Raw genomic sequence first — 68,619 nt, 5'->3', positions numbered from 1 at the left:
GTAATCCCAGCTACTTGGGAGACTGAGGCAGGAGAATCGCTTGAACCTGGGAGGCAGAGGTTGCAGTGAGCCAAGATCGCACCATTGTACTCCAGCCTGGGCGACAGAGCAAGACTCTGTCTGAGGAAAAACAACAACAAATGTTAGCTGGGCTTGGTGGCACATGCCTGTAAGCCCAGCCACTCAGGAAGCTGAGGCAGGAGAATTGCTTGAACCTGGGAGGTGGAGGCTGCAGTGAGCCAAGATCACATCCCTGCAGCAGCCAGGGTGACAGAGTGAGACTCTGCCTCCAAAAAAAAAAAATCACATCCTAGGCAAAAGACGATAGAAGATTTGGGGAGAAGAGAGAGCTTTTTTTTTTTTTCTTTTTTTTGAGACAGGATCTTCCACTTTCACCCACGATGGAGTTCAGTGACATGACATAGCTCACTGTACGCAAGCCTGGGCTCTAGTGACCCTCCTGTCTCAGCCTCCCAACTTCGCTGGGAGTGTAGGTGTGTACCATCATGCCTGGCTAATTTTTTAAACTTTTATTTGTAGAGACGGGGTCTGGATATGTTTCCTAGGCTGGCCTTGAACTCCTGAGCTCAAGAGATCCTTCTACCACAGCCTCCCAAAGTGCTGAGATTATAGGCATGGGCTGCTGCTCTAGGCAGAAGGCAAATTTGGCAGGGTCTGGTGATGGTTTGGCTGGGACAAGTGTGTGGGGTTTGGGGAGCAGAGTTTAGGAGGACCTGCTTCCATGTCCCGGTTTGGGCAGCAGGGTGGATGACAGCACCGTCAGGAGCCAGAGAACACAGTGGGGGTGGGAGGGGCAGTTTGTGGGGAGCGGCTGGGTGGAGATGTTTCCGTCTTGAACTTGCTAGTTGAGGTGCCTGAAGGACATCCAGGTGTAGGTATGTTGAAGGTGGCTGGATGTGTGGTCTGGAGCACAGGAAAGGTTGTCAGCCCAGGCACAACAGCTGAAGGAGAGGAGGGAGTGCATGCTGAGTGAGAAGACAAGGTCAAGGACAGAGGCTGGGGAGCCCCAACATTTATGGGCGAAGGAAAACAGGAGACTCAAAGGAAACCCAGAGCTTCCCCAAAAGAAAAAATCAGAGCCAGGAGGGAGCAGTATCCCAGGTACCCAAGGAAGATGCTTGTGGGAAGCACATGGAGCAGCATCAGGACCACAGGGAACTGAAGAGATGTGCTGAAATGTGCTCCTTGGATTTGGCAAGTCGGAGAAGTCATTGGAAATCTCTTCAAACTGGAGGGTTTGCAAATGAGAGGGCCAGGCTGGGCAAGAGGATGCTGAAGGACTAAATGGCTATGTCGAGGGCCTAGGATTCAGTGAAAGGCTAAGAGACCAGAGAGCCTGGGGCGGGCAGGAGAAGGGAAGGGAAGGATCCACCACCACCGTGTAGTTCCTTAGATATTTTTTTCTTTTCTTTTTGTTTTTGAGACAAAGTCTTGCTCTGTTGCCACGCCAGGCTAGAATGTAATGGTGAGACCTCAGCTCACTGCAACCTCCACCTCCTGGATTTAAGCGATTCTTGTGCCTCAGCCTCCGGAGTAGCTGGGATTACAGGTGCGTGCCACTGTAAGGTCTGAATGCACCATGAACCGCATGGTAATCTCTGTGGCCTGCACATACACCACAGATGAGTTCCTGGAAGAAATGACCAACCCCTGACGCGCCTAACTAGCCTGAGATATTCTCTATTGTTTCTTTTTTTGTTTTGTTTTGTTTTATTGCACTATTTCGGACACAGATGCTAGAGCACTCTATTGTTTCTTATTTCAGCCTCAATTGACAAGGCCATTGGACTTTGTAACTGACCTTGGCCAACCTCGTGACTCCACACCCCATGACCCCCTCCCAGCTTGGCCAACTTCATGACTTCATACCCTACGACCCCCTCCCAGCTTGCAAAAAACCGCCAACTGTAACTTCTGTAACTTTCCACTGTTTACCCTAAACCTATAAAACCAACTCCTATCCCACTGCCCTTCGCTGACACCCTTTTCAGCCTCAGCCCACCTGCACCCAGGTGAATAAACAGCCATGCGGCTCACACAAAGTCTGTTTGGGGATCTCTTCATTCAGCGCATGCATTTTAACAGCCACCATACCCAGCTGATTTTTTAATTTTTAGTAGAGATGGGGTTTCACCATGTTGGCCAGGATGGTCTCAAATCTCCTGCCCTTGTGATCCGCCCTCCTCGGCCTCCCAAAGTGCTGGGATTACAGGTGTGAGCCACTTTGCCCGGCCCGCGCCTGGCTTTTCTTTTCTTTTTTTGAGATGGAGTTTTGCTCTGTTGCCCAGGCTGGAGTGCAGTGGCGCTATCTCAGTTCCCTGCGACCTCTACCTCCCGGGTTCAAGCGATTCCCTGCCTCAGCCTCCCAAGTAGCCAGGATTACAGATGCCTGCCACCACGTCTGGCTAATTTTTGTATTTTTAGTAGAGACAAGGTTTCACCATGTTGGCCAGGCTGGTCTGGAACTCCTGACCTCAGATGATCTGCCTTCCTCGGCCTCCCTAAGTGCTGGGATTATAGGTGTGAGCCACCATGCCTGGCCTCCTTAGATCTTTTTGACTCCTTCTGGGCCCCCTTCTGAGTTGTCTGAAAAAACCTCTGACGGGCACAGGGAAATAGGATCAGGAGGGCCTTCCTGGGATGCTGGTGGAGGGTGGAGAAGGTATGAATGACGCAAGCTGATCCTGGGATGTCCTTCCCTCCAGACTTGTGGAGGAAGGAGCCTTATCCTCTGGAGAGGTGGGGCAAAGACCTGGAATCTCCAGCCCAGTGGCCAAGGGACCCAACAGAATTGTGACCTTTTTTTTTTTTTTGAGATGGAGTCTTGCTCTGTCACTAGGCTGAAGTACAGTGGCACAATCTTGGCTCACTGCAACCTCCACCTCCCAGGTTCAAGCGATTCTCCTGTGTCAGCCTCTCAACTAGCTGGGTAGAGATGGGGTTTCACCAAATTGGCCAGGCTGGTCTCGAACTCCTGACCTCATGATCCGCCCCACCTCAGTCTCCCAAAGTGCTGGGATTACAGGCGTGCGCCACCATGCCCAGCTAATTTTTGTATTTTTAGTAGAGACAGGTTTCACCAAGTTGGCCAGGCTGGTCTCGAACTCCTGACCTCATGATCCGCCCCACCTCAGTCTCCCAAAGTGCTGGGATTACAGGCGTGAGCCACCGCGCCCAGCCAGAATTGTGACCTTTAACCCCTCTTGGAGTCCACGCATTTCTGAATACCCACCCAGTAACAGGGACTTCCCAGTTGGGGTGTGGCTCAGGCCAGTCCCCTGAGAGAACAGTGGGGGATGTTTCATGGTCACCAGGAGTAATAGCCGGGTATGATGGGAACAGGTGGGAATGCTTTGGAATCCCATCCCATCCTCCTGGGGTTGGGGGGTGTTCTTGGCACAGCTGTCCAGGCCACTGCCCTGAACTTGGCCTTCTCCCACCTCCCCAGGCCCTGTTTGATATGCACATCAGATACCAGTGCCCTTTGCAAAACTGTTATTTGTATAGAAACCAGAGGGAAGACGAAGGAGGGAAGCTGCTCCCCCTTCTTTCCTCCGTCCAGCCACTTCCACTTGCAAGGACCTGCAGGAAAATAGCCATCCCCAGCAGTCTCCCTCACCACTCCGAGACTCGCTGCTTCCCCAGCTCCCCACGTGGCCCATGCTGGGAGTTTCTGCTCTGCCGGAAATGGCTGGGCCTTGAAGCTTCCCCCCAACACCCCCCCACCCCGGGGCCTCTCAACCTCAGCCCTTCCTCCCCATTCCCCCAGCCCTGAGCTCAGAGCTCCCCTGTACCTCCCTGCCAAACCTGGAGTCTCGCTGGCTGTGGCATATTTGCCTCAAGCCTCCCCCGTTCTCTTCATCTCCAAGAATGGAGTTAGAGCCTCACCCTAGTCCATCCCCTGAGCCGCTCCCATGATGCCCTCAGTGCCCTAAGGGTGCAGGAGATGGCATCGGGGGATGGAAACTAGGCCCTGCAAGGCAGGCCAGGGTTGGGAGAGAGAATGGGCTTTGAAGCGGATGGGCCAGGACCACACCCCCTCTGCCTGCAGCCTTCCAGCTTGTGCCCTGGACCTGCTTCCCGGCTATGAATAGAGGTGGTAATACCAACCCCACCAAGCCCTGCTGAGGACCAAATAAACAAGGCATGAAGTGCCCAACACACTGCTTGCCACATAGTCGGGGCTTAAAATGTCCTCCTCGCCAGGCACGGTGGCTCACACCTGTAATCCTAGCACTTTGGGAGGCTGAAGTGGGTGGATCACTTGAGGTCAGGAGTTCAAGACCAGCCTGATCAACATGGTGAAACCCTGTCTCTACTGAGAATACAAAATTTAGCCGGATGTGGTGGCACATGCCTGTAATCCCAGCTACTTGGGAGGGTGAGGCAGGTGAATCGCTAGAATCCAGGAGGCAGAGGGTGCAGAGCCGAGATCGTGCCATTGCACTCCAGTCTGGCGGACAGGGCGAGACTACATCTCAAAAACAAAACAAAACAAAACGTCCTCCTCTCCTCCTTGGGGACCTGATGAGGTGGAATGAGACAAATGAGGGTTCGTGCGGAGGGCTCTCCAAGAGGCAGGGGGCACCTGGGATAGGGGTGTAGGGATATTCTGTTTCACTGAGGGGGCTTTGCGGGAGGAGGGGAGGGAATGCTGAGCCCTGGGCCACTCCAGTGCTTCTGCCCACTGCATCCCTTGGCCTGGCCTGGGGAGGACCTCTGGGAAAGGCTCCTGGCAGTGGAAGATCTCATGGGGAGGGCCTGGCGTAGGGGGACAGCCTCTGGGTTTTGAACACCCCCGACACACACAGACTCCCCCAACTCATAATCCGATTTATATTCCTACTCCCTCCACTGGACCCATCACCATGGCAACAGTTTTCTCAGTTGCACTTCATCGGCTTCTCAGCAAATCTTTTCTCCTGCCCCCTCCTTAAGTCTCTTTTTCTCCTCCTCTCAGTGGGCCTTTCGAGGTACTCACAGCCCTCCCCTTCCCTTTGTCCCTCAGCTTCTGTTTCTCTCCTGTTCTTCATGAAGGTGTCCCTACCTGCCTCTGTCCAAATCTCTTCCTTTTTTTTATTTTTTTTGAGACGGAGTCTCACTCTGTCACCCAGGCTGGAGTGCAATGATGTGATCTCTACTCACTCCGCCTCCTGGATTCAAGTGATTATCTTGCCTCAGCCTCCTGAGTAGCTGGGATTATAGGCACCCGCCACCACACCCGGCTAATTTTGTATTTTTAGTAGAGATGGGGTTTCACCACGTTGGCCAGGCTGGTCTCAAACTCCTGACCTCAGGTGATCTGCTCACTTCGGCCTTCCAAAGGGCTGAGATTACAGGTGTGAGCCACTATGCCCCAGTTTTTTTTTTTTTTTTTTTGAGGCGGACTTTTGCTTTGGTACCCAGGCTGGAGTGCAATGGTATGATCTTGGCTCACTGCAACCTCTGCCTCCTGGGTTCATGTGACTCTCCTGACTCAGCCTCCAGAGTAGCTGTGATTACAGGTGTGCACCACCACGCCTGACTAATTTTTATAGTTTTAGTAGAGATGGGGTTTTGCCCTGTTGGCCAGGCTGGTCTCGAACTCCTGACCTCAGGTTATCCACCCACCTCAGCCTCCCAAAGTGCTGGGGTTACAGACATAAGCCACTGCACCGGACCTGTCCAAGTTAGTTTCTATGGCATCCCTCCTGCCTCTCCCTTTTCAAGTGCATTATTGCAGCAACAAGCTGAGTTCTGTGGGTTAAACAAGAACTTGTGTCCTTTCTGATATCAGGACAGAAAAGCAGAGTCCTGGAGGGTTTGGGTTCCAGTGGGCTCTACACAGAGGTCTATTTCCAGTGACGCAGTTGGTGGGTGGGTGTCAGGTTGGGTTGATCTGTTCAACTGTGACCAGAAGGCAGAGAACGGTAGGGAGGGAAAGTGGTGTTGGGCAGTTTCTTTTCCAGCCCTAAATCAGAATTAGCATGGCTCTGGATGTGTCCTGCAGGGTCCTGTCCTTGGTTCACTTCCCAGCTCACCCTCAGAGACCTCACCCAATAGTTGCAGCTACCACTGGCAAGGAGTGCTTCCCAGAAACCTAACTTTGGCTCTGACTCCTCTTTCTCTGAAGTTCCTTTTTTTTTTTTTTTTTTTTTTAAGAGACGGGGTCTTGCTATGTTGCCCAGGCTGGAGTGCAGTGGCTATTCACAGGTGTGATCCCACTACTGATCAGGAAGGAAGTTATGACCTGCTCCATTTCCGACCTGGGCTGGTGGAACCTGGTGGTCCCCTGCTCCCGGGATGTCACCATATTGATGCCAATCTTATTGTGGACACCTGATTGGCATAGCGCACTACAGCCCAGAACTCCTGGGCTCAAGAGATCCTCCCACCTCAGCCTCCTGAGTAGCTGGGACTATAGGCATGTGCCACTGTGCCCGGCAGTTTATTTTTTTCAAACAGAGTCTCACTCTGTCCCCTAGGCTGGAGTGCACTGCAACCTCCACCTCCTGGGGTCAAGTGATTCTCCTGCCTCAGCCTCCTGAGTAGCTGGGACTACAGGCACCCACCACCACGCCTGGCTAATTATTGTATTTTTAGTAGAGACAGGGTTTCACTATGTTGGCAGACTGATCTTGAACTCCTGACCTCATGATCTGCCGCCTCGGCCTCCCAAAGTGCTGGGATTCCAGGCATGAGCCACCGCGCCCAGCCTCTCTGAAGTTCTAATCAAATCTCTTCACCTTCTTGCTGGTCATATCCACTGGGTATCCTAGTGTCATGCCTAATTCAGTGACTAAACATGAGCCATCTTCTGCAAACCATCACCCGCTTTGTACTTACCTGTCATGACCCAGAGTAAAGACCTTGGTGCTACCTGTGACTCCTCTCTCTGTCATCCTCCACACCTCACTTGAGTCCAGGGTGTATCAATTCTCCTTTGAAAATGTCATTTGGATCTGCTTCCTTCTCTTTGCCATTTCATATATATTACCCTAGACCAAGCCCCAGTGAGTCATTTTAAGCCCTCACAGTAGCCTCAGCGGTGGACTTCCCACTTGGATTTACTACAAATGCAGTCCTTCTTCGAAAACCAGACCTGGCCAGGCACGGTGGCTCAAGCCTGTAATCCCAGGCATGGGAGGCTGAGGTGGGCTGATCACCTGAGGTCAGGAGTTCAAGATCAACCTGGTCAACATGGTGAAACCCCACTAAAAATACAAAAATTAGCCAGATGTGGTTCCATGTGCCTGTAATCTTTGCTACTCAGGAGACTGAGGCAGGAGAATCACTTGAACCTGGGAGGTGGAGGTTGCAGTGAGCTGAGATCGTGCCTCTGCACTCCAGCCTGGGCAATAGAGCATGACTCTGTCAAAAAAAAAAAAAAAAAAAAAAAAGAGAGAAAGAGAAAGGAAGGAAGGTAGGGAAGAAGGGAAGGAGGGAGGGGACTAGACCTGGGCCTGTTCCAAGCATGACTTTCTTCTCCTCCTCCTCCCCCTCTTTTTTCTTCTTCATTTATTGATCACCTGTTATGTACTAGGCTCTTCATATATGCTATCTCATGTAATCTTCACAATAAATCCTAAAGGTAGTTGTTATCCCATTTTACGGGAGAAGAAACTGATGCTCAGAATGGTTAATTTGCACAAAGTTCTACAGCCAATAAGCAATAAAGCTGGAATTGCAGATCAGATCCAGGTCTGCCGAGTTCCAAGGTTAGCGTTTTGGTTTTTTGCTATACCAGATTGTTCCTTGTATCACTCTTCTACTCAAAAACCTTCTGAGCCTTTTTATTTCCTTCTTTTGAGGCCCATTATGATCTGATTCCATCCCACCTACAAAACCATTTATTCTTGCTACTTCTCAGTGTGGCGGGGATTGGTACCCACCAGAAGTACATTTGTGTACTTTTGGGTTTTGTCTCCATCTCTTTCCTGTTAAATATTTTTTATTAACAGCTTATATGAAAATATAGTATCACATTTCACAGATACAATCCTTCAGGGTAGTAAACACTGAAAGACAAGGATCCAAAAATCATATTTATGTATAGAATGGTTAGGTAAACCTAATGGGATAAAATGATCAGAGATCTAAGTACGACCTCAGCAATGCACAGCGGGCCAGACATGGCTTAGAAGCAGTTCAGGTGAAAAAGAATCAGTGGTTTTAGTAAGTTCAGTCTGAGACATCAGCACTGGTCAGGGAGAGGGGATAGGGAGAAAAAAACCCATCAAGCTGGGCACAGTGGCTCACGCCTATAATCCCAGCACTTTGGGAGGCTGATGTGGGCAGATCACTTGAGGTCAGGAGTGCCACACCAGCCTGGCCAACATGGTGAAACCCCGTCTCTACTAAAAAAAAAAAAATCATCTGGATGTGGTGGCAAGTGCCTGTAATCCCAGCTACTTGGGAAGCTGACGCAGGAGAATCTCTTGAACCCGGGAGGCAGAAGTTGCAGTGAGGTGAGACCAACCATGCCATTGCACTTCAGCCTGGGCAACAAGAGCGAAACTCCATCTCAAAAAAAGAAAAAAGGGACATCAGCATAACGTGGCTGCCAGGAGCAAATCCAATGTTAGTTATGTTACTGGAAATACAGTATTTGGAATAAAGGAGAAGATATAATCTTGCTTTAGTGTAAATTGGCCAAGTGTTATAATGGGAGTCATTGCTTTGTGACCTGGGAATATTTAGGCAAAAGAAAAGAGTAGGGACCACTAAAGCTCAAATACCTGAAGGGCTATCATAGGGAAGAAGAATTAGACTTACAGTGTGCACCCCTACTAAGCTACTGCATGGACCAACAGGAGATAAGAGATCGGCTCAAAATAAAGTTCAGTTCTGTGGAGACCACTGGAGGTGAAGTTCAGCTAGGAGGAAGGAAAAACAGATGTCCATAAATGGAATGAGTTGTCTTGGGAGGCAGTAAGCTCCTAGCTACTGAAGGTGTTCAAGAAGATGCTGCTTGCCGGGCATGGTGGCTCACGCCTCTAATTCTGGCGCTTTGGGAAGCTGAGCCAGGTGGATCATGAGGTCAGGAGTTGGAGACCAGCCTGGCCAACATGGTGAAACCCCATCTCTACTAAAAATACAAAAATTAGCTGGTATGGTGGCAGGTGCCTGTAATCCCAGCTACTCAGGAGGCTGAAGCAGGAGAATTGCTTGAACCTGTGAGGCTGAGGTTGCAGTGAGCCAAGATCGCACCACTGCACTCCAGCCTGGGAGACAGAGCGAGACTCCATCTCAAAAAAAAAAAAAAAAAGAAAGAAAAAAAAGGAAGAAGATGCTGATATACTGCTGGCCACAGATATTGGGAAAGAGGTAAGCATCAGAAAGAATTTGAAGGCTGGGTACAGTGGCTCACAATCCAAGTGCTTTGGGAGGCCAAGGCGGGAGGGTTGCTTGAGCCCAGGAGTTCGAGACAAGCCTGGGCAACATGGCAAAACCCATCTCTACAAAAAATAAAAAAATTAGCCAGGTGTCATGGTACGTGCTTGTAGTCCCAGCTACGCAGGAGGCTGAGGTGAGAGGATCACCTGAGCCCAGAAGGTTGAGGTTGCAGTGAGCCATAATCACACCACTGCACTCCAGCCTGGGCAACAAAGTGAGACCACTTTTTAGAAAAAAAAGAGAGAACTTGAACTAGGTAGTTGGTCTTTGAGATTCACTATCTTCCCATCAACATTCGTCCTGCTTTTGTTCTTTCCCTGCCCTTCACTGAGCCATCTGTGTGCCTCTGTCCCTGGCCTGTCCTTCCAGGCCCAGGTCAGTTTTCTCTTTCTCCACCAGGTCTACCTGAGGATGCAATCTGCACTGCCTGCATAAACTTCGTATCATTTAATTATTCAGCATCTTTTTTTTTTTTTTGAGAGGGAGTCTTGCTCTGTCATCCAGGCTAGAGTGCAGTGGTGCAATCTAAGTTCAAGCGATTCTCCCAGTTCAAATCTCCACCTCCCAGGTTCAAGCGATTCTCCTGCCTCAGCCTCCCAAATAGCTGGGATTGCAGATGTGCATCACCACACCTGGCTAATTTTTTTGCATTTTAGGAACAGATGGGGTTTCATCATATTGGCCAGGCTGGCCTTGAACTCCTGACCTCAGGTGATCCACCCGCCTTGGCCTCCCAAAGTTTTGGGATTACAGGTGTAAGCCACTGCTCTCGGCCAAAGCTATGTCTTTAAAAAACACTTCCTGATTTGGATTTCAGAGCTGAGATTACAAATCTAGGAGTTAGAATAGGTTATAGGTCTTTTTTATTTTTTTGAGATGGAGTCTCATTCTGTTGCAATTCTCCTGCCTCAGCCTCCTGAGTAGCTGAAGGCACGCACCACCACGCCTAGCTAATTTTTGTATTTTTAGTAGAGATGAGGTTTCACCATGTTGGCCAAGCTGATCTTGAACTCCTCATTTCAAGTGATCCACCCACCTTGGCCTCCCAAAGTGCTGGGATTGCAGGCATGAGCCACCTTGCCTGCCCAGGTTATGGGTCTTGACAGATGGAGAACACAAGGCCCAGGGAAGTGAATCAGTTTGTTTTAAGTCACAGAGTAGGTTTTAGGTCTGGCTGGGATTGGGACTATGCCTGGCCCAAGACTTTGTCCACAATCCAAGGAAGCCTTTTTAGAACAAGTAAGAGAGCTACATAAATATAAACAGGGTCATAGTGCGAGAGAAAAGGGGGACCTGGGGGACAGCAGGTTCTGAGCACCCCTCCAGGCTCTGGGGGATGTCCAGATAAGGAGGCCAAGCCTGCCTTCCCAGATATTATGGCCTCACAGGGAAATGAGCCAGACACAGGAAGAAGTCCAATGGAAAGTTGGAACAAGTGCTGCAGTGGTGTCTTGGAAAGAGTCTGGACAGGGAATCAGGAGGCCTGGGTACCTCTTCCAGCTATCACCACCAGCCTTATGTTTTTAGGCAAGTCCTTTCACCACTCTGGACCTTCACCACGCAGCTTCCTCACCTGAGAACATTCCATCTCTCAAAAATAACAGTTCTGGCCCAGCGCAGTGGCTCCCGTCTGTCATCCCCGCACTTTGGGAGGCTGAGTCAGGCAGCTCACGAGGTCAAGACATTGAGAACATCTCGGCCAACATGGTGAAACCCTGTCTCTACTAAAAATACAAAAATTAGGTGTGGTGGCTCATGCTCATGCCTGTAATCCCAGCAGTTTGGGAGGCCGAGGCAGGTGGATCACCTGAGGTCGGGAGGTCGAGACTAGTCTAAACAACGTGGAGAAACCCCGTCTCTTATTTAAAAAAAAAAAAAAATACAGGCTGGGCGTGGTGGCTCACGCCTGTAATCTCAGCACTTTCGGAGGCTGAGGCAGGCAGATCACCTGAGGTCAGGGGTTCAAGATTAGCCTGGCCAACATGGTGAAATCCTGTCTTTAAAAAAAAAAAAGAAAAGAAAAAAATACAAAAATTAGCTGGGCATGGTGGTGCACACTTGTAGTTCCAGCTACTCAGGAGGCTGAGGCAGGAGAATCGCTTGAACCTGGGAGGTGGAGGTTGCAGTCAGCTGAGACTGAGCCACTGCACTCCAGCCTGGCGACAGAGCAGGACTCCATCTCAAAAACAAAAAAGCAAAACAAACAAACAAACAAAAAGTCCTATAGTGCTACATATTAAAGCAGATTACCGCAGTAACTAAATATATTGTGGGCATGCTCTCCCCTCCAGCACAATCTCAGAAAGCCTCTTGCCTTCCATTAGTGGCAAGAATGAGACGTTCCCAGGATGAAGAACTGCCAGACCAAGGGGGCAGTGGGCGAGACACAGGTGACTGACTGACTGGCTTTCTTTGAGGCCTTGCCTCTGATAGCTTCTCCGGGGTTTATGAGCTCTGCTAGCCCCATGCAGATCAGAGCTAAGTGAGTGTTTTCTCTCAACAATCCAGCTATTTAATGGCTATCTACAGGATAAAGAAGAACATGAAGATAAAGGCACCTAAGCCTCTTGTTTTACATTTGAAGAAATTGCAACCCAGAGACAGGGAGTGACTAGGCCAAGGTCTTGTACTTTGGACTCTCAGACCAAAGTTGTTTTTTTTTTTTGAGACGGAGACGGAGTTTCACTCTTGTTACCCAGGCTGGAGTGCAATGGCGCGATCTCAGCTCACCGCAACCTCTGCCTCCTGGGTTCAGGCAATTGTCCTGCCTCAGCCTCCTGAGTAGCTGGGATTACAGGCTGCGCCACCATGCCCAGCTAATTTTTTGTATTTTTAGTAGAGACAGGGTTTCGCCATGTTGACCAGGATGGTCTCGATCTCTTGACCTCGTGATCCACCCGCCTCGGCCTCCCAAAGTGCTGGGATTACAGGCGTGAGCCACCGCGCCCGGCTTTTTTTTTTTTGTTTTTTTGACACGGAGTCTTGCTCTTGTTTCCCAGGCTGGAATGCAATGGCACAATCTTGGCTCACTGCAACTGCTACCTCCGTCTCCAGGGTTCAAGTGATTCTCCGACAGCCTCTCAAGTAGCTAGGATTACAGGTATGCGCCACCATGCCAGGCTAGTTTTGTATTTTTAGTAGAGATGGGTTTCTCCATGTTGGTCAGGCTGGTCTCGAACTCCCAACCTCAGGTGATCTGCCCGCCTCAGCCTCCCAAAGTGCTGGGATTACAGGTGTGAGCCACCTCACTTGGCCTTTTTTTTTTTTTTTTCTTTTTGAGATGGAGTTTTACTCTTGTTGCCCAGGCTGGAGTGCAATGGTACAATCTTGGCTCACTGCAACCTCCACCTCCTGGGTTCAAGAGATTCTCCTGCCTTAGCCTCCCAAATAGCTGGAACTATAGGCGCATGCCATCACGCCCAGCTAATTTTTTGTATTTTTAGTAGAGACGGAGTTTCACCATGTTGGCCAGGATGGTCTGAAACTCCTGACCTGGCGATCCGCCTGCCTTGACCTCCCAAAGTGCTGGGATTACAGATGTAAGCCACTGGCCCAGTTTTTTTTTTTTTTTTTTTTTTGAGTTGGTGTTTGAAAAAAATAAAGAGATGCAACGTTGTCCTTATGTTGTCCAGGCTGGAATGCCCAATTCCACTATGATCAGGACCAGAGTTTCAATCTGTTCCATTCTGACCTGGGCCAGTTCACCCTTCCTTAGTCAACCTGGCAGTCCCCCACTCCAAGGAGGTCACCATATCATGCTGAACTTGGTGTGGATACCCATCAGCATAGTGCATCACAGCCCAGAACTCCTGGGCTCAAGCGACGGTCCCTCTCGGTAGCTGGGACTCAGGGCTTACCATCGAGCTGGGAGAAAAGGCAATTGTTGAGGTATCACAGGGTACAAGGAGGACAGAATTGTCTCCAATTGGGTGAACAGCCTATGCAAAAAGAAGTCTTGAAAGGAAAGTAGTGGGAAATGAGAGGGAGAAACGTAGGCAATTGAAGTGGGGAGGGGAAGGAGCTCTTCAAGATTATTGGCTTTGCTAACCAGGGAGGGCAAATGGGAGGAAGGGTCTCATCCATGCTGGAGATAAGAGCACCTGGAATCCCTCAAGTGGAGTCTTTTTACAGGGAGGGACCCAGAAAGCAGCTTGGCTGGAGGGGAGAGAAGCTCAAGGGGGTTGAGGTAGCTGGTAGGAGCTTTGAAGCCAGGCTAGAGGTTTGTATTTGATGCCTGGGTCTGGAGGGAATGGGTGCTCTGGGAAGGCCTGGAGCACAGAAAGAAAAGGTAGGAGCAGTTTTCTCCTATGGACCCTCTCTATTAGATGAAGACCCTGGGAGGACAGGGCCTATATCTTCTGTTTTTTTCCTACGCTCATCTAGGTGTTTGGGACCAACAAGTAGAGCCCCTAAGGCAAGGATCTGGAAATGGCTGAGGCAGCCTGCTGATCAGGACGGTGTGGCAGGGACCGTGGGAGCTCCCTCATTCCACCAGCCTTCCCAGAATGATCTCCTTCCCTAGGAAGGTGCCGTTCCCGCAAGAGGAACACTCTACCGTTGTTGCCAATGTCCTTCTTCGGCGAATCCCCCTGTGAGCATATTTTTGCCAGCGGCTGCTAAGCCAGATTTAGCCACCAGGGGGCAAAAAAGTAGCCCTTAAGGTCACTGTCCCTCCTCTTCCCCACCCACACACCTGAAGGCCAAGATGGGCGGTGCCTCACCTGGCGCTCCGGTCGAGCGCAGTAGCTGCGTTAACCCCTTCCTGCCTAGTCTGCGGTGCTCGCTCGGCAGAGTCATTCACAGCAGAGTTGAGGGGGTACAGAGGACGGGGGAGGGGCTGTTCGCTAGGGGAGGGGCTACGGTAGAGGTGAAGTCAGGTTTCCAGCTACTCAGGTCCTTGTCCTCGCTGGAGCTGGGGGAGGCTAGCGTCCCCTGCCTCCGTTGGGTAGTTAGCTTCCCAGATGGGTGAAGCAGCCCCTTTGGGGGCAAGAGAGGCGTGGGCTGCAGTCACCTGCGCTGGGCCTCAGAGGTGGGATGTAGAGGAGAGCGCTGAGGCAGCTACGGAACCCCGACTTCCGGGATCCCCGCAGCCTTCAATCTGGCAGGGATCTCGGCAGTCGGCTGCTACTTGGAGATGGGGGTGGGGTGGGGGGAGGGTGGCCGAAGAGTGGCAGGAGAGACCCAGAGGGTGGCAGTGGGGAGGGGAGGCAGGGAAGATTAGGCAAGAGAGCGGGCGATTCCTCAACTCTCAGGTGCCTTGTTTTGCATGTGGCGACTTCAGAACCAGGCAGCCTTTCAGGGCCCTGGAACCCGACCAGTTCCGGGATTTCGTTCCGGGGCATAAGGTGTTAAACTGTGGGTGGGAGTGGGGTCCAGAGTCCCTCCTCCTTCCTTCCCTCACAGCGTCACCACTACAGAGTCCACCAGGCTGGCACTCAAGGAGTTAAGTCTGCCCGCAATCTGCAAGACTGGAGCCGCGGTGGGGGAGGAGGGGGAAGCAGAGGGGGTAGAAGAGAAGGGGGAAGCAGACTGCAGGGAGACAGCGCCAGGAACCCCCTCCCCAGGGTCCTGGCCCCTGGGCCCCCAGCCCCAAAAGAGGCCCTGTCCTCCCCGGGGTCTTGCTCTCTCTCCCCGCCCTGCCCCCGCCCTCCAGCTTTGTGTCCCCAGGAGGGTGGGCTGCAGGATTTCCAGCCAAGCCTTGGCTGCCTGCTCAGTTTTTCCAAACCCTCCAGTCGGGGAAGGCGGGAGCCCTGTCAGGATAAGAGTCCCTCCCCCCTGCCCCTGCCGGCCCCCTCTCTCAGCCTCCCTTTCCTGCCCCCGCACCTTTTCCAAACTCCTTCCCCTTCCCACAATGGCCCCTGCGCCCTCTAGCACCTCCACTATGGGATCTCAAGTTGCAAGCTCAGGTTAGAAGAGACCAGGCGGGTCCCACCATGCTGGAGAGGCGCTGGTGAAGCCACACTCCTCAGGCCGACCCTGAGACCCGCGGGGCACCCGCCCGGCTCTTCTCCACTTGGCGCCCGCTCCATCCCAGGCCCTAGCCCTGGGGTCTCCCGCCCTGGAATGGAGGCAGAACCCGGCAGCAGGCTCTGTGTGGCAGGTGCCAGGCCCTGGGGCAGACTTCGAGGAGGGGGCAAAGTGTTCCGAGCGCTGGCACGGTTCTGTCCAGCAAGTCTATTATATAATAATCACCATCTATCAGGAAGCCAGGCAGCTGGAGTGAGTGGGGAAGCCAGGATGCCCGGATCAGCTCTTCCTCCAGGGCCCAAGAAGGTGTCGCCACCAAGATGGGGGTGTGGGCGCAGCCCAGCAGTGAGATGATATGGGGGGTCGAGGGGTAAGTGAGGGGCGCTGGGCAGTCAGACAGCGGCCCCGCAAACCCCGCCCCCAGACCTCTGACTGACAGTGCCCTGAGCCAATGATTGAAGTCACTGCGGGGCTCTGCGTTAACTCTTTCTTGGGTCCCTAGTTGCTTTAGGCGATAGAGTCCTTTCCAGGAACCCGTCTGGCCTGGACTCCTCCCACCTTCTCGGGGTAGTGCTCCAGCCGGTGAGGAGTACCAGCTGGAGAATCCTTTTGTCCTAGTAACCCCGGCAACGCGATGCCTAATCGCAGATCATCGGCAGCCCTTGCGCCGACCCCCAGCAGCCCCAAAGTAAATTGTATTACAAGATACTGTTGTGTGTACACGCTGCGCTTCCAGAAACAGCCCATCGCGGCGTTGGCACACCCACACTGCGTCACGAACGGGCACCCTCACGCACCCATACCCATGCGGGCACTTCCACCGACGAACGCCGACACTGACACTCGCTGACACACCTGTGACACCCCTCGTGACACAGTGACACACAGATACGCGGAAACACAGAGGTTCCCCGAGTTGGCCAGTAGAGGGAGCCGCTCGATTCCTGCAATGGGCTGCCTGCTTCTCTCCTTTCCTCCTGGATCTCTCCAGGGTTCCACCCAGAACTTGTGGCTGCCCAAAGCTCAGCTCCGCATCCCAACCTGGAACCTCCTCTGGAGGAATGAGTCACAGCCCCACCCAGGGGAGCGCTCCGCATGGCTGCTCCATAGGACATGTATTGTGCACCATCTAAGAGACCCCTGGCAACACAGACCTACTCGCCCCTGCAAGCAGTTTTGGACCTAGTATGAACCAGGAATTGTGCCAAAGGGATCATACGTAACACATCCCTGTGGCTTGTCATATATGTAAGGGGTAGACTGATCCACATAAACGCAGTGGCCCCCTCTAAAAGCACCCTGTTCGAGAAGTAGCCCATATTATGCCTTTCTGGAGAGAAGACAAGAAATTAAACCTTGTTTCCATGGGTCAGATACTAGCCTAGGTGCTGGGATCTTTCACACTAGAAGCCTCTCTGGGCTTCGGTTTTCTTTTAAGCTGGGGTAAAACCGACTTCTTAGGACTGTCGTGATTCAGCCCCCTAACCCAGCACAGTGCTTGGCACAGCAGTTAGTTGGCACTTGGAAAAGTTTTGGTGATTGGATCAAAGCATCATCATGAGACAACGTGCATGAAAATTTGTAATTTTTTTTTTTTTTTTTTAGACAGAGTCTCACTCCCTCACCAGGCAACAGGCTGGAGTGCAGTGGTGCGACCTCGGCTCACTGCAACCTCCGCCTCCCGGGTTCAAGCAATTCTGCTGCCTCAGCCTCCTGAGTAGCTGGGACTACAGGCACGCACCACCACGCCCAGCTAATTTTTTTGTATTTTTAGTAGAGACGGGGTTTCACCATGTTGGCCAGGATGGTCTCGATCTCTTGACCTCGTGATTCGCCCGTCTTGGCCTCCGAAAGTGCTGGGATTACAGGTGTGAGCCACTGCACCCGGCCGAAAATTTGTAATTTTTAATTTGTAAGTGGTGATGGCATGCACAGGTGATTACTGTGTTATCTTCTACCAGGTTTGTGCCCCCTTCCACCTGTGCCTCCCTAGACTTTGTCCAGTGCCCAGCTGTTGGCACTATCAACTCATCAGGTCAGTATTTACTGAAGTCCTACTATGAACTCAGCCATACTTGAGTATTATGGGGAATGTAGAGGGTAGGAGGCATGGTCTGGGCTCTTAGGAATCTTTTGGGGGCAAACAGACATGTGTGTATATGTGTGTGTGTGTGTGTCTGTATGTGTGTGTGTGTGTGACAAGATAAAACACATGAGGAATACTTTGTTATATGCTATGATGGGATAGGTGGTCAGAAGAGAGGGAGGTCAGTGAGGCTAGAGCTATCTGGGGACCATCTGTGAGGAGGGGCAGGGAAAAGGGGATGAAGAAACAGCAGGAGAAAGCAGGCTGGCTTAGTGTCCTTCCTACCAGACAAATTCAATGCTTGTCACTTGGTATTAATTCTGGGTGGGTGGTGACAGTAGGAAACAGGGAAAGTCCCCAGGGATAAGGAGACCCAAATTCTAGTCCTGGGTTTACTACTTTGTAGCTGGGTAGCTCTGGGTAAGTCCTTAGGTAATGCAAACCTCAATTTCCTGACCTCTGTAATGGGAACATAATATCTTTCTTGCAGGTTTGTGGTGAACATTAAAATGTAAAACGTTTTTAAAAAGTGCTTTGGGGGCCAGGTGCGGTAGCTCATGCTTGTAATCCTAGCACTTTGGGAGGACGAGGTGGGTGGATCACCTGAGGTCAGGATTTCAAGACCAGCCTGGCCATCATGGTGAAACCCCTCTCTATCAAAAAGTTTTAAAAAATTAGCTGCGCGTGGTGGCATGTGCCTGTAATCCCAGCTACTCAGGAAGCTGAGGCAGGAGAATTGCTTGAACCTGGGAGGCAAAGGTTGCAGTGAGCCAAGATCGCACCAACTGCACTCTAGCCTGGGTGACGAGAGCAAAACTCCATCTCAAAAAAAAAATTTTAAAAGCTGGGCGCGGTGGCTCACCCTGTAATTCCAGCACTTTGGGAGGCCAAGGCGGATGAATCACCTGAGGTCAGGAGTTCAAGACCAGCCTGACCAACATAGAGAAACCCTGTATCTACTAAAAATACAATATTAGCAAGGCATGGTTGCACATACCTGTAATCCCAGCTACTTGAGAGACCGAGGCAGGAGAATCGCTTGAACCCAGGAGGTGGAGGCTGCAGTGAACCGAGATCTCTCCATTGCACTCCAGCCTGGGCAACAAGAGTGAAACTCCGTCTCAAAAAAAAAAAAAAAAAAAAAAAAAAATGTTCACTGGGCCTGCACTGGCTCACACCTATAATCCCAGCACTTTGGGAAGCCAAGGCAGGCGGATCACCTGAGGTCAGCAAATAGAGACCAGCCTGGCCAACATGGTGAAACTCCATCTCTGCTAAAACTACACAATTAGCCAGGCATGGTGGCAGACGCCTGTAATCCTAGCTACTTGAGAGGCTGAGGCAGAAGAATCACTTGAACCTGGGAGGTGGAGGTTGCACTGAGCTGATACCAAGCCATTGCACTCTAGCCTGGGCAACAAGAGCGAAACTCTATCTCAAAAAAAAAGTGCTTTACAATTTATTTTTCATGCATCGATCATCCTATAGTGTGGTGAGAGAGAGAGAGAGTGTGTGTGTGTGTGTGTGTGTGTGTGAGAGAGAGAGAGAGAGAGAAGCACTTTGAGGTTAGGTTAGGAGAGTTCTTTTGAGAAGACAAAGGTTTCACTTCCACAAACATTTTCTTAGCATCTACTTTGTGCTGCTGAGGATTGAGATGAAAAAATTCAGTCTGTGTCCTCAAGGACCTCATGGTCTACTAGGAGAGACATGAATAAAGAGATGTTCAGTGCATTATGGATGTGGGTGGGTACAATGAAGAGGGGACCCAGTGCTCAGTGAGGGGTGTGTGTGTGTGTGTGTGTGTGTGTGTGTGTGTGTGTGTCCAGGCAACTTCCACTCCTTCCAATCAGTGCAGATAGGAAGGTAGGTTTGTCAAACCTTTCCCTAGCCTGGGATGTTGTTGGCGCGTCCCCTCCCCAGTCCTCAGGAGTGGGGAGGAGAGAAGGCTAGAAACCCCCATCCCCGTCCCCGGGCCAACCTGCCTCCCGCTAGCCGGTCGGGCGTCTTACCGAGTCAGACCACTGGGAGGCTGGGGGAGCCGGGTTGGGCGAGGAGGCAAGCGAGATGGGGGAGCTCTTATTTTGACAGGGGCCTCTCCGGGCTCTGGTATGAAGGCAGAAGGAGGCAGCCAGAGAGCCCCGATGCTTATTCAGGCTGGGGAGTGGAGCCGAGTGGAGGGGCGATCGAGGCTCCGGCAGTGCAGGGGAGCCCGGGGAGGCGGCGGCGCGCGGCGGAGCCAGTGGCTGGACATGCCCCGGACCCGGGGCCGCTGCACCACCGCCGCCGCCCGAAGCCAGCCGGCCACCCGCCCCCACGCCTGGGTCCCCCGGCGCCGCGCCGCCCGGGGGCTGCGACCCGGACCCTCGGCGTCTGAGCAACAATAAGCGCCCAGACAGCCCCCTCCCCGCCCAGCGCCCGCCATCCCCACGGGCTTCGGGGAAAGTGAAAGGAGGAGGCGAAGGAAGGAAGGAAGGAAGGAAGCAAGCCAGGGAGGAGGAGCAGGAGCCGGAGCCCTGAGGTTCGGGGCCGAGACCCCAGCCCCGCTCCCCGGCCCCGGCGGGTGTGCGCGCTCTCCCGCCGCTGCCCGGCGCCCACGACCATGCTCCACGGTTGGGAGGCAGGAACCCAGGCGCCCAGCGATCCCTGGATAGCCTCTCCCGGGCCAGGCTGGTGTTGAGATCAAGGCGTCCAGGATCAAAAGATCACTGACTGCCCGCCCCCTCTGCATCTCCAACTGGCGAGCAGGAGGACCCCCATTCACACACCGACCCTGACCTGGTCATGGCGTCCAGCTCCGGCCTGGCGTGAGGACCCCCCAATCCGCGTGAGGTGAGGGGTGGGCTGGGGGCAAGGCGAAAGTCATGCCAGGCCAGCAGAGGCGCGAGAAGGGAGATCCAGTCTGAATCGGGGAGGGGGAACACAGTCTGATTGTCTCTTGCTCTTTGGCACGTACCCCAGGCTGTTTAAGGTGTGGGGGATGCCCCCAGGGTCAGTGGAGGCTACTCTTAAGCCCCCAATCAGGTTGGCAGCTCCAGAACACAGTGGGGAGGGCTTAGGGGCGGCCAGGGGACCCTGCTACCCTAGCGCAGAGAACAAGGCCGGCCTTGGGCCAGCTGGAGCAGCGAACCTTGCCCTGGGGGCTTCTGGGAGATGTAGTCCCCCTCCCAGGCTCACCAACCCCTTGGGTCTCAGCACCCCCGCCCTCCTCCCCTGGCTGATGGAGCCTCCAGAAGGAGGTGGGTTGGAACTGGGAAGAGCTGGGGGTCACCCTTTTCCCCCAGTCACTGCCTATGAGCGGCGGGGGCTGTGACTGAGGAGTCTCTTCTTCCAAGGCTTCTGAGTGATGTGGGCTTGGCTGGGGGGTGGGGCAATCATACAGTTCCTTGGAGGTGTCCCTGCACTGCTAAGGGGTGGTGGCCCCTGCCTTGGTCCACAGGAACCCCCGGGCAAGAATGTAGGAAGAGAAGTGAGGCTGAGGCTTCTTGCTTGGCTGGGGTAGGTCCTATTCCAGGGCTGCTGGAATTTGCTTTCAGAAGCGACCAAGGGCTACTCTCTTCTGAGAAGGAGAGTGTCCCTCGGAGTCTGGGAGTCTGGAGGGTGTCTCTCTGGAGCAATGAAGCTAGGATCAGCTTCTGTCTGTCTGTCCAGCTTCCTTCCTTCCGGGTTTTTCTGACACCCCCTCCCTCCCTCCTCTTTCTGTCTGTCTGCTGCTTGGGGTGTGTGTGTCTGTGTCTGTGTCTGTGTCTGTGTCTGGGGGGAACTCTGCTGTGGGGAGGAAAAGTATTGCTGAGAGAGGTGACCTGGGCATGTGTTTGAGCCCTCAGAAAGGGGCTCCAAGGCTCCCTGGATCTTTTGCCGTCACTCCCAGCCTTGGTTTAGGGTGAAAGCTGTCTGTGCACTGTATCTGCTCTAACCCTGCTGCTACCTCTGAGCAGCTTTCTGGATGAGACCGCCACGGTGAGTGGGCTTCCACTCTCTCCTCCCTCTCCTCTCAGCCTCTCCAGGGAGCAGCCACTTCCGGGCAAGGGCTGCCTTGCTCTTCTGCTGCCTCTCAGCATGGGCCTGGCTGCCTTCTCCGGGTCAGGACCCCAATTTCATGACCCCAGAGGAAGAGCATGGTCAGGCCCTGTCTTCCTGGTGTCAGCTCTGAGGCCCTGCTGATAGAGGCTTCAGGACAGGACTGGGGAGAATGGGTGAGAAGGTGAGCAGGGAGAGAGACTGGGAGGCTGGTGCCAGGAAGGAAGGCGCTGCCTCCCCCAGGTGATTTGGCTCCTTGGCCTTGGAGAGCCAGGTCTGGAAGGCTAGCCTTCTGGCCACCTCTCTCTAGGGGTTCCCTGCTTACCTGTGTTGCTCCTGAGTGGGGTGGAGTGATGGTTCACAGAGTGACGGGTGCTGAGGGGTGGGTAGAATACCTAAAATCTTGGATCCATAGCCACACCTTGGGGGCTGCCCTCTGGGAACTGAAAGGAGGCTCTAACTGGCCAGAGGGGCCGGGATGGGGCTGGTGGGAGCTCCTGCCAGGGCTGAGGAGCCCATCTGAGTCCCATTCTCTAACTCCCAGAGCTGGGGCTGGAGCCAGTTGGAGAGCTGGGTGGCCAGAGCTGGGTGGGGAAGGCCAGAGCACTGCAGCTCCGGAGCTGGTGCATGTCACTTGGATTGGCGGCCCTGAAGGCTGCCTGGACTTACAGCCTGGAATTTCCTGCCAGAGTGAGTCTTGTCCCCGGAGTAGCAGGGGTCCCATGACTGCTGATGAGTTCTGGAGGCCCATATGGAGGCTCAGAATGAGTCTCTACTAGGATGGGGAGTCACGGGACTGGGGAGATACTAGATACTACAGGGTCCTAGAGAGGGATTGGCAGTCCACAGAAATCTAGCGCCTCAGTGGCAGTTGGGGACCTACTGATCTTGCTTGTTGAATCTGTGTTGGGTACCCATGACCCTGATTAGATAGTTCCTGCCTTTGAAGTCCTGGTACCTGGGTAAAGCAGGAGCCTAGGCTGGGGGCTCAACTTCCAGACCAGGCAGGACAGTAGCCTCTGGGCAGAGGCCTAGGGGGTGGCAGTGTCGGCTCAGCAAGGGCTGGAATGCCTGGCACCTGCTTTAGATTAAAGGAGATGCAGAGCAAAGGGGGGCTGCCTGCCTGTTGGGGGAGTGGCTAGGATGGAGCTCCGTGGAGTCCAGAAGTGGAGTGGGAGGAAAGGACCAGGGCTGCAGGCAGCAGCAGCCCGGGCAGGAGTGGAAGGAGCCACTGTCACCCAGCTCTGCGGCCCCTCCCCCAGGGAGTCCAAGAGGAGGAGCTGGGGGCACCCCCACACTGCCTCTGGTGCCACACGCTGAAGTTCTGTCCCAGCACCCTGGGGCAGCTGTGGAGAGCTAAGGTGTTCAAGTGTCCAGTCTTCCTAGGATCAGAAGAGGCCCACAAGGAGGTGGGGGGTCCTTTGGGGTTCTTGTGGTCCTGGTGCCATGCTGGCTGTTTCTGGGGCTCCTTGGGTGCTGAGAGTAAGGCATATCAAGACCCTGGGCACCCAGGGGTGACAGGGAAATGGCATCCCTTCCTTCCTTGTGCCAGAGCCCTGGGCACTGCCCGGGTGGTGACCTCTGGTGAGGGGAGGGGGCAGAAGGGGGATGGCACCGTGGGAAAGTGGGCAGCCGTGGGAGCCAAGCGGGTACAGGCTGGGTGCCGCGGGCAGGGAGCCTCTGCCAGGCCCGCTCTCCCTGGGGTGGGGCGGCTGTTCCATGGACTGGCTCAACCTGTTGAGCGCCTGGCTGCTTTGGCTTGGCATGTGTGCCCCTGCCTGCCAGCCCCGACAGCTGCCCACCCATAGCCACATCGTAGGGGCTACCCTCAGGGAACTAAAGAAAGGAGGCTCTAACTGGCCAGAAGGGCCGGGATGGGGCTGGTGGGAGCTCCTGCTAGGGCTGAGGAGCCCATCTGAGTCCCATCCTCTAACTCCCAGAGCTGGGGCTGGAGCCAGTTGTAGGGCTAGGTGGGGAAGGCCAGAGCACTGCAGCTCCTGAGCTGGTGCATGTCACTTGGATTGGCGGCCCTGAAGGCTGCCTGGACTTACAGCCTGGAATTTCCTCTGCCTGGTGCCAGGGCCAGGCCTCCGAGCCCCACCCCCAGCCTGGCTTGACCTCCCTTCCCTTCCCTCCTGGGAGAGCGTGGCCCGACTTTCCCTGGAGGCTGGGGGAGGGGCAGTAAGGGCATTCTGGCTGCCGTGGGAGGGGCAACTTCTTGGTGTGGGCATGCGTTGCACTGCCTCAGTCTCCCTGAGAGTCCTGCATCCCTGTGGAGAGGAAGAAAGCCTTGGGTTCCCAGGGGGATGCCCACAGCCTGCTCTGAGTGCAGGGATGGGGGGGACGGGGAGGTCCTGGATCCTGTGGGAGACCCTGACTCCTGCAGGCCCTTGCCGTCTCCCCATCCCCTCTGACCCCTTAGCTTTCCACCCACCTTGGGGCTATGCTAGCTGGTGGGAACGGGAAGCCAGGGTGCCACTCAGGAGGGGAGAAGGTGGTCACCACTGCTCAGGAGTAGGGGAAAGGACACAGACAGATTCCCTCTGATTCTCCATGCTGAGAGGGAGGAGCGGCCTCCCCTGCCTTCTCACTTTTCCTGTCAGTGGCAAAGGCAGAGGCCTCTCCTTTGCAGCCCAGGCCCTCTGCGTTTGGCCCTGGACTGGCTCCCCACTTCCTAACATTGGTGTTTTATTCTAGGCCCCCTTCCACCAGGGCTGGGACTCCCTCTGTTCATTCCCGTTCCTCCTCCAATGGCCTGGTAGCCCTGGGTTGGTCCGTCTTCCCCTCCCCCCTCACTCTCCACTACCCAACCTCCAGCCTCAACTGGGAATGGCCCTGAATCCAGCATTTCCAGCATTTCGAAACCAGGATTGTTTTGAAATCCCTGAGTTCTTCTCCACCCCCTGCAGGCTCCCCTCCTCCCCAGAACATTGCCTTCTAATCTGACTTCACACACTGCGCGCCGCAAGTTTGTGTGTTTGAGTTTGTGTGCTAGCACATGGCTGCGTACTACTTTGTGTAAGCGTGTGTGTGTGTCCCAGTGTGGGTGTATCTTCTGTCGGCAGTTCTGTTTGGCAGTTCTGTGTGATTGGTCGATGTCATGTGTATTTCTGAGTTCCCCTGGGCTATCTCTATGAATACGGGAGCCTCTATGGGTCTTAAGGGGCTACTCTGGGAGAATTTGGAGTGCTTTTTTGGAAATGTCTTTGGATGTACATCTTTGGGAGTTGTGTCTGTGTTGTAAGTTTCTGGGGTACCTCTGGAAAGTGTGTGTGCTGGGGGCATGTCTTGTTGATGTGTATGTGAGTGTGTGTGCACACATATGCACTTTGCTTCTCTTCTCTCCTCTCTCCTCCCTGGGAACATGTCTGGGGTGTGTAGTCACAGGTCTCCCCACAGCTCCCTGGGACATGGAGTCCTCTGTCCTTTGATAGGGAAGATTCCTGGAGTGGGGCCAAGGCTTCTGGCAGTTCCATGGTCCTTGGAGAGAGGAGAGTGGTGCAGTGGAGAGACTGTGTGTAAACTTTCCCTGGGTTCCCTCCCTCTACCCCTCACTGACACCTAGCACCTTGAAGCGTCCCCATACCACCTGACCACCATCTTCTAGTCCTGATTATGCAGTAGTGGTTGTTATAGGGAGGCTCAGTGCTCTAGAGGAAAAGGGATGGAGAAAGGGAGTTATCCCCCCACTCTGGGGTCACTTGCTTCATTGAGGGCAAGGAACAGCCAATCACATTGGACCTGGGAACTTGGTGGCAAATTTAAGGTTCAGAAAAGTTGACGTCTCCAGCTAGGGCCAAATAGCTGAATAAGAGAAGACGCTCATACTTCTAGCATGAGCAGAAGGCAGGGGGGCTGGAATCCAGGCATCTGGGGTGGGGCCAGCTGCCCTTGTAGCCTTGATCATGGGAAGTCCTTGATGTTTAATCTCATTCCCTCCTACTGCACTTAGACAGTATTCTACGTCAGGGGAGGCTCCTAGGTGTTCTGATTTGGGGCCAAAGCAAGGATGGTGATAGCAGAGTTACATCGGCATGGGATGCAGGTGCTGGAACCCCCATAACCTTGCTGTATCTCAGTTTCCCATCCTGGGATCTCAGGCTAAAATGGAATGCTTTCCTCCAGAAGCACAAATCTCGTGACAAATCAGTGAGGAAGCACAGTGCTGGGGCAGGGGCTGTTTGTGTGAGTCAGAGACCTGTGGAGACAGTAGCAGGAGGTGGACATAAGGATAAGCTGTCCCTTTTACATCCCCACCCCCAGTGGCCTCTGGTCCCAGAGCACAGTGGGAGGAAGGGAGGGGTACAGGTTGGTACAGTGCTCAGTGACCCAGCAGGGGGAGGGCCTTGGCAAGGCATTTTCAGTTTGTTTCTCAATCTCTGTCTCTGAGACATGCACACACGTCACTGCAGACACCTTTAGGAGATGAGCCCAGAAAAGTCATCTAGGTGGCGGAAGGGCAGGGCAGTGCCAGATGGGGCCATGTGGAACCAGCCTTGTGCTGGTAGATGCCCGGCGCTGCATGAGCCTCAGAGTGGAAAGCTGAGCCCAGCCAGAGGCCTCCTCCCCAGCAGCCCCCGTCTCAGGTCTGGGAGGAACACAGGCTGGAGAGGGTTAAGTCTGGTTGGCAGGGACACCCCCCCGCCCAGTGCAGTGAGAGAGAGGGAGGGGTGGTTAGCAGCTTGCTCTAGTTGGCGTCTCTCCCAGAATTCTTTGGAAAAGAACTCCCCTTTGACCCCCCAGTACAAACTGAGCCCAGCCACCAGCCTCCCTCCCGCCTGCTGTGGGAGCTTCGCCCAGCCCCCTCCTACTGAACTGCTAAACCAATTCCCTCACCCCAGGGCCTCCCAACCAGACCAGGTCCTCAGGACTTGGCATCTTCAGGGGACCAGGACTATAGCCAAGGAGACCACACAAGGACATAGAATACACAGCCATTCTGTTCCCTGACACAGGATAACCTGGAGGTGGCTGTCGTTAGAATCTGGGGTCCTCCAGCCTCCCCCTCCCTCCCCTCCCCCAGGTCCTCATGTCAGGTCGTGGGAGTCCTCTGCCTCTCCTCCTCCCTGTGGGGCCAACCTCTAAGGGAGCTCTAAGGTCTTCTAGTGCCTTCTCCTCTCCTGCTTCCAGGCTAGTGAGGGGATGGCATGGTGGGGGGTGCAGCTGGGTCAGGCCTGGCTCCCAGCCAATCCACAGAAGTCCTGGCGGGTTGGCAAATGAGTAGCTCAGAGACTTCCTGGAGCTGCAGGCTGTGTGGACTATGTGTACATGTTTATGTGGTGTGTTTGTTATGGGGTGCTGGGGTGATGGGAGGAGCAGGGCATAGATTGCTAGAGGGGGCTTCTAGCTTTGACCCTTTCTCCACAGGGAGCCCCCATCCCAGACCACACCCTTGAGCCTGAGCCCGACATTATCTCTGAGGTGAGAGGTCTGTGTGCCCCTGTGTGTCCCTCTCAGTCTCCCTGATCTCCGTCTGCTGCAGCGCATCATCCTGGTGTGGCCTCCTGCTTGGCTTTTTGTCTTCTGGGCTCCCTCCTCTTGGCTTTCTGCCCCCACCTCTCCTTTCATTCCCCTCCCTCCAGAGGAGGGAGGTCTCCTCTGGCTCCTGGTGGGCAAACAGCCTGACCTAGAACCCTAAACCCAACCAGGTGGGGAGTGGGGCTGGGGCGGGAGGGGTTAGAGCCCAGCTCCAGTGAGAGTCCAGCCCTTCTCTATCTCAGCGGATCTCACCCCCGACCCGCCCCACCCTGCGGGAGGCGAGGAGATTCCACCCAATCGCCCTGGAGGGCAAGGTACGATTTCCTGGTTATCCCAAGTCTTTGCTCCTCCTGGCTGGCTTGGCCTCCTCTGGCTCAGTCCAAGCCAGGGTGGCTACCAGCCATGGTAGTGTGGTTCTGCCCTGTTCCCCTGGTCCCCTAGCGTATACATTCGTGTGTACACACACACACACATACACACACATGCACACACACACAGAGGCCAGCCTCTTTCCCTCTGCCAGCCCCCCTTCCTTACTTAGCAACAACTCCCTGAATTCACAACAAACACTCCTGAGGGCTCCCAGTCCGACTAGGGAAAGCTGGAGGAAGCTGGGGCCTGGAAGCAGGCGCTTCTCCTAGGCGTCCCCAGGAGGGAGGGGCTTCTTATCCCCTCACCTCGGCCACCACCCTCCCCACTGAAGCCACCCCCCCAGGGACACGGAGGAAGTGGTCCTGCTTTCTACTGAGGAATGAAAGAGATGGGGAGCATTGGACAGGTGTGGCTGAGCAGGTGGGTGGGGGCAGGGCTGGGACTCCACCCTCACTGGTGAGCCCCACTTGACCTTTGACCCCCACCTGGGGCCTCTCATGAGCCTGTGGTAGCTCTTGGCAGGGGCTCTGTACCGTTGTCCCGGTGACTGGCCTTATGCCCTCCTCTGACCAGCAGGGACAAGGATGGGTGAGGAGGTAACGGACTGGAGTTGGGCAGGGCTGGGGAGGCCGCACAGGCCAGGCCAGGCGGGGACCTGGGCTGAGGGAGTGAGGAGCAGTGCTCTCTCTCTGATCTTCCTGGGCGGGCCCCGGGCACATCAGGCATGGAGGGAGAGTGTGAGGAGCCAGAGGGTGGGGCCTGGGCACCCATGCTTTCTTTTGTCATCGTTCAGAGGACTGATACTGTGGTGCATCTGGAGTATTGTGAAATGGCCCAGAACCCAGATGCCAGGGTGTCTGAATTCAAATCCTGCTGCTTCTAAGATTATGGGCCTTAGGCCAGTGATTTCACTTCTCGGCACCTCCCTTTTTCTGGTGGAAAAGTGGGGATAATAAGAATACTTTCTTACCAGATTGTTCTGAGGATTAAATTAGATGATGCACATGGAGCATTTAGGACTAGTGAAGTTACTAAGTAAATGCTCAATAAATGTTGGTGATCTTCCTCATTTGATTAATCAGAGCTCTTCACAGGAATTTTTGACCCTCCCAGGGATTTTGGCAGGAAAGAACTGATAGTGAGAAGACAGAATGTGGGGGTGGGGAAGAGACAGGCTTTCCAGCACTCCAGATTCCTGGATTCTAATACCCCTCCAGACCCACTGTTTACTGCCTCTGTTTCCCCACCGTTGGTGCCCATTGACATCTTGATTGCAAGTTTGCCAAATAGCCAGGGTCCTGGAGAAGGCCCAGGTTGCTTAGGACACGTCTCCCTGCCTATCTCCAGGCTTCTCAGGGCCAGCCCTCCCTCCCTGAGGCTGTTTGCTCAGTTCAGCTCCAGCACTCCTCCCACTGCCCCATCCCCTGCTGCTCAGCTCTCACCAGGCAAACAAGGCATTCCGTCCTTAAATGGCTTAAATGGCCGCCTCCTCTCCTTCCTGGCCTAGGGGTCAGGGACCTGGCTCGGGGAGAAAAGTGTCAGTGTGAAGCTGTGACCTGGATGGCAGCTGTTAGGGGCCCCTCAGGGCCCTGGGCCCCCAGATTCCCTGTACCCTGCCTGGGCCTTTCCCTGAGGGGCAGTGCCCAGGCCTGGGATAATGTGGGGGAGCCCTGACGGGCCTGCCTGGCACCTGCCAGACACAGATGGTCGGGGGGGGTGGCATCCTGGAGCCCAGAAGGGGAGTGGGGTTATATCAGCATTCACAGCGTGCAAGGGACACCCTCCAGAGTCCTTCCCTGAGCTGCAAGGGAAAGTGTGGGCAGTGCTAGGAAAACTTCTGCCTTTCTGCTTTATCCCTGTGTGCTGGCAAGGGAGAATGCTTAGTGAAGCCTGGGATGACATGGTGGAGGGGCTGAGACTTGGGAACTTCTAGATGAGGAGCCCAGGAGTGGGTGGCAGGGATGAGGTACCCACAATTAGGTGGGGAAGCTATGCAGACAGGTGGGTAAAATCTTCTGGGAACTATGTTGTGGTGGAAATACCTAGGATCCCAGGGCCCCTGGATCTGAGGCCGGGAACTTGGCTAGCAGGTGCCCTCTCTGGCTTGGTACCAAGAGGGGTGGGCGGATCCCCTGGCCCTGCTTACCATGTCCCTCTGGATCCAAGAGGACACCTCCCTTCCATGGGCCTGGGGGATGAGAGTTCAGGGTCTGCCTGGGCCATGCCTCACTGCTGGGTTGGCCATGCCTCCTGTGCCCAGCCCCTGGGGCCTGTTCCTTGGGCAGGCTGGGGCTATTTTTGGGATTGGGCTGGGGCTCTGGGGCTGGTTTCAGATGTTCCAGTGTGAACGGGAGAAAATGGGAACAGATGGCTGGAGGGTTCCGATCAGTGGGTCCTGCTGGGCGCAGGTTATTTTTAGGGCCTTGTTAACCCTGTGGGGGCTTGTGGGGCCACCTGAGAGATAGAGTCCTCTCTAGTTGAGAAGATAGCAGGTCTTCTCCCTGGGCCTTCTACTTTCCAGAACTGCTTGTCAGTTGTTCTGTCTCTCCCAGACTTTTCCTTTGAGATCCATGGCAAGAGAGTAGGCTTAAGCTTTCTTCCAGCCCAGGTACTACAGGGTGACTGCCAAGGGGGCAGGCAGGGAGAAGGGTACCTGGCAGAGTGGAGGCTGGCTCTCTTGAAGGGAAATCCCCCTTCACTTGCCTCCTGGGCTTTTGAGACATAGTCCTGAGGCTAAGAGAACGAACAGCCGCCCAGCCCCTCTCTGGGTTCATGTCCTGGGTTTGAGTGTGTCAATAAGCCCAAGATACCCAGGAGTGTGCCAGCGGAGGGAGCTGGCCTTTGAAAGGAGAGCAGGGAAGGAGCCAAGTCTTTGTACTTGGTATGGCTAATATGACGCCCACAGGCCCTATTCGCTTGGACACTCGAAGGGCAAATATCTGGACAGTGCCCACCTTTACCAAAGGCCCACATATTTGGGTGCTATGGCAGGAGGTAAAGATGAGGACATCAAGGCCAGAGGTGGTTTGTTGAGGGTTGGTGTGTCTTAGGCATTCTGCCAGTTTTACTACTGTTACCTCACTGTATAAAATTATTCTCATTTTGCAGATGAGGAAACCGAGGCTCAGAGGGACAAAGGGAAGAACAATGCTCCATAGCTGAGAAGGGGCAGGGTGTGATGGGCACTGTCTGAATACAAACTTAGTTGTTTTATTTTGTTTTGTTTTGTTTTGAGACAGAGTCTCGCTCTGTTGCCCAGGCTGGAGTGCAATGGCATGATCTAGGCTCACTGCAACCTCTGCCTCCCAGGTTCAAGCAATTCTCTCTGCCTCAGCCTCCTGAGTAGCTGGGATTACAGGCATCTGCCACCATGCCTGGCTAATTTTTGTAGTTTTAGTAGAGATAGGGTTTCACCATATTGACCAGGCAGGCCTTGAACTCCTGACCTCAAGTGATCTGCCTGCCTCGACTTCCCAAAGTGCTAGGAGGGCTGTAATTTGACCTCCCAAACTGCTGTGAGGCTTGTAGTGGCTCCTGTAATAGGCGTGAGCCACTGTGCTCGGCTTTTTTTGTTTTTTTCTTTTTTTGAGACAGAGTATTGCACTGTCACCCAGGCTGGAGTGCAGTGGTACAATCTTGGCTCACTGCAACCTCCGCTTCCCAAGTTCAAGCAATTCCCTGCCTCAGCCTCCTGAGTAGCTGGGATTATAGGTACCCACCACCACACCAGGGTAATTTTTGTATTTTTAGTAGAGACGGGGTTTTACCATCTTGGCCAGGCTGGTCTTGAACTCCTGACCTCATGATCCACCCATCTCAGCCTCCCAAAGTGCTGGGATTACAGCCGTGAGCCATCTCGCCTGGCCCTCAAACTCATTTTCTTATTCCACTGCATCATACTGCCTGCCAGGGCCCCAACCTGAGAAGGAGAGGCCACCAGGCACCAGACCTCCTTTGGAAGCAGCTTTACTGAATGGGTGTGGGAGAGGAGGCCTGGAGACAGGAGACCCTGCCTGTCACTGCTGTCAGAATCCCCTAAGCCCTTCTTGCCTGAGGGTGCCAGAACTGACACCAGAAACCCCGTGTGGCCTTCCTGTCTCCCCTGCAGAGGATCATAGGCATACATCCTGTCTCATCACCCCCACCCCTCCCAGCCTGGCCCACGTGCCCCGGCATCCTGGAGGGTCATGGCAGTCTGGATGTTAATGTGGGCAGAGCTCATGGGGCCCCCAGCTGCTGCTAGTGCCAAGAGTGTGGGCCAGCAGGTGAGGTGAGGGGTGAGGGGCTAGGACGATGCCTCTGCCTCTGGTCGTACCTGGGGAGAGAGCAGAGCGGGCGGGCAGGCGGACGGGCGCTGGGTGAGGTCCCACCGTGGTGCGCTTGGCTGTGCCAGCAGTCTGCTGCACTCCACTCCTCCCACAATGGCCCCATTGTTCCCAGCAGCCCGGCAGTTTGGAGGAGGTTCCTCGGCCACCCCTACCCCCCTAAATAGGGGCCAGATTAACCCCTTGGAGGACTGAGGCCAGGTGAGGGCCCACAGGGAGCTGCCTTGCCCATCTCTGCCTGTTCTGGAAACCCAGGCTTGGGAAGTTACCTTCTACCCACGTGAACCCAGCACCAGGCCACCTCCTGAGATGGGAGTCTTCACCGGGTAGAGAGTGGCACCTGGACCATCTCCCACCCCCACCCTGGTGCAGGTGCCAGGGGACAGGAAGTACCAGTGGGGTGGCGGGCAGAGACCAGATATATTTGGGCCGGTGGGGCTAATTCCAGCCACTACTGCCTGCCCTACTGGCTCCTGAGCGCCTTTCCTTCCTGTGAAACCAGAGCTAGGTTGGGCCTAGCTCAGGATTTCGGTGGATTTAAAGAGGCAGCACCATCCCTGCCAGCCTGGCTTCCTCTCCCCCTCCCCAGGTAGGGTCTGGGGCAGAGAAGGGACTGGAGAGCCTCTTGCTCCTCCCTCGCCCTGGGCTAACCCCTGGTCCTTGCCTCTGTTGGGGTACCAGGCTTTTGGCACTCCTCTCTCCCAGAGCCTTGGGCGGGTGGGGTGGGCGGGGGTGGGCTGTGGTTTCCTGTGTTGGTTGTTTGTGCCTGGCCCAGAGTGCCCGCCGCCTGCCTGGGCTTCCTGCCCTGTCTTGTTTCCTTGTGCCCCCCACCCCCTCTCCACCCCTCCCACTGTGGGAGGGAGCAGCTGGGGATTGGGTAGCCGTCTTGGGGGCACCCCAGTGCCAGGCCATGATTGCTTCCCGAGGCCCGGACACATTGACAATGACTGTAGGAGCCAAGAGAAGCAGGCCTGTCCAAGCAATGCCACTTGTCCCTGCAGGCTCCAGAAGGGACAGCGGGCCAGAAAGGGCAAAACTGCCCATCGCCCCCCAGTACCCTGTTCAAAGATCCCAGACTAGAAAGATCTGGGACCAGTAGTTTCCATGGCCCTGTAGGAGCTGGGGTTGTGTGACATTACCCTGGGGCTGCAGGTGGGGTGGGGCTGGAAACTCCCAGGGAAAACCTCCCAAGCAAAAATGGCTGATATGCATGGTCTCCTTTGGCACAGGGTGGGGGGAAGTGGGGAGAGCTACTAGGAACCAGGGCCATGGGAAGGCCCCCTGAGCCTGGAAGTCCCCACACCAAGGGTCCCAGAGCAGCACCTTGGTCCTTGAGCAGATTTCCTGCTGGGCTATGAATCCTTGACCTCCCCACCCACTGAGTCACCACCTCAGGAAGAGGAAGTGACCTGAGTGCTGGAGAGAGCTTCTGAGGACCAAGGGGTCCTGACACCCAGGAGGAAGGGGATTTGGGACCCTGTCGTCTCAGGCTCTGTATCTCCCTGAGCCAGAAGCCAAGGATCTCATTTGTCCCCTTTGTCTCGAGCAGGGCCCTGGGCCCTCGACTCATCACAGGGGTCCCTGGCAGTACAGGATCATAGACCCTTCAAAACATTTTCTTACTGTCTCTTTGGGGTGGTTTTGAGCAAGCCAGTGAGACTGGCAGACCAGCTGGTGAGCCAAGCAGAGGCTCCCAACGTAGGGGCAGATGGAAGCAGGCAGGTTGCCACTGGATGTGTGAACGCCTGCCATACCTGTGGGAGCTGTGTGGAGCAGAGTAGGTGTGTTACACCTGGAGGCTCTGGGCATCTGGGCCTTCCTCAGCTCCCTCCCCAGGCAGGATCAGGTCCACTTTAACCCTTAGCAACCCTTAGGCTGCTGGCCCCTACCCTCGTGTCACTAGGGGTGGGGATGGGGGTGGCGGGTGGGGGAACGGATGGATATCTCAGGCCCTTTGTCAAGCCGCCTCCTCTCCTCGGGGCACATTCACTCTCCTGGTATGTGCCTGGCCTTCCACTCAGGTGACTCGCACCTGCTCCCAGTTTGTGAGCTCGCTACTCCTCCCTACCTTACCCCCTAAGAGGGAGGTAAGGCATTGTGTTCCCAGAGCCCCATCCCTTTGCTTTCTCCCACCCCAGGGGCCCCTGGCCTGGTACTAGGAAGCCCCCTTCACTGGGTACTTTAAAATTGCACTGGCTGGGATCAGCCCTCTTGCTTCCTATCACCAGGCCTTCCAGGTATCTTCCGAGACTGTGAGTGTGTGAAGGAGGAGGGGTCTTTGGGAGCTGGGTCAGACTTCTGAGGGGCAAAGTGGGGAGGTGTGAGATGGGAAAGTCCTGACTCATCCACACTTGACTCAGCTCGCCCTGCGGCGGGGTGGGAGAGAGGGGGTGGAGTCCCAGAGAGGAGGGTGACTGGGAGAGTCTGCTGGGGAGGAGCCTAGGCCTGAATGGCCACTAGAGAGGATTTTTAATAGCCCCTTCCCAAATTCTTACAGGTCCTCAATTTTTGAGTCTGTGAACGTAAGAGGTAGTGAGTGGCCCTTGCCCTGCCCCTCTCCGCTTACGGGGGGCCTGGGCGCTGTGGCTGGAGTGTAGGAAGCCTACCTATCTGATGCAGGCTCAGAGGAACAGTCATGGCTGGGGTGGCAAGGTGGGTCACTGCAGTGTCTGGAATGAGGGTCCCCACACTGCCACATACTGGTTATGTGACTCAAGGTTACATCACTTCCTTTTCCCAGACCTCAGTTTCCTTGTTGTGAAATGGGGTCGATCCTTTTGAGAATCAGCGAGTAGGTGAAGGGAGAGCCAGAGACGCATGCCAGCCAGGAGCCGGCTCCGATCCCTGGTGTGTCCAGTGACTCCAGCCTCTGCCTCTGCTCTTTCCTGGTTGTGATGGAGAAGCTGAAGGTGGCGGGCTGCTTCCCAGGCAGGTCCTGGACTTTGGAACCTTCCCCCAAGAGCCTTCCTCCCCAGAGACAGGGCTGGAGTGGCGAAGGCCAATGTGCCCTAGGGTTAAGTTGGGGTTAGACTCCCCCAGAGTGGCAGGTGGCCCCTCACCCCGAGGTCCCCGCCCAGCCTCCAGCAGCCCCGCAGGGAGTAGCAGGAGTGTGCACCGGTGTCTGGCCGGGCCTGTCACCGGGACGAAGCTCCTGGGCCCAAGACTCCTCCCCTTTGACCAGGATCGGCTGCTGGAGGGCGGGTAGGGGAGGTGAGGGGGGAGCCAGGGCTGGGGGCGGTTGGGTGAGGCCTCTGTGTTTGTGTAAGTCTGTTGCTGTATCTATGGCCCTGTGCGTGTTTCTTTGTAACTACTAGGCTCAACTTTCTTCGGCTCCCTTGTGGCCGGCCTCAGTCTTTTCATCTGTTCAATGAGTCCGGGCGTTGCCACTCAGCCCTCGGGCAGCCCCGCTGTCTCCGCGTGCCCCAGGCTGTCTCCGCGGCTCCCGCTTCGGCCGGCGCTTCCCTGGCCTCTGGCGCGTCTCTAGCTTCCTGGGCTCCGTGCGTGTCTTTGTCTCCCTGTCCACGTGTGAGCTGTGAGTGTGTGTGTGAGTCAGAGTTCGGGTGTCTGTGGGTCTCTGAGCCCCTGCCGGCAGCACCCAGGGCTCGCCAAGCTCTTGCCCGGCCGGCGCACGCCCAGCCCCTGGCGGGACTTGTCCGTGTATCTGTCCGCGCGCGGGGCCTGGAGAAGCACGCTGCAGTCCTGTCTGCCTCTCGCTCGCTGCCTCGCTGGCTGTCGCTCGCTCGCTCTGCCTCCCCGCCCGGGCTCTGCCGAAGGGGGCGGGGTGGGGGTGCAGGGCGGGGGGAGGGGAGGCTCCTGCATTCTTGCGGTCGGGGAGGAATCCGAGCCAGCCTTACTGGTCTCCAGAAGAGCCCAGCTGCAGCCCCGGGGCCCCGCCAGGCCTCTCGCTGCCCGCCCGGGCCTGCTGGGATGGGCACGGGCTAGGCCTCGAGCTGGGGACAGGGCGGGGCGTGGCCCCCATCCCGGGCCTCCTCCACGGCTGGGGCGCGAAGGGTTCCCCACCCTGGGTGAGGGGCGCGTCTGGGAGCGGGAATCCCTCAGGGGGCCAGGGCAGAACTCACGTCCGCCCCACGAGGCACCTTTGCTACCTAGCCTTTTAGTGAATTCTGTCTGTGCCACCCGTCGGGGCGGGGGCTTGCTGGAGAGTGCAGGCCCCCTGAGGGCAAGGTGCGGGAGGGATGGGGACAGGGCCGGCCTCCAGGATCGAGATCTCATCTCGTAGTCCTCTTTTTCCAGTGCCACCCCACCCTATCCAGCTCCCAAGTCCCAGGGCTGTTGGGTCCTCCCTTCTCCCCTCCCCCTCTTACACCCCCTCCCCAAGTCACGAGTTTTCTCTTTGGGGCTTGTTGCTGCAGTCCGTGCTCCAGTACCGAGTACCTGGCTGGGCCCTGGGCACGCACAGGGGCCGTAGCCCCACTGTGTGTGGGAGCCATGAGGATCCTGGCTAACAAGACAAGGTGTGTGGGTGTCGTGGAGGGCGGGATGTGTGTGTGTGTGTGTGGAGTGCGGGAAGGGAAGGGTCCAGTGGTGATGGGGCCCAAGCTGTGCTGGCTATAGGAGAGGAACCGCCCCGGGCACCTGGCTCCCAGGCCACCAGTGGGCTAAAGGGGTGTTAGCAAGGGAAGGTCTGGCCCGAGGCAGGAGGCGCAGCCAGCCTTAGAGCCTGGGCCCCTGGGGCAGAGGGAACTGGCAGCCAGCTATGCCTGAGGCTTCTGGTCCCTTCTAGCTCTTCCCTCCTTAAAATGGTTTGAGGAGACCCCCTCCCACCCTACTGTGGGGTCCGAAGGCGGCCTCTGGCCGCAGTCTAGCTGGAGGTGGGAGCTGGAGTGGGGGGCGGTGCCTGCCTCCCTCCCCCTCCCCGGAGAAGCCGGCAGACAGGGCCAGGCGGCAGCAGCAGGACAGCAGAGCTGAAATAAATCTGAGCTGGTGTGGAATGAGGGGGGATAAATATCCTCTCCCGTGATGTGATCTTTCCAGCGGCTATTAATAGGTCTCCGGGGAGGGGGAGGCGGCGGGGGGAGCAGGCTGGAGCTTAAAGGGCCCGCAGCCTAGGCTGCAGGAATCCTTGGCTTCAAGCTGCACTGCCCATCTGCTTGACACACCGCTCCCCTCCCCCTTTCCTCCTGCTTCTGCCTGCCAGCCTGGCCTACCAGGCCACCCTCCTCAGACCTTCCCCTCCGGCTGTCTGGGCCAGTGAGTACACCCTTGGGTGTGCTTTTCCCCACCGCCCCTGGGGAATGAGAGCGGGGCATGTGCAGTGACCCCCAGGTCCTGTGGCCCTTCTCTGCTGGTGTTGGGACATATGAGAGTGGAGGTCTGAGACCTTGGAAGGAGTCTGAAGACAGCAGATCTTAGAAGAGAGGATGCTTAAGTCCTATATGGAGGGCAGGGTTGCCACAGAAGCTTGCAGGCTGATGGGTGTTGGGGCTGGGGTGGGCGAATTCTGCCAACTCTAGGCCCTCGTTTCCATTCAAATTGTGGGGGGTGGAGGATTTTCCCCATTTCCACTCCCCAAGGTGGATAAGGGCCTCAGCCCTTGTCTAAGGAAGCCATGGAGGAGGTAGGGAATAGCTGCTGGTGGTCTTGAGATGCCACCCATTTCCCCCATCCTTCCCCATTATTAGGGGAGGCTGGAAGGGTCAATTAAGCTCCTGGCCTGCCTAGCCCCTAGCAAGGTTAACTTTTCACATCTCTCCTACCTTCTCCCAGGTTACCCCACCCCAGGAGGAGAGAAGTTCCAGGGAGCCCGCCGCTGTCCCCCCGCGGCCATTGCCCCCCTGCCCCAGCCAAGCCAATGCACCCAGAAAATAAATTGACCAATCATGGCAAGACAGGGAATGGCGGGGCCCAATCTCAGCACCAGAATGTGAACCAAGGACCCACCTGCAACCTGGGCTCGAAGGGCGTGGGGGCGGGGAACCATGGGGCCAAGGCCAACCAGATCTCGCCTAGCAACTCAAGTCTGAAGAACCCCCAGGCAGGGGTGCCCCCTTTCAGCTCTCTCAAGGGCAAGGTGAAGAGGGAACGGAGTGTATCTGTGGACTCTGGAGAGCAGCGAGAGGCTGGGACCCCATCCCTGGATTCGGAGGCCAAAGGTACCCCAGTTCCTGATCCCTAACACCCTACGATCCCCCATTGTCCAAGGCTCAGACGTTCTGGGACATCACCTCACTGCCCCTTGCTTGTCCAGTCTTCATCCCACGTTCTTCAGAGTTTCTGCATGGGTACCTTTTAACACCCACCAACTGGGTCATTTGGGATTGGGGTTGGCCATGGTGCCACCCATGGAGGGGCCACACAGAGTGGTTGGACTTCTGGACCCCTTCCCCTCCTGCTTCCCCATCAGAGCTCCAGAGGGGGAGAGGGAGGTCCTGTGGAATGAGGAGCAGACCCCAGACCCACACACTTCCCAGGAGCCTTCTGGTATCCCGGCTAGTGGGAGCCCTTTGGGAGCAGGCACTGGGGCCTGGAAGAGTAGCAGCAGCTCCCCCTCCCCCCCCAGCCCTAATTAGAACCAGTTGTGGTTGGGGATTATGCTGTACTTGGTGTTGGAGGGGAGGGGAGACAGGCATGGGGCTATAGAGAGAAATCAGAAACAAATGGTGGTGTGGTGGGGGCCACGGGCTGGCGAAGTGCCCACCATGGCCTGGGCAGTGCTCTCTAGGGTGGGGCATCCTAGTGAATGGGTTTGGGAGGGACCCTGGGTGTGGGCAAATGGGGCCTCTGGGCACTCACTCTCTCCTCGGTCCTGCTTGGGCAGAGGTGGCGCCCCGGAGTAAGCGGCGCTGTGTGCTGGAACGGAAGCAGCCATACAGTGGGGACGAATGGTGCTCTGGACCGGACAGTGAGGAGGACGACAAGCCCATTGGGGCCACCCACAGTGAGTGCCTGCCCATGCCAGGGTGCTGTGGCCCGTGATGTTCGGGGTGGGGGTGGGTGGGTAGGGTGGACTTGAGAGGACTGAGCCTGGGCAAGAAACGAGGGCCTGGGAGCCTAGGATTTTTCTCTCCCATCCCATCTTTCTGACTCTGTACCTCCCTGCACTGCAACAGCCTCACCTCTGCCTTCCAGAGGCTCAGTGGCCCCCTCTCCCTAGGGACCTTAGATGGGGCAGAATGGAGTGGCCCCCTTCCTGGTCACATCACCTACTCCTCTACCCCGAATTCCTGGCTTATGCTGCCACCTACTGGTTAGTGGAGGGAGGGCGGTAAAGGTCCAGCGTCCCTGGGAGCCGGACAGTTGTTGGTTCTGCTGTGCAAAGCCCTGCTAAGCCTGGGTGTGAACTGCCACTTTGCTGTGTCTCTGGTGCCCTTCCCTAACCTCTAATTGACTCCTGGCAAGTACCCAGGGTATGTCACCAGGACAAGGAGTGGGTGTGGAGGGATGCCCACTCCTCTGATTCTTTTATGGAACTGCCTGTAGTTTGGCCTTCCATGACCGATGGGGGAGAGCCAGACATCACCCCTGCCCCTGGGAAGCTTGTACACATTTATTTATTTATTTTTCCTTCAATGTTTATGTCTTTTTTGGGGGAGAGATGTAAGAAACTAGCCAGAGAGGCTGGACATGGTGACTCTCACCTGTAATCCCCACAATTTGGGGGGCTGAAGCTGGAGGATTGCTTGAGCCCAGGAGTTCAAGAACAGCCTGGCCAACATAGGGAGACTCCATCTCTAAAAAAGAGAGAGAGAGAGAAAGAAAGGAAAGAAGTAAAGAGAGAAGAGAAAGAAAGAAACTAGACAGAGACTGTTAAATTGTGAACTTCTTGACCATAGAAATTGGAGTTAATTGTCTTCCCCCATAGCCACCACCTCCAATTCACTTATGGCACATCAGACTGCACCTTTTTTTTTTTTTTGAAACAGTGTCTCATTCTGTCACCCCAGCTGGAGTGCAGTGGTGCAATCTTAGCTCACTGCAACCTCTGCCTCCTGGGTTCAGGTGATTCTCCTACCTCAGCCTCCCCTCCCCCGAGTAGCTGGGATTACAGGTGCACGACACCATGCCCGGCTAACTTTCTTTTCTTCTTCTTTTTTTTTTTTGATGGAGTATTGCTCTGTCTCCAGGCTGGAGTGCAGTGGCGCCGTCTTGACTCACTTCAACTTCTACCTCCCAGGTTCAAGTGATTCTGTTGCCTCAGCCTCCCGAGTAGCTGGGACTACAAGTGTGCACCGCCATGCCTGGCTAATTTTTGTATCTTAGTATAGATGGGGGTTTCACCATGTTGGCCAGGATGGTCTCGATCTCCTGACTTCGGGAGGCTGCGCCTCAGCCTCCCAAAGTGCTGTGTTTACAGGCGTGAGCCACCGCACTCAACCTAATTTTCTTTTTCTTTTTCTTTTTTTTTTTTTTTAAGACAGGGTTTCACCATGTTGGTCAGGCTGGTCTTGAACTCCCGACCCCAGGTGATCCGCCCACCTTGGCCTCCAAAGTGCTTGGATTACAGGTGTGAGCCACCATGCCCGGCCTGCTCAGCCTAATTTTCATAGAGACAGGGTTTCACCATGCTGGCCAGGCTGGTCTCGAACTCCTGACCTTGTGATTCACGCCTCGGCCTCCCAAAGTGCTGGGATTACAGGCGTGAGCACCGCACCCAGCCCAGACTACACCATTATAGAAACTTTGTGGGTTTTATTTATTTATTGTTTAAAGAGAAGGTCTCTCTCTCTCTCTCTGACACCCAGGCTGGAGTGCAGTGTTGTGATCACAGCTTACTCCAACCTCAAACTCCTAAGCTCATGTGATCCTTTTGCCTCAGACGCCCAAGTAGTTGGGACTCAGGCATGCATCACATCTGGATAATTTTTGTATTTTTTGTAGAGACAGTCTTGCCATGTTGCCGAGACTGATCTTGAACTTCTGCCCTCAAGCGATCCTTCTGCCTTGGCTTCCCAAAATGCTGGAATTACAGGAGTGAGCCACTGTGCCTGGCAAACATGGGGAAGTACAAATATAGAAATTGCTAACATCCTATACTCAAGGCGACCTATACTCAAGTGACTATTTTATTTTATTCATACGGCCCTTAGATTATTATTATTATTTTTTTTTTGGAGATGCAGTCTTACGTACTGTGTTGCCTAGGCTGGAGTACAGTGGTGCAATCTCGGCTCACTGCAGCTTCCGACTCTTGGATTCTAGCGATTCTCTTGCCCCAGCCTCCCAAGTAGCTGGGATTATAGGCACGCGCCACCATACCTGGCTAATTTTTGTATTTTTAGTAGAGATGGGTTTCACCATGATGGCCAGGCTAGTCTCGAACTCCTGACCTCAAATGATCCGCCCACCTCAGCCTCCCAAAATGCTGAGATTACAGGCGTGAGCCACCATGCCCAGCCTGCCCTTAGATTCTTAAAGAGTTCTTACTGGAGGGGTGATAGAAGTAGACATTAACAGTACTAGTTCTGCCATCAGATTGCCTGGTTACTTCTGTAAATTTGGGAAAGGGCCTCAGTTTCCTCATCTGTAAAAATATTATTTATTTCAGGCCAGGCACAGTGGCTTACGCCTGTAATCCCAGCACTTTGGGAGGCTGAGACTGGTGGATCATGAGGTCAGGAGTTTGAGACCAGCCTGGCCAACATGGTGAATCCCTGTCTCTACTAAAAATACAAAAATTAGCTGGGCAAGGTGGCAGGTGCCTGTCATCCCAGCTACTCAGGAGGCTGAGGCAGGAGAATCGTTTGAACCCAGGAGGTGGAAGTTGCAGTGAGCTGAGTTTGCGCCATTGCACTCCAGCCTCGGCGACAGGGCAAAACTCTGTCTCAAAATATATACATATATATATTATTTACCTCATAGGGTTGGTACGAGGAGTAAATGAGGTCATACATGTAGCATGTTGGCTTTTACCATTGTTATTGTACTAGAAAGTTCCTTGTTGGACTAAGCCCTGCCTCTGTCCCCATAGCTTATATCCAAGAGCGCCTCATCAGCCCTCACACATTGAGGTCAGCTCTCAAGCTTCCCCCAAGACTTCTGGCTCTGCTCTCTTATGTAAAATTGGAGAGATAGGGTCCAGAGCAGGGCCATTTTGGGGTGGGTCCATCACAGAAACTTTATCCAAAGAGGGCAGCCTGACACTGGGCCCATAGGAAGGTGGTCACTGGCCTGGCTTGATGGAGGCGATTCAGGCAGTTTGTCTCCCATTAACTGAGAATGCTGGTACTTACTGTCTGCGGGCCAGGCACTGGCATTTGCTTTCTTGGTGTGGGAATGGGCCTGCTCACTCACCTAGACCCATTGTAGATGACCAATTGTAGATTTTTTTTTCTACTCTAAGACTTACAGTCAAGTTTATGACCGTGGAACAAAACTTCTCTTGGTGCTGAGGGTAGCTGGTCTGTCTTGAGAGTGTTTCCAGTATGTCAGCTTTTTCTAACTCTTCTTTTTTTTTTTTTTTTTTTAAGACGGAGTCTTGCTCTGTCCCCCTGGCTGGAGTGCAGTGGTGCAATCTCAGCTCACTGCAACCTCCATCTCCTAAGTTCAAGCAATTCTCATGTCTCAGCCTCCCAAGTAGCTGGGATTACAGGCGCCCACCACCATGCCCAGCTAATTTTTGTATTTTTAGTAGAGACGGGGTTTCACCAGGTTGGTCAGGCTGGTCTTGAATTCCTGACCTCAGGTGATCCACCCGCCTCTACTTCCCAAAGTGCTGGGATTACAGGCGTGAGCCACTGTGCCTGGCTCTCTGTTTTTCCAATGATTTTTTACTCTGTGACATTGATTTAAACTTACTGTTAAAAAATATATTTCTGCTGGGCACAGTGGCTCACGCCTGTAATCCCAGCAATTTGGGAGGCCAAGGAGGGTGGATCATCTGAGGTCGGGAGTTCAAGACCAATCTGACCAACATGGAGAAACCCCATGTCTACTAAAAATACAAAATTAGCTAGGCGTGGTTGCACATGCCTGTGCAACTCAGCTACTCAGGAGGCCGAGGCAGGAGAATCGCTTGAACCCAGCAGGTGGAGGTTGCCGTGAGCTGAGATTATGCCATTGCACTCCAGCCTAGGCAACAAAAGCAAAACTCCATTTCAAAATATATATATATATATATGTATATATGTGTGTGTGTGTGTGTATATATATATATATATATATATATATATATACACACACACACACAAAAATTAGCCGGGCGTGGTTGTGGGAGCCTGTAATCCCAGCTACTCGGGACGCTGAGGCAGGAGAATCACTTGAACCTGGGTGGTGGAGGTTGCAGTGAGCCTGCACTCCAGCCTGGGTGACAGAGTGAGACTCAGTCTCAGAAAAAAAATCTTTGACCTGCCCCCTGTGCAAGGAGGAGGTTAGTGTTTCCATCTTATAGATGAAGAAACTGAGGCTTAGAGGGATGTCTGGTTCATAAAATCACCAAGACAGTGGTGAGGCTGGAGTGAAAAACCATCCATGGTTTGAGTCATCAGCTTGTGCACCCTCTCTGGGTTCTCCCCACCTGGGTCACTAGACTGTGCACACATACACTCACCCAGTGTGAGGGCAGCAGAGCTCAGAGAAGGGCTTTGGAATCCCTGCCCTGGGTTCAGTTCTGGCTCTGCACTAGCTGACTGTGTAACTGTGGGTGAGGAACTTCTTTCCTCTGTAAAGTGGAGTGTGACACATTCCTCCCGGGGTATGTTGATGAGATGAAATCACACGTGTTAAGCCCCTAGCAGAATCCCAGGCCCGTGGGAGCCTGTGGAAAGGACACATTTTCTCTGTCCCTGCTCTCCACATGGTCACCACTCTTGCCAACCTGGTCAAATAACTAGTCTAGGGCAAGCACTCCTGAAAACCCACCTGGTGAAAACACCAGATGTTCCTGTGGGCAGCAGCTGTAAGGCTGAGAGCATCAGTGGGAGGGGGTATCAGCTGGTCCTTCCTGCGTCTGCACCACTTAGCCCCTTTCCCTCTGTTCTCTCCTCCTGCAGATTGTAATGTAGCAGACCCAGCCATGGCGGCCCCACAGCTGGGTCCCGGCCAAACCACCCAACTGCCCCTCAGCGAGAGCAACGTGCCAGGCGCCCCGCATGGCCCCCCTCCTGGCCTTCGGCCTGATGCCCCTGGGGGTGGGGGCGGGGGTGTCTCCGGAAAGCCTCCCTCGCAGTTCGTGTATGTCTTCACCACCCACCTGGCCAACACGTAAGTGCCTGGTGGGCAGGCTAGGTCTCTCTCTGCCCAGCACCTCTCAGCCTGGGGTCCCAAGGGAGCCTGTGCAGGGGCAGGGTGGGGTGGGTGAGGCCGGGGCTCCCTCCTGCTCACCTCTCTGAGCTGCCAGTGTCCCCACTCCATACAGGGCTGCGGAGGCAGTGCTGCAGGGCCGGGCAGAATCCATCCTTGCCTATCACCAGCAGAACGTGCCCCGGGCCAAGCTTGACCAGGTGAGTGTGGCACCTGTGAGCAGCGGGACTGGGCAGAATATCCTCTTACCTGTCTCATGCTCTCTTTGTCCTTCTGCAGGCCGCTAAAGTGCCCCCCACCCCAGAACCGCTACCCCTGAGCACGCCGTCAGCGGGCACCCCGCAGTCCCAGCCACCTACACTGCCGCCGCCGCCACCCCCGGCCCCTGGCAGTGCCCCGCCTGCTCTGCCTCCAGAGGGGCCTCCTGAGGACAGCAGTCAGGACCTGGCCCCCAACTCGGTGGGAGCTGCCAGCACAGGTGGTGGGACGGGGGGCACCCACCCTAACACCCCGACGGCTACCACGAACAACAACCCTCTGCCTCCTGGAGGAGACCCCAGCAGTGCCCCTGGCCCTGCCCTGCTGGGGGAAGCAGCCCCCACTGGAAATGGGCAGCGCAGCCTGGTGGGCTCAGAGGGCCTGTCCAAAGAGCAGCTGGAGCATCGGGAGCGGTCCCTGCAGACGCTGCGAGACATTGAGCGACTGTTGCTCCGCAGCGGAGAGACTGAGCCCTTCCTCAAGGGCCCCGCGGGAGGAGCGGGTGAGGGGGGCCCGCCAGCACAAGGCCCCCCTCCCTCTCAGCAGCCACCCACGGCCCCTCCCAGCGGGCTGAAGAAGTATGAGGAGCCGTTGCAGTCCATGATTTCGCAGACACAGAGCCTGGGGGGCCCCCCGCTGGAGCACGAAGTGCCTGGGCACCCCCCGGGTGGGGACATGGGGCAGCAGATGAACATGATGATACAGAGGCTGGGCCAGGACAGCCTCACGCCCGAGCAGGTGGCCTGGCGCAAGCTGCAGGAGGAGTACTACGAGGAGAAACGGCGGAAAGAGGAACAGATTGGGCTGCATGGGGGCCGCCCTCTGCAGGACATGATGGGCATGGGGGGCATGATGGTGAGGGGGCCCCCGCCTCCTTACCACAGCAAGCCTGGGGATCAGTGGCCTCCTGGAATGGGTGCGCAGCTGCGGGGGCCCATAGATGTTCAAGATCCCATGCAGCTCCGGGGCGGACCTCCCTTTCCCGGCCCCCGTTTCCCAGGCAACCAGATACAACGGGTGCCTGGGTTTGGGGGCATGCAGAGTATGCCCATGGAGGTGCCCATGAATGCCATGCAGAGGCCTGTGAGACCAGGCTTGGGCTGGACTGAAGACTTGCCCCCTATGGGGGGACCCAGCAATTTTGCCCAGAACACCATGCCCTACCCAGGTGGGCAGGGTGAGGCGGAGCGATTCATGACCCCCCGGGTTCGTGAGGAGCTGCTGCGGCACCAGCTGCTGGAGAAGCGGTCGATGGGCATGCAGCGCCCTCTGGGCATGGCCGGCAGTGGCATGGGACAGAGCATGGAGATGGAGCGGATGATACAGGCGCACCGGCAGATGGATCCTACCATGTTCCCCGGGCAGATGGCTGGTGGTGAGGGCCTGGCGGGCACTCCCATGGGCATGGAGTTTGGTGGAGGCCGAGGCCTTCTGAGCCCTCCCATGGGACAGTCTGGGCTGAGGGAGGTAGACCCGCCCATGGGGCCAGGCAACCTCAACATGAACATGAATGTGAACATGAACATGAACATGAACTTGAACGTGCAGATGACCCCGCAGCAGCAGATGCTGATGTCGCAGAAGATGCGGGGCCCCGGGGACATGATGGGACCCCAGGGCCTCAGTCCTGAGGAGATGGCCCGGGTTCGGGCCCAGAACAGCAGTGGCGTGATGGGCGGCCCGCAGAAGATGCTGATGCCTTCACAGTTTCCCAGCCAGGGCCAGCAGGGATTCTCTGGGGGCCAGGGACCCTACCAAGCCATGTCCCAGGACATGGGCAATACCCAAGACATGTTCAGCCCTGACCAGAGCTCAATGCCCATGAGCAACGTGGGCACCACCCGGCTCAGCCACATGCCTCTGCCCCCTGCATCCAATCCTCCTGCGACCGTGCATTCAGCCCCAAACCGGGGGCTCGGCAGGCGGCCTTCGGACCTCACCATCAGTATTAATCAGATGGGCTCACCCGGCATGGGGCACTTGAAGTCGCCCACTCTTAGCCAGGTGCACTCACCCCTGGTCACCTCACCCTCTGCCAACCTCAAGTCACCCCAGACTCCCTCACAGATGGTGCCCTTGCCTTCCGCCAACCCGCCAGGACCTCTCAAGTCGCCCCAGGTCCTCAGCTCCTCCCTCAGCGTCCGTTCGCCCACTGGCTCGCCCAGCAGGCTCAAGTCTCCCTCCATGGCGGTGCCTTCTCCAGGCTGGGTTGCCTCACCCAAGACGGCCATGCCCAGCCCTGGGGTCTCCCAGAACAAGCAGCCGCCTCTCACCATGAATTCTTCCACCACCCTGAACAACATGGAACAGGGTGAGTCCGTTGTGCAGACAGGCGCTGAGTGCTGATATTGGGAGCCTCTGAGATGGGTGTGTCCCTGCTGGGGCTGGACAGTGAGTCAAGGCCTCTGTACTAGGGGCCCAGAGGTGGATGGCTCTGCTTGCGGGGCAGATGGTGACAGCTGTGTTGGGCTTTCTCAGGGGGCACCACGTGAGTCTCCCAGGCATTTCGAGGGATTGTACTTGAGGCCCGGGATCTTCCCCTTGCCTGGGGCCCTAAGGCTGCAGAGATTGCTTGAAGACTGGTGGGCTCTGGAGATAGTGGGGGCCTGTGGGTGTGTCTGAAGGATCAGGTGATATGGGGAGCTGACCTCTTCCTAAACCCCCCAATATCCACAGCCAAATTCATCTTCCCCTTCCCAGTCACCCCCTGCTCTCTTTGTCTTCCCGTTTCTGTAGGTGCCCTCCCGCCTAGTGGCCCCCGGAGCAGCTCCTCCGCACCTCCCGCCAACCCTCCCAGCGGCCTCATGAACCCCAGCCTACCATTCACTTCCTCCCCAGACCCCACGCCTTCCCAGAATCCCCTGTCACTGATGATGACCCAGATGTCCAAGTACGCCATGCCCAGCTCCACCCCACTCTACCACAATGCCATCAAGACCATCGCCACCTCAGACGACGAGCTGCTGCCTGACCGGCCCCTTCTACCACCCCCCCCACCACCGCAGGGCTCCGGGCCAGGTGCGAGGACAGGCTGGGGCCCCGGGGAGGCCAGCTGGTGTGGGCATTGGGTGCGGGGAGGCCAGCTGTGGTTGTGCTGGCTTCTCTGAGCTTCTGAAGTCCCTGGGTGTGGGGGTGGAGGCTCCTGGATGCGCTCCCATTCCCACTCACTGGAGTCATTAGTGAAACCCAGCCCAGAGCACTCAAGTGGTCTTTCCAACACTTGGTGGCATGTCTGTGGAGGACTGGGCCAGAACTTAGTCTCTTGGCTTCTAGCTTCAATGCCTCTAGTCCCTTCCTTCCCAGCCAGGGGAAGCCAGTGGGAAAGCTCCAAACCCTGGCACCACCTGGCTGCAGACTGGGGAAGGCCTGAGCCCTGCATCCTCCCCCAGCTGGGTGCACCATGCCTGACCCCTCTCCTCTATTCCCTACAGGGATCAGCAACAGCCAGCCCAGCCAGATGCACCTGAACTCAGCTGCTGCCCAGAGCCCCATGGGCATGAACCTGCCAGGCCAGCAGCCCCTGTCCCATGAGCCCCCGCCTGCCATGCTGCCCTCCCCAACTCCTCTGGGCTCCAACATTCCATTGCACCCCAATGCACAGGGGACAGGAGGGCCCCCTCAAAACTCCATGATGATGGCCCCAGGGGGCCCCGACTCCCTGAATGCCCCTTGCGGCCCGGTGCCCAGCTCCTCCCAAATGATGCCCTTCCCCCCTCGGCTGCAGCAGCCCCATGGTGCCATGGCCCCCACTGGGGGTGGGGGCGGGGGGCCTGGCCTGCAACAGCACTATCCGTCAGGCATGCCCCTGCCCCCCGAGGACCTGCCCAACCAGCCACCAGGCCCCATGCCTCCCCAGCAGCATCTGATGGGCAAAGGCATGGCTGGGCGCATGGGCGACGCGTACCCACCGGGCGTGCTCCCTGGGGTGGCATCAGTGCTGAACGACCCCGAGCTGAGCGAGGTGATCCGGCCCACCCCAACGGGGATCCCTGAGTTCGACTTGTCGAGGATCATCCCCTCTGAGAAGCCAAGCAGCACCCTCCAGTACTTCCCCAAGAGCGAGAACCAGCCCCCCAAGGCTCAGCCCCCGAATCTGCATCTCATGAACCTGCAGAACATGATGGCGGAGCAGACTCCCTCTCGGCCCCCCAACCTCCCAGGCCAGCAGGGTGTCCAGCGGGGGCTCAACATGTCCATGTGCCACCCCGGACAGATGTCCTTGCTGGGCAGGACAGGTGTGCCCCCACAGCAAGGCATGGTGCCCCATGGCCTGCACCAGGGGGTCATGTCCCCTCCACAAGGCCTCATGACCCAGCAGAATTTCATGCTGATGAAGCAGCGGGGCGTAGGGGGCGAGGTCTACAGCCAGCCTCCCCACATGCTGTCCCCACAGGGCTCCCTCATGGGCCCCCCGCCCCAGCAGAACCTCATGGTGTCCCACCCTCTTCGGCAGCGCAGTGTGTCCCTGGACAGCCAGATGGGCTACCTCCCGGCGCCAGGCGGCATGGCCAACCTGCCCTTCTAGAAGTCACTGCCGGGGCTGGAGCCGGGGCAATGTTGCAAATACGATAACCTTTAACAAAGTTCTTCCCCTCAATGTTGGGATGGCCTGGGTCTCGGGGTGGGGTGGAGGGGGTGGGAGGGGGTTTGTGTGGGGAGTGGCATTTGTGGAAACCAGATGTGCTGGCAGCTTAGGGGGAAGTGGCAGAGTGGGGTGGGGGATTTTGGATTGGGGTTGGTTCCATTGTGGCCACCAGGACTGCCCCTCCCCTACTCCTCCCAATTCCTATGGAGCCTCTCTATTTTACCTCTTTCCCTGCACCCACCATGCCCCCTTCAGCTATGCTTTTGGAGTCCTGGATGGGATCTGGGGGCACAGAGGAAGGAGAGGTCAGGTCTCCCCCAGCCCCTTCTGCTCCTGTCTCCTCGTGTCTGCATTGCTGGAGCTCCACCTCCCTCTCGGTTTCTCTGCACCCGCCCGTTTTCCTTCTGTCTTTACCTGTGTCGTATCCTTTCCCTGCTGATGTGGCTGACCCCTCTCCCACCCCTCCCTGCAGGCGGCTGGCCAGGTGGGCAGGTGCCAGCTGGAGCTGTAAATAGAGCGCTGCGCTTTTGTGCCGGTTTGTGCGTGTGCTGTATTTCCGTGTTTTGATAGAAGTCACACAAAAAAAAGGATAAAAGAAACCTTTCCCCCTTCTTCAAGTTACTACTCCCTCCATTCCCCTGGACCCAGGGACATGCAACCCTACACGGCCACCCACTGTTTGCAGTGTCTGAGTCCTTAAGGGATACCATTCCTGTCTCCTCCCCAAATGGTAAAATGACGTAAATGCCCCACTCCTAAACTGAGGTCAGACCACCTAGGCTTCCACCTGGTGAGCCCTAGCAGGGCTGAGACCCCCAGGGCGGCAGCCTGTCTGCTGCTGAGAGATTCAGGGAGAACATGTGCACGCGCATGCTGTTTGCCCACACCGGTGACATGGGGCCCTGGCTTCCCACTTTGGATGCCTGGGTGTCCTCTGCTGCTACATCTTAGCCAGAACTTGAAGTCTTTTGTCCCAGTCTGGGATGAAGGAAAGGAGGAAGAGGCGGTGGCTGTGTGGCCTCCGTGAGTGGAGCCATGGAAGGGTGGCATGGTGCCGCTGGGGTCTGTGGCTGCAGTAGCCCTGGGCCAGTAACCTCCAGGGCCCTGACACTTCCAGGGGCTGCCACCTACTTCTTATCAAAGAAGGGGGAACCGTTAGTCCGAGTCAGTCCACCTCCCCTCCTGCCTCCACCCCCGAGGATGGAATCGGGAGAACAGCATCCCACCACCTCCTCTCTGCCTGCCCACTCACCGGCGAGGTTGTCCCTCTGCCCAGGGCTCAGGGCCATGTACCAGACCTGTCTGTGCTCACCCGGGCACAGCCACTGCCTCCCCCTCGGCTCCCTGCTCTTCCCCAGAAGAGTCCCCTGTCCGCCTCTGGTCAGAGCTGAAGCCATATACGACTGGGTGTTTGTCCCCTTCTTTGGCCCCAGGAGTAAAAAACTTCTCCTTTTCTCACTTCCTTTCCTGTCTCAGGAGGAGGCTGGGCAGTTCCCTGGCTGAGGCCTTTTGTGCCCCACCTCCAGGGCCAAGGGGCCATTCTAGACAGGGTGTCTTCTACCAGGACCCATCCCTAGCCTTCCTGGCCTGGAGGGCCTGGTCTCGCACTGGCAGCTGTAATACAAAGGGAACTCACCCCACTCCTCCCAGCCTGGTGCTGTCCTCTGGGTCCACCATCGGCCAGGTCCAGCGCTTCCTCTGGGGCTGACAACAGGCCCCTGACTCCCCCCAGCCACCTCCCAGGGGCCATGGCCAGGGCCTCTGTGTTTGGGGGGGCACCTGCCCTTCATCCTGCCAGGCGCTTTTTGCCCGCCCTGCCTCAGCCTGGGCCCTGTGCCCTTGAGCTCTCCACCCCTGGCCCAAGACCCCCCAAACTGTCTGACTCTGTGTTTCCTGCCCTGAGGAGAGAGGGGTGAGATTGCAGCAGGCCCAGTGCCCTCTCCGTCCCCTCTTCTCTCACCCGCGCCACAGGCCAGCCTACTTCCCTCCATCCATGGCCATACCCCCAGCCATTTTGTACCATTATATAAATATATATATAAATATAAATATATAAATACAATATGTGAAGACATCTTCTTGGTTTTTATTTTGAAACAATTTTTAGGCTTGTTCCGGGGGTCTCTGTGCTGCCTGTACTGTATTGACCTGTTTTATAGGTGCCTTTTTATTAAAAAGAAAATTCAAAATCCAGCCTCTTGCCTCTTTGCCTCTGCTTCAGACTCCTCCGTTGATTGCCCAGCTTTCTAGGAGATACTCAGAGAAAAAAAGGGGGGTCCTGGGGCTTCCTCGTTGTTCTGTGGTGAAGACACTCTCCCCTGGGTCAGCTGTGATTTCCCCAGTGGGGCCTCCCAAGGAGCTTGGCTGCTGGGCTTGAGTGGGACAAGTGCAGGGGTCCCTGACTCCACCCGATCCGAGGCTGGGGAGGCAGGAGCGAGCACCCAGAACTGCCGGTGGTTAGTCGGGCCTCCCACACCCCAGGTGAGCAAACAAGCACAGAGCAGCTTCCTGCGGTTCCATCTGAGTGACATCCTCACCGGGGCAGGGCCCGGCTTCCTGGGGCCTGGGGACTTCCCTGCCCCGGTCTGTTATCCTTCCCTGCCTAAGGTGATGCCACAGAGAGGCTGGTTGAGATGACTCCCACAGGCCCCTTCCAGGCAGCCTTTCTCCATTCAGACTCTGAGTTTCCTCAGGTCTGTAGCTTGTGAGAAGGGAGTGGGGAGGGGACAAGGCAGCCTCCTTCACCATCAGTGCCCACAACCCCCCATCCCTGGACCAGGCCACCACAGGAGCTTTCCATCCCACTCCATGTCCCCTGGCGGAGGGGACCGCCGGATTTGATTGATCCATGTCCCTCCCTTGGGGTTGGGGAAGAAGGCTCTTTTCTTCCCTCTGTTGGGCTTATCTCTTGCTGCTCGGCCTTTGAGCTTCCTCAGGTCACTGCTGGCCTCCAAGGGCACCTAGAGTCAGCCCTGCCTGCAGACCACCCAGGACTCAGTGACACGGGGTGGACCCAGTGCTGTTTCTGTCAGAGCCGGGGGCAGCTACCTGAACGCAACCAGTCTGAGCTTCCTGCTTGGTCAAGATGGCTTCAGGCTTGGGGGCCTGGCAGAATGTCTGCGTTATGTGTGTTTTTAGGGACTGAAATGTCTGAAGGCCACACTCTGCTGCCAGCTGGCCTTTCCTCAGTTTTAACCTCCACTCATCCCCTGGTGCTCAGCTTCTCCTGGTTTTGTTTGGCAGATGGGTAGGAGGAGAGAGGGGAAGCAGTGGAGGTCAGCAGCCCCTAAGCCGATGGAGTGTGTTCTGGGAGGGACCAGCGCTGTTCCTTGGCAAGGGCAGAAGTAGAAGTTGTTTCTTGAGCTTTGGATGATTAGGATGGGAGGTGTGTGAGGTTCTCTCAGCCCAAGGGGGCACAGATGGGTAGAGACAGCCTTCACTGTGCCTTTGGGCTGCTTTCTGCTCCCTGGGCTCCAGCCTAGCCCCAGGGCTGGCAGAAGAGCTGGCAGGGATGTCCTAGAAATGGGGGTTGGTTCCTCTAGCTACCCCAGCTGAGGACACTCCTAGGTGAGCCACAGTGAGCCCTTAGGATCCCAGCTCCTGCTGGAAGGAGCATCCAGCATCACTGCATGCCCCAAGGAAAAGCAGCAATAAAGGGGGACACTGGGACCTAGAAAGTGGTGAGGGAGGTGGCATTCTCTGACTCAGAGAGACTGCTCTTGCGCCAGCTAGGGAAGAGCTGGCACAGGGAGGCAGGGCCAGTACAGCCCAGCTTGGTCAGGAGCCGTGACAGGTCACTGCGGAACTTCACGCCAGCGAAAGTGTAGAGCATGGGGTTGAGGCAGCAGTGGGCCAGGCCCAGGAACTCGCACATGGTGATGGCCACAGGGAGAGAGCCGTTCAGCTCGCAGCTATTGTCCATGGCCTTCAGCCTCGCCAGGGTGTCCAGGAAGATGACAATATGGTAGGGTGACCAGCAGAGGAAGAAGATGCTTGTCACCAGGATGGCCACCCTGACTGCCTTCTGCCGCTGAGGGCGCCGCTGGGCCTGGCGCAACCTGTGCACCACGCCTACGTAGCACCAGCCCATCACCAGCATCGGCAGCAGGAATCCCGCCACGTGGTAGAGGAAGCGGGAGGTGAACCAGGCATGAGTTTCGGCTTGGCTCTCTTGGGAGAAGGTGCAGTGTGGCAGGGAGTTGTTGTGATAGGGCAGGCTGACTTTGGCGAAGAGAATCTCTGGGAAGGCAAGGAGGAAGGCCGTCAGCCAGATGGTGGCACAGGTGATGTGGATGGAGAGGAGGCGGCGGTGGCGGTAGGCATGGACAGCGTGGACAATGGCCAGGTAGCGGTCCACGGCGATGCAGGCCAGGAGCAGGCTGCTGCAGTAGAAGTTGATCTTGTGCAGGGCAATCACAGTTTTGCAGAGGAAGGTCCCCAGGACCCAGCCCACAGAGCCCTCAGCCACGGCAAAGGGCAAGATGAAGACCAGCAGAAGGTCGGCCACAGCCAGGTGGAACAGGAAGGTCTCGGTGGAGCTGCGCGTCTGCCGGTGCCGCTCCAGGATCACCAGCACCAGGACGTTGCCGATCACGCCCAGGAGGAAGATGAGGCTGTAGGCCACGGGCACGAAGACGGCCTTGAAGGAGGTCATGAGGGGCCCCTCCGCGACGGGGCAGAGGTGATTTTCCACCGGGGAGGTGTCGTTATAGTTGTCAAATGTGTCCAATTCCCATAACTGCAAGGGGAAGGAGACAGGAGGGTGAGGAGCTGAGGACCTGTCTTTCCTCTCTGAGAGGAACCCTAGCTCTCTTGGAGGTTTTCCTACATAGGACCCGCTGACCAAATGTCAAGTTTCAAATTTCTTTCTTTTTTTTTTTTGGAGATCAAGTTTCACTCTTGTTGCCCAGGCTGGAGTGCAATGGCATGATCTCGGCTCACTACGACCTCCACCTCCCGGGTTCAAGCAATTCTTCTGCCTCAGCCTCCCAAGTAGCTGGGATTACATGCTTGCACCACGATGCCCAGCTAATTTTTCATTTTTAGTAGAGATGGGGTTTCTCCGTGTTGGTCAGGCTGGTCTCATACTCCTGAGATCCGCCCACCTCAGCCTCCCAAAGTGCTGGGATTACAGGTGTGAGCCACCCGCCCAGCCTCAAGTTTCGAATTTCCGTTCTGAACAAATCACTTTGTCTTTTCCAGCTTCAATTTTTTGCCTATCAAAGGGAAGCATTCTTTAGAGTCGTAGTGCAGATGAAGCGGGGAGTGTGGAGTGGCCGTGCTTTGTAAGTGCTGAAGGGCTTGCCCCATAAGTCAGCTTGTGTTTTTGGGTTCTCATGTACAGAAGCCTGTGGGCTTGGGGGCTGGAGTTGCAGGACTTCAATTTGGGGAATGGATCTGGTTGGTACAAGGAGCCATCTGTTCCAGTTCTTAGCAACTTAGCATCGTGCTGGGGTCCGGGGGCAGGCGGGTGTGGGCTCCCTCTTCATGGTCTCCCTATTCCTGACTGTCTCTCTGTTCCTGACTATCTCCCTGTTCCTGACTGTCTCCCTGTTCCTGACTGTCTCCCTGTTCCTGACTGTCTCTCTGTTCCTGACTGTCTGTCTCCCTGTTCCTGACTGTCTCCCTGTTCCTGACTGTCTCCCTGTTCCTGACTGTCTCCCTGTTCCTGACTGTCTCCCTGTTCCTGACTGTCTCCCTGTTCCTGACTGTCTCCCTGTTTCTGACTGTCTCCCTGTTCCTGACTGTCTCTCTGTTCCTGACTATCTCCCTTATCACTGAAATGGCAGTAATAGCCTCCCATCTGGTTCAGTATGCACAACCCACTCAAGGTATGTAATACTATTCGTGTTTCACAGATGTGTCTTGCTAAAGATCAGGTTTGTGTGGACCGATGTTTAGCTACTTCCAAAGCCAGTACTTCCCACTGAGCAACCCTGCCTGGGCTTCCTTCTAGAGGCAGCAGATTCAGGCTCCCTGCTACTTCCCGTCACTGGCAACCTCCCTGCAGCTAGGAGCACTCAGAAGCAGAAAGCCCAGAGGCAGAGAGAGGCAGGAGAAAGTGAGGGAGACACGGAGAGACGAGCAGGAAAGAAGGAGAGAGACTGCTCCAAGTGCGGGGCTGTGGCCATGATGTCTCCGGAAGTTCCCTCCTCCCCATTCTCCTCCTCCTCTCCCCATCACGTCCCCCACATCACCCCAGCACTCAGGTTGTTTACCCAGCTAACCACAAAGGAAGACATGTGCCTGTTTTCACACCTTTCACTCACAGCTGTCCCCTGCACCTGTTCCTCATCACTTCCCAGCTCTGTTCTTCCCACCCTCCTTACCCAAGCCCCTCCCCAGGCAATTCAAAACCAATTACAATCAACCTATGTGGGTTCAAAAAGGCAATTCTATAAATGATGAGCCCCAGGGAGGCAGCGGATGGGATGGGGTACTCTGTCCCCCAGGCTCTGGGTGGCTTAATGCTGCCCCGCTTTCAGGGGCCAAGGAATTTTGGGCTGCAGTGAACTATAATCATGCCACTGTGCTCTAGCCTGGGCAACAGAGCAAGACCCAGTCTCAAAAAAAAAAATTGGAGTAAGCCAAACTTAGTGCCATTTACACATTGCTAAATTTCAGAACTGCTGGGCACAGTGGTCATGTCTGTAATTCTAGCACTTTGGGAGGCTTAGGTGAGGGGATTGCTTGAAGCCAGGAGTTCAAGACCAACCTGGGCAACATAGTAAGACCCCATCTCTACAAAATAAAAAAAATAAATTTTAGAACTAATTGCAGAATATCACAAACAAAAGCAAAGATGTGTGTTTCTCCCCCAAACACACATCTTTGCTTTTGTTTCTGGATCAATAGTGTCATGCTATGTTGCCCAGGCTGGAGAGCGGTGGCTATTAATAGGTGTGGTCACAGCACACTACAGCCTCAACCTCTTGGGCTCAAGTGATCCTCCTGCCTCAGCCTCCTGGGTAGCTGGAACTGCAGGTGTGCGCCAACAGTGCCCAGCTCCATGGATTTTCTTTAGAGTACCCATGACTCTGTGTATGTCACAGGGTTAACCTGGGGTGGGGAGTGGTGTTGGGGCTCCAGGCGCCCCTCCTTGCCTTTAAACTAGAGCTCTCCACTTTTGACTTGTGTGGTGTTTCACACGTAAGCTTTTTGTTGAAAAAAATGGTTCTACTTTCATTTGAAAACCATGGACCTGTGGGATGAGGTCTAACCTCCCAACAGAGCCTTTATGCTCCTTCCAAATGTATATTTCTCTGACCTTTCAAACTTTGTCTTCTATTAATATATTATTGCTCTAGGCCACCCCCCAAGCCTGTCCCCAACACCCCAACACATTCCTGTCTCCAAACCTCTGCTTGGCCTTTTCCTTCTGCCTAGCAAGGCTTTCTGCCCAAGTTTGCCCATCTAATCTCTACCCTTCCTCCAAAGCTGAATTCAATCCCATCTTCCTACATTCTTCCTGGCTCCTCACTTGAAATTGTCTCTTCTTCTTATGATGCATGTGCATTTATTACAGCACTCAGGGTTGGGATGACCACTTTCTAAACAGATGGCAAGGTCCTGGAAGCAGACCTTCTGTGTCGCCCTCCCAACGCCATGTGTTTTACGTAAGACAGATGTATGTTGACCTGCTCTGAAAGCAGTTTCCCAGAGAGGGCCAGGAGCCTTTGTAACCGAGACTTAGGTAGGTGCCTTCTCAGGGACTCCGTAACTTTCTGCATTCTGCCTTCTCCCAATAACCTTGACGGCCTGGATTCTAGATCCTATCTTGTGTTCTCTCTCCCTGTTGGGAGCTATTTCCAATATTATCATTGAGCACACCCACCTGACTAATAGTGGAATTCAGCAGTCTTCATGCAGAGCCAAGCCTTTCAGACAGAGGGAGGAGAGAAGCAGGGCCTGGGGCGGACAGCAGGCTGGACTCCACCTACCTTGGCTGTGCCTGGGGGAAGGCTTAGGTCCAGCCAGCCTATCTGACCCAGAAAGCCCTGGGTTTCTGGGCTCGCCCTCCATGCAAGTTCTTGTCCTCCAAAGCCTCCAGGCTGACTGGGTTATTGCTCATCTAAAGTCAGTGCAGGCCAGGCGCGGTGGCTCACACCTATAATCCCAGCACTTTGGGAGGCCAAGGCGGGCCGATTACAAGGTCAGGAGTTTGAGACCAGACTGACCAACATGGTGAAATCCCATCTCTACTAAAAATACAAAAATTAGCTGGGCATGGTGGCGCATGCCTTGTAACCCCAGCTACTTGGGAGGCTGAGGCAGAAGAATTGCTTGAACCTGGGAGGCGGAGGTTGCAGTGACCTGAGATCGCGCCACTGCACTCCAGCCTGGGTGACAGAGAGTGATTCTGTCTCAAAAAATCAAAATAAAAAAAATAAAGTCAATGCAGTGAGAACCAGGTTTAGAGGGGGGTGGGAGGGGCCTGTCTCTTCCTACTTGCCAAGAGGCATTTGTTTGGCAGTGTTCAGAGAGGGGAAGATGGGAGGAAGCTGGTTTGAGGGGTGCTGGGAACCGACAGCACATCTCAGCAGGAGGTGTCAAACAGACATTTTTGGGGGTTCGGGAGTGGCACATGTTAAAGCCACTTCCCACACACAAGATTTCTAGTCCCCCAGTCTCCCCCCAAACTATGGAGAGAGGCAATAAAGCAAGGTTGGCTCTGGCCTCGTGGGAAGTTGAGGAATCAGGAATCCTGAATACTGTGGGGCATGTGGTGCTGAAGGAAGCCCTCCAAGACCCACGCACACAGGGAGCACAGGGTGGCCCATTTGCATGAGCAGTGTTCCCATTCTTTGACATGAAAAGCTGCAGAAACCCAAGGCCCTCATACACACACTCTGACAGCAACACACACCTTGCACAGACACAGGTGCCAAGGTGGGCCACACCAGCATGTGGCATCGACAGTCACCCAGCAGACAACAACCGGGTCATAGCCCATGGGCCTCATGCCCACAAGAAGGGAAGAAACACATGACCAAATGAGGCTGAGTGGGGAGCTAGAATCTAGTTAGAAAATTGCTGTGAGCACTGGGGAGGAGCAGAGGCTGTAAGAGTGTCCTAGTATTGAGGGGCGTAGGGGGAGGCGGGGGTGTAAAGAGATGCAAAGCGCTTGGCCTGCAGTGGGACCCATAATGTTACTCTTCTCCTTCCTCCACTGTAGGGCGCAGGCTACTCCCTGGATAATTAAGTTCTCCAAGCCCCACCTGACTTCTCCAAATAATGAGGCTGCTCCACTGCCCAGCGCTGGCCAGGGTGAAGCTCAGCTCACATTTGCTAATGGGGATTCTATGTCAGCGGGTGCATTAGGCAGGGGTGTCTAGCATGCCTCAGGGATCTATCCTGGGTCCCCTCCTCTTCAGCACTCTCAACCCAGCTTTGGGGGCACGCTCGGGCAACACAGAGTTCTTTACAAGCTGGAACCATGGGCCAAACCTAACCAGATGAAATTGCATGGGGAAGAATATACAAACCAGGACTCAGGTTTCAAACATTACCCATCCAGGGATAAGTTAGGGAAGACCAGGTAATGACAGTTCGTGAGAAAGACTTGGGAGTTTGTTGCCTATAAGCTTAAGATGAGTCATGGGGGTGATGTGGCCAGCAGAAGGGCCACTGTTACTTTCATCTAGATGAACAGAAGCCTGTAAGTGGGCAGCTGACACCAGCCCAGTTTGGTTGGTCTGGACAAGGGTGACTACTTCGTTGAGGGGCTTGGAAAACCCTGCCCATGGAGGAAGTTTTTAGGTACTAGGGGTGTAGTGTCTAGAACAGGGAAGACTTGAGTCCATGAGGGCTGATGTCAAGGCTTGGAAAGAAGACCCATGGGCATGAGGGCAGCGATGGACTCATGCTTGAGCTTCCAGGGGCAGTCCAGAAGGACTGGGCGGAAGCTGAGGGGATGGTGTTTCAGTCAAAGGAGGGAGAACTTCCTAACAGGCAGAACCATCCAGCAATGAGATGGGACCCTTGGGAAGGAGAGGAACGTTTGAGCCCAAGTGCGTGGGAGGAGATTCCTGCCCTGGGAAGAAGGAGGATGGACTCTGCCTTCAAATGCCCCTTGCTCCCACTCCCAGATTCTCTGTCCGTCCTGTCCTGCCTGGGGCTGAGCTGGTTCTCAGCGTGATCTCCATCTAGCTCAGTAGCCGGAGCCTTTGCTTTTCTAGTCCATCCTGCCGCCGATGAATGCCCCAGCCTGACCTTGCTTCTCAGCCCTGAGGAGGGGTCAGGGCTGCTGCATGCATGGCTCACTCAGGCTGAATCCCAGGACTCCTAGACCTAAGTCATGCTGGTCGAGGAAGTTGTCTGCACACAGATGCCAGTCATTGCTCTGACCAGGGGGAGCACACAAGCTCCATCTCCTTTTATGGGCCTGTGTGGATATTCCCAGCCGAGAATCAGGAGCTGTGAGTAGGGCTGGCCAGGGCGTCTCTCATTCCAGCCTTCAGTGGCCTAAGGGGTGTGGGGTCTAGAGGAAGGAGACTGGGCTGTGGTGAGGGTATAGGTTTGTACCCCTTACCCCCTCTTTCTTCAGAAGGCCCACAGCCTCCAAAGACCATCTCAGACTGGCTTGCCATTTGTCACACCTCCCTTTCCCCACCCACAGCCTTCAGGGACAAGCCTGTGAGATTCCTCTTCCACCTCTACCCACGAGTTTTGGCCATTAGAAGCAGGTACTGCTCTGGGTGTGGTTTTAGGGGGAGAGATTAAGCTACTCCACACCTCTGCAGCAAGTCTTCAGGGTTAAAGGGGCCCCACCTGGCACCCCAGCGTCTCTTTATCCTTTAGGTCCAGAGTCACACAGTCCAAGGCACAGGTAGACAGGCCTCCCAGGTGTGTGTGGCAGCCTCTTGAAACCATCTCCTGGGTTGGAAATATTTTGCCCCATCACTCCTGGAAGAATTCTCATTCTTGTGTCCTGATTTTCAGATCCACATACATGGCCACTGTTTATGCTGTTCAGCCAAAGGAGTGGGATCAGCTGCCACTTGCATCCCTAGGGAAGGCAAGAACTCCTGACAGAGACTCAGCAGACTGTATGCCTGAACCCAGATTCACTTCAACCCTGACTCATCCTCAGCATGGCCTTGGGGCTCTCCCTCATCTCTGACCCCTCCAACCACACCCCCAGTTGGGGCCCCTTCCACTGGGGTTCCTCTGGGACTTTTGACCTGGTTGGGAGGGGGTGGAGAACCTCCCTTCCTCCCAGATGAAGCCCAGAAACAGCCTGAGCTGGTTTTGGTTCCTCTTCTTCACACCTCCATGGTGAAATGAGATGGTCCACGTGGACAGGCTGTGTAGCCTATGACGCTCCGGTCACACTGAAGTCATGGTGTGTGGTGATCATCTATGGAGAGGGGGCATAAAGCCAGCTCTGGGGCTTGGGCCAGCCTCACCCTGTGCTATAGCAGCTTCCCCTCCTGGCTGGTATGCAGGGTGGGGCTGGAGGTGTACTTTATGACCAGGCTCTGTGGGTGCCCCAGCCCAGGCTCTGGTTCTGTTGCGGGGAGGCTCTCAGATCAAGGTTTCCATAGACAGAATCTGCTCTAGGTCTGCCTGGATCTGCCTTTCCAGCAGGATGGGTCCCTGGAATGCCCAGAACCTGGAATCTTCTTGTTCCTGGTTCTTAGCCATCTAGATTTTTTCCTATTTGAACCATTCATTCATGAGAATTAGCGGCCCCTTTTCTCCAGCACTCCCGGTCCCTGCCTTTAAGAAGTGGACATTGTAAGCAGCTAGAGTTGGTCTTCGAGTTCTAGAGGACAAGTAGAATACAGAATGACCAACCTGGCTTATGGCCAGGCACTCCCAGTTTCTTTCTTTTTTTTTCTGGCAAGTTTGTATAATCAAAAACCTCCAGTTCTTAACCCAACATTAAAATGTAAAACCCAGTGTTCAAGGAATGTGAACCAATACTTGGTTTGGGCAAGGACAAGGAGGAGAAAAGGAAGCAGAAGGAACAGAGAAGAATCTACACTAACTCCAGAGGGAAATGGTGAGCTAAAACTGTTACTGCATCACAAATCAATAAATATTTATTGAGAAGCTACTACATTCAAGATTCTCTTGCCTGTACTGCTATCCCCAAGGTTTTTGTGCTGTGACACTGAGGGACAGTCTGCCAAGGCTGCTCACGGCCCTTCAGTGAGTGGGTAGGGGTGGAGAAGAGGGTCTGTGTTCTGAGAGGACAATGATCCCGAGACAGAGTATGTAGGAGGTCCGTGAAGTGGGGACGAGGCAGTGGTGGCTAGCTGAAGAGCTCCAGAGCTCAGATGGTTCTAGAACTCCTGGGCTCCTGGCTAGACCTGAGTGAGGGATCCAGACATTTGAATGCCTGGCTGAGGATCACTCATTTGAGGTGTAACATGAAACAAGTCACTAGGTCTCTTTCCCCCAGATGTAGGTTTTCTTGGGACATAACCTGCTGCCCCTGCCCTCTGCCACCACCTGTCTCTAGTAGGTCACTCAGTGAGGCGAGGCGTGCAGTTAGGGGAAACTCTTAGGTTTCTCAGAAGCCAGAACCAGCCACGTCTCCAGTTGGTTACTAAGATATCCAACTGGGTCAGGGCTCGTGGTCAGTTTGAAGCTGCAGGAGAGGAAGACACCCAGTAACCTAACCAGGTGAGGCCAGCGACTGTGCCCGGGGGCCAGGGTGGGAGCACATTGCTCCTTTGGGGCTGTGGGTTTTTAGTCTGATTTGCAGTATTGCCCAGACTCTGCGATTAGGCTCAGGGCAGCTTCATGGGTGTGCAGCTTGTGCAGTCAGTCACACAGGGCCTGCACCTAGCAGGACCCTCGACTTGGTTTAGTGCTCTGCTGTTGCCTTCTTGATCTTTTTAACAATTTTTCAACAAGGGGCCCCACGTTTTCATTTTGCACTGGTCCCGCAAATTATGCATCAGGTTCTTTTTTTTTTTTTTTTTTTTTTTAGACGAGGTTTCACCATGTTGGTCAGGCTGGTCTTGAACTCCCAACCTCAGGTGATCCACCCACCTTGGCCTCCAAAGTGCTTGGATTACAGGTGTGAGCCACCACGCCCGGCCTGCATCAGGTTCTGATAAGATGAATGGTCCGGCTCTGAGTCCACCTGTGGTTTGGATCTGAGAGGCCAGGCTTTGGGTAGCTAGCCCTTCTGCTTACTTTCTCCCCATGTCTTACATTTCCCAGCCTTGGGATGTGGGCAAGCGAGAGGCAGGCTTCTCCAAGCAAGTCTGGGAACACGGTTGGTGTTCCACTCTAGCCAGGGGAGCAGGAGGGAGTCAGACAACGTCTCAGGTAAGTTTGGGCCAGGAGAGTTGGTAGGAGCCAGGGTTTGGTTCCTTCATGATCTAACCCAGAATGCAGCTCTGAGACAAGTCCTTTCCCCAGGGGGAGAAAAGACTGTGAAGAAGTTTCCAAGAAACCTTACAACCAGCCTCTGCCGACGGCTCACAAGGAGCCCTGTGTTTCTCTGGTTGAGCTGCTCCACACACACACGTCTTTTGGAAGTCCAGTGACAACCAAGTCAACTGCACAACTATGCTTCACTGGAGAGACTTGAGTGGCGGCAGTGTGGTGCTGGGGACCATTTTCTTAGCCCACCCAAGAAACCCTTCCAAGAATATCTTATCTCTAGAGATTCTACAAGTTCTAAGACATTTTTCAGATTAATTTTTCTCAAGCGCTCCCTGACTCCAGCCTGCTGGGATCCTCTTCCTGGCTACCATCTGGTCTCACACTTCCTCCGTTTAGCACATACTTGTTGTCTAATAGCTTCCAGTGAGTGATTTTTTTCTCCGGCCAAAGTGGAAGCTATTTGAGGGCAAAGACCAGATCCTCAACTTTTCCACCCAACACAGAATGTAGTTCCCTGATGATATAATCACATGGCGAGAGATGAACAGCTATGCGTTGATTGACTGATTAGCAATGCCAGCCTCCTTTCGGTAAGAAAACCTCCAAAGTACTTTCCTGTCTAGTCCCATATTCCGACCCTAAGAGAATAGGAGAGAAAGAACAGAGAGGTGAAGTATCCTGTTCCCGGTCACATAGCAACTCAGGGAGGATGCGGGGTCTGAACCCATGTCTTCCAGGTTCCTCTAAAGGATGTCTACCAAGGGCAGTAGCTCTCCTTATCTGCTTCTTCCACAGAATGGAAAATAAACTCGTAAAGGGCAGGAGCTGACAGACCTGTCTAGAGTCCACAGATCCACAGTGGGAGGGGATTCCCAAGCTGTCCCCTCTCCCTGGGACTCTGGCACAGGATATTAGAATTCCAGGCAGGGCCCGGGCGACAGGAGGCTACCTGTGTCTACTCACCAGGCCCTCCAGTTTCTCGAGGTCCATTTCCAGCGTCAATGGGTAGTTCATGGCTGCGCCGCCCGTGAATCACCAGACTGGTCACTGTCTGATGTCGAGAGGCTCCCCACCAGGTGCCTCTAGAGAGGTGGCAGCCGTCAGCTGCAAATTTAAGCAAATGAGCTGCGCATCGTCTCCTGGGGCGGCTAGGGCCTGCAACCTGCCTCACAACTCATCACTTTTTTTTTTCCACTGGGTCTTTTCTGTTTTTTTGAAGATAGGGAAAATCCCCCACAGCATCAGTGCTAGTCAAGCATTTCAGCTTCTTTCCCGGCAACAATCGTGTCAACTGGGGCAGATGACTAGTTTAAAGGCTGCCCTCACTTCTCCTCCCTATACCCCCAATAAGGGGCTCACAATTTGTAATGAAACCACCATACAAAGTCATCAGGCTGTTAACGGGAAACCCCTGATCCACAGAGAACAGGAGAAGCGCTCTCCCAGCAACCTCTCCTCCAAGCCACCTCCAAACCTTCATCTTCCTCACCACTAGGGTGATCAACCATTCCAGTCTGCCCAGGACTGAAAGTCCCTTGACTTGGGAAACCCCTAAGTCCCAGCAAGTCAAGGCACTTGGTCAAACTACTTGCCACCATCCTTTTGCCCACCAGGGGCAAAACCCCTTCCCTTCTCAGCTCAAGTTCAGAAAAGATAGAAGTTTTCAAAGGGAACAACAGTAAAACAATACTGGAAGACAAAATGAAACCAACTTTGGAAGGCTGAAGCAGGATCGCTTGAGGACAGGAGTTGGATACCAGCCTGGGCAACATAGCAAGACTCTGTCTCTAAAAGAAAAAAAAAGTGAAATCACCAAGAAAAGCACATAGTTGCAGAATCACTTTGTGACTCAAAAATAATGATGTTCTATCTATAAATTAACTTGGTTGGCTCAATAAATATTTTTTCTTTTATATATATATATTTATATATATATATATTTAAAAAGACAGGTTTCACCATGTTGGTCAGGCTGGTCTTAAACTCCCAACCTCAAATGATCTGCCCCCCTTGGCCTCCAAAGTGCTTGGATTACAGGCATGAGCCACATTGCCCGGCCAGCTCATAAATTATTAGGCTAGAGAGGACCTCAGAGATCATCCAGTCTAACCCCTAATTTTTATGTAGGAGGTCTGTGAGGCCAACTTACCAAGGATCCCACAGCTAACCAGTGGCACAGCCGGGACTTGAACTCAGGTCTTTTGACTCCATGTTTAGTGTTTTCTGTACTCTACCAGGCTGCCACTCTTGCAGGCTCTCATAACCCCTGTCCTTTCCCTCAACTCTGCCCTGTCTGAGGGCCTCTTCCTTTAAGAAACCCTTGTGTAGATGTTGGTCAATTTCCCCTCCAAGTTTCATCTTTGTGCTTTTTCTTCCAGAAGCAGGCATTTCCTCTCTTGGTCCACACTGATGAGAAAGCAATGACTGCAGACACAGAGGCACCCGCACATGGTGGCTGTTTCTTGGCCCCACCCCCACCCTTGTTATCACGCTCCCTTCCAGCCAAATCACCCTTTGCTGGGATCCTACCCTTTCCAGTGCCCTCCTTCACCCTCTCCTCCATATTCACCTTCCCTCTTTCTCCGTTTCACACCTTGCTTACAGCCCCCACGGCATCCCCAACAGATGCATCATTCTTCGGGTTAAACAGCCTGAGGAGTTTTCAGCCTCTGTTGGTGCTATTGGGATGGTTTCCTCCTCGCTCTGCTCCATTCGCTACCTTTAGAAGCTGCTTTCAAGGAGGAAGGCTCTCAGGACAAGGTATCACACTTCTTCTCCAGCACTTCCAGTCCTGAAACCTCCGGGAGGAAGCTGCCCCAAGGTTTTCTGTGTCCCAAGCTTACTGGGAACTCATCTTTCCATTTACCCTGTCCTCAACATTCCTGTCCCTCCAATCCCTCAGCATACTCCAATCCCTCAGCCTTGGCCACCCTGGCTAGGGAGGAAAATTGATCAGGAAGGAATACAGCATATAGAATCATAGAGGAATTGAAAGGGACTTTGGAAGACTATCCTCAACCACACCCCCACCCCCGCCCCCAGCAAACGCAAGATTCTTGTCACTACGTCCTTATCAGATGACCACCCAGCATTGGATAAACATCATTGAAGGTGAGACGTTTGCTCCTTTAGATCATGTTTCAATGGAGGATGGTTTCATGATTAGAAACTTATTCCTCATGAGTCAAAATATGTCCTCCTGCAACTCCTCCCCAGAGGTCCTCGCTGTGCCTTCTGTCTGGACTATCTAGCTCCTCTTCCAATAAGTATCCTCCGAAGACAGGCAGCACATCCCGAGAGGCTTCTGTTCTCCAAAACACACTTTCACAGTGTCTTCAGTCATTATTTGAAGTCTTGGTTTCTGGGTCCTTTGTCACCTTGTTTTTTGACCTCTGGGTGATTTCTTGTCAATGGTCTAGATATTATCTAACTAGGAAAAAATACAGGACTATATGCATTTCCTTGTTCAAGACTCCATACTTGGCTGGGTGTGGTGGCTCATGCCTGTAATCCCAGCACTTCGGGAGGCCAAATGGGAGGATCCTTTGAGCCTAGGAGTTTGAGACTAGACTGGGCAACATGGCAAAAACCCATCTCTACAAAAAATACAAAAATCAGCTGGGCATGGTGGCTCACACCTGTAGTCCCAGCTGCTTGGGAGGCTGAGGTAGGAGGATCGCTTGAGCCCATGAGGTTGAGGCTACAATGAGCTGTCATCACACCACTGCACTCTAGCCTTGGTAACACTCAAAAAAAAAAAGAAAAAAAAAGATAAAAGATTCCATACTTCTACAACTAGATAACTACAATACATTTGGACTTTCCTGTGGGCACTCAGTCCTCTTAATAACATGCCTAATGGATTTCATTTTGAAGGTTCTGGGCCATTGTTGCACCTATAAAGGGAAACTTTTGTGATCCTGATTCTGTCATCTAGTGATGTGATAACAACATCGATAAGTCATCCTTGGGTCTATCCAGGTCCTGATGGCAAACATTGACAGGATAAAGCCAAAACCAGAACACTACTTCAAGCCATTAGAGACCTACTATACCCAAAGGTCAGGAAAGACTTCATGGAAGTCTTGGCCACTGAAGGCTTGCAGGGAGTGAAGGCTTGATGTGCCTGGAGACGGGGACAGGGTAGAGAGTGTGGGACATGAAGAGGACTGCTTGGAAAAAATGTGTAGAAAGAATTACCCGGTGCCTGGCCATCTTGGGCACTCTGTGTGTGGTGGGTACGGCTATGGCAGTGATGATGATGAGGGGGAGATAGGGCAGGGGGAGGAGCCAGGAGGTGATTGGAGCACGTACTGGGCAAGGTGTAGGACCTGCTCTACGGCCTTCTCCTCTCTTACTCTTTCCACAGTTCTATGTGTTCCACAAAGTGCTGCAGGCCTAGAAGAAGAGTTTTGGGACCGGGCATGGTGGCTCACACCTGTAATCCCAGCACTTTGGGAGGCCGAGGTGGGTGGATCATGAGGTCAGGAGTTCAAGGCCAGCCCGGCCAAGATGTTGAAACCCCGTCTCTACTAAAAAAAAAAAAAAAAAAAAAAAAAATTAGCCAGGCATGGTACCAGGCACCTATAATCCCAGCTGCTCAGGAAACTGAGGCAGGAGAATCGCTTGAACTCAGGGGGCGGAGGTTGCAGTAAGCCCAAAATCACACCACTGCCCTCCAGACTGGGCAACACAATGAGACTCCATCTCAAAAATAAAATAAAATAAAATAAAAAAGAGAAGAGTTTTTGGGGAGGCTCAAGACTGCTTCTCAGGTGCAGTAGCAGCAGGCTCTGGCCAGTTTCGGCTGTAATGATTGGGGCAGCAGAGAGGTAACCTAGCAGCTTCTATATAGTTGATCCAGGATTCATAGACTAGACACGATTGTGACTGTCACCTGAAGTCTTTGAATTTTTGGTGCTTCTTGCACTCAGCCCATTCAGAGATCTCATCCTTCTCTCCAGATGCTGGATGGACACACTACAGCTTCCCAGGGTCTACCTGTGTTGGCTACTGACTTTTTTTTTTTTTGAGACGGAGTTTCGCTCTTGTTACCCAGGCTGGAGTGCAATGGCACGATCTCGGCTCACCGCAACCTCCGCCTCCTGGGTTCAAGCAATTCTCCAGCCTCAGCCTCCCGAGTAGCTGGGACTACGGGTGTGCGCCACCATGCCCAGCTAATTTTTGTATTTTTAGTAGAGACAGGGTTTCACCATGTTGACCAGGATGGTCTCGATCTCTTGACCTCATGATCCACCCGCCTCGGCCTCCCAAAGTGCTGGGATTATAGGCGTGAGCCACCGCGCCCGGCCGGCTACTGACCTTTAATAGTCAACTCAGTTTGCCCTAAATGGCAAATACCTCCTGATCATGAGGTTTTTTTTCTTTTTCTTTTTTTTTTTTTGTTTGAGACAGGATCTCACTTCGTCACCAGGCTGGAGTGCAGTGCATGATCATGGCTCACTGCAGCCTCAACCTCCTGAGCTCAAGTCATCCTCCTGCCTCAGCCTCTTGAGTAGCTGGGACTACAGGTGCGTGCCACCTCACCTGGCTAATTTTTGTAAGTTTTATCAAGACAGAGTTTCACCATGTTGCCCAGGCTGGTCTTGAACTCCTAGGCTCAAGTGATCCGCCTGTCTCAGCCTCCCAAAGTGTTGGGATTACAGACGTGAGCCACCATGTCTGGCAACCATGAGTTCTAATATTGCCTTGGGAAGGCTCAGAGAGTTACTGCCTCCACTAGAAACCATGATCTTTAGTACCCACTTTTTCCCATTAAAAAAAAAAGAAACTATGATCTTACGATCTTTACACATGTAAAGTCAGACTAGCTCCCTAGGATAGAAAGGGCAATGCCCAATCTGTGATCCTTTGCCTTTGAAGAGGAGATGGTAAAGGTTCCACCTGTGTGTGACAATCAGATGGGAGAGGACCTTCCAGGTCAGGCAGCCCAGGTTCTATTTCAGTTTGCAACTTGTTTATATTTCACCTATGCAGGGTCCCAATCCCCACCCCATAGGCAGTCTAACCGAGGCTAAATTGTTTTCTGGTCTTCTTGTCAAAATGACTTCTGGAGGCTGAGCTCAGTAGCTCACCCCTGTAATACCAGCATTTTGGGAGGCCAAGGTGGGAGGATCACTTGAGCCCAGGAGTTCGAGACCAGCCTGGGCAACATAGGGATACCCCTGTCTCTACAAAAAATAAAAATATTAGCTGGGTATGGTGGTGCACACTGGTGGTTCCAGCTACTCAGGAGGCTGAGGTGGGAGGATTGCTTGGGCCTGGGAGGTTGAGGCTGCAGTGAGCTGAGATTGCACCACTACACTCTGGCTTGGATGACAAAGCAAGATCCTGTCTCAAAAAAAAAAAGTCAGAAAGACTACTGACACATCTGCCAAGACTGCGTTTGTGTCTGGTTTCGGCATGGGTGGCTGCTTACATCAGCTCAGGTAGATTTTTCTCAGTAATTATACTTTACTGTCCATGGATTACATTAAATTTCTATTTGTTCCAGAGATTAGATACAATCACTTGTCTTGGAGTTCATTTTCCATATTCCACAGAAAAAGTGAGCTGTTCCACACAGTCTT

The 68,619-nt window shown here is 54.6% G+C and overlaps 2 protein-coding genes across 14 annotated transcripts; one reads left to right on the top strand and one right to left on the bottom strand.

The window, feature by feature from the left end:
• Positions 1-19,270: 19,270 nt before the first annotated feature.
• Positions 19,271-50,875, top strand: BCL9L (BCL9 like). 9 transcript variants are annotated; one of them, XM_012470354.2, is made up of 10 exons: positions 19,271-20,278; positions 26,834-26,887; positions 36,015-36,116; positions 37,369-37,754; positions 38,420-38,539; positions 43,590-43,800; positions 43,955-44,039; positions 44,119-46,408; positions 46,834-47,115; positions 47,529-50,875. In XM_012470354.2, the coding sequence occupies exons 3-10, from the start codon at positions 36,091-36,093 to the stop codon at positions 48,620-48,622; spliced, it is 4,494 nt and encodes a 1,497-aa protein (XP_012325777.2). In that variant the 5' UTR covers positions 19,271-20,278; positions 26,834-26,887; positions 36,015-36,090; the 3' UTR covers positions 48,623-50,875. The 9 variants fall into 9 exon arrangements, with proteins under 9 accessions (XP_012325777.2, XP_012325782.2, XP_012325778.2 ...); XM_012470352.2 differs by lacking the exon at positions 19,271-20,278 and adding an exon at positions 20,894-21,406; XM_012470359.3 differs by lacking the exon at positions 36,015-36,116.
• Positions 50,749-64,316, bottom strand: CXCR5 (C-X-C motif chemokine receptor 5). 5 transcript variants are annotated; one of them, XM_012470362.2, is made up of 3 exons: positions 64,179-64,316; positions 62,993-63,133; positions 50,749-53,420 (listed from the first exon to the last, which is right to left on the bottom strand). In XM_012470362.2, the coding sequence occupies exons 2-3, from the start codon at positions 63,041-63,043 to the stop codon at positions 52,353-52,355; spliced, it is 1,119 nt and encodes a 372-aa protein (XP_012325785.1). In that variant the 5' UTR covers positions 63,044-63,133; positions 64,179-64,316; the 3' UTR covers positions 50,749-52,352. The 5 variants fall into 5 exon arrangements, with proteins under 5 accessions (XP_012325785.1, XP_064231543.1, XP_012325786.1 ...); XM_064375473.1 differs by lacking the exon at positions 64,179-64,316 and adding an exon at positions 59,953-60,041 and having other exon boundaries at positions 62,993-63,070; XM_012470363.2 differs by lacking the exons at positions 62,993-63,133; positions 64,179-64,316 and adding an exon at positions 59,866-59,930.
• Positions 64,317-68,619: the final 4,303 nt, after the last annotated feature.

Source organism: Aotus nancymaae, unplaced genomic scaffold, assembly GCF_030222135.1.
Source record: "Aotus nancymaae isolate 86718 unplaced genomic scaffold, 86718_ANA_hifiasm-v0.15.2.pri h1tg000012l, whole genome shotgun sequence".
NCBI classification, from domain to species: Eukaryota; Metazoa; Chordata; class Mammalia; order Primates; family Aotidae; genus Aotus; species Aotus nancymaae.
The sequence above is the reverse complement of the archived record's forward strand: the minus strand, read 5'-3'. Positions and strand labels throughout refer to the sequence as shown.

What these genes read in the sequence shown, in the direction of transcription:
- BCL9L (XM_012470351.2), top strand. Translation starts at nt 20,793, where the DNA reads ATGTGGGCTTGGCTGGGGGGTGGGGCAATCATACAGTTCCTTGGAGGT. An exon ending in AGGCTTCTTGCTTGGCTGGG is followed by an intron (nt 20,945 to 36,014) that starts GTAGGTCCTATT and finishes TTGTTGCTGCAG; the next exon opens with TCCGTGCTCCAGTACCGAGT. An exon ending in CCCGGGCCAAGCTTGACCAG is followed by an intron (nt 44,040 to 44,118) that starts GTGAGTGTGGCA and finishes GTCCTTCTGCAG; the next exon opens with GCCGCTAAAGTGCCCCCCAC.
- CXCR5 (XM_012470360.3), bottom strand. Translation starts at nt 59,554, where the DNA reads ATGGTTTCAAGAGGCTGCCACACACACCTGGGAGGCCTGTCTACCTGT. An exon ending in AAGAGACGCTGGGGTGCCAG is followed by an intron (nt 53,421 to 59,452) that starts GTGGGGCCCCTT and finishes TTCCCCTTGCAG; the next exon opens with TTATGGGAATTGGACACATT.